General features: G+C 50.7%; 2 protein-coding genes across 2 annotated transcripts; both read left to right on the forward strand.

The window, feature by feature from the left end:
- The first annotated feature begins 25,861 nt into the window (after nucleotides 1-25,861).
- LOC119112805 (MKI67 FHA domain-interacting nucleolar phosphoprotein-like) lies at nucleotides 25,862-33,975 on the forward strand. Its single transcript, XM_037237089.1, has 6 exons — nucleotides 25,862-26,094; nucleotides 27,808-27,972; nucleotides 28,959-29,067; nucleotides 29,491-29,616; nucleotides 31,094-31,206; nucleotides 33,137-33,975. Exons 1-6 carry the CDS (start codon nucleotides 26,047-26,049, stop codon nucleotides 33,662-33,664), a joined length of 1,089 nt encoding a protein of 362 aa, XP_037092984.1. The 5' UTR covers nucleotides 25,862-26,046; the 3' UTR covers nucleotides 33,665-33,975.
- A 10,035-nt stretch (nucleotides 33,976-44,010) lies between these two features.
- Nucleotides 44,011-55,040, forward strand: LOC119112069 (uncharacterized). Its single transcript, XM_037236053.1, has 11 exons — nucleotides 44,011-44,125; nucleotides 45,941-46,084; nucleotides 46,816-46,943; nucleotides 48,063-48,125; nucleotides 50,179-50,232; nucleotides 50,699-50,840; nucleotides 52,380-52,532; nucleotides 53,014-53,114; nucleotides 53,521-53,643; nucleotides 53,933-54,137; nucleotides 54,531-55,040. The coding sequence occupies exons 1-11, from the start codon at nucleotides 44,077-44,079 to the stop codon at nucleotides 54,548-54,550; spliced, it is 1,182 nt and encodes a 393-aa protein (XP_037091948.1). The 5' UTR covers nucleotides 44,011-44,076; the 3' UTR covers nucleotides 54,551-55,040.
- Nucleotides 55,041-60,948: the final 5,908 nt, after the last annotated feature.

Genomic DNA, 60,948 nt, shown 5'->3' on the forward strand with positions numbered 1-60,948 from the left:
CCAATTAATGTAGGGTCTTCTGCATTTATCCAACACCATTAGCAAGACAGCGGAAGAAAGAATTGTCATGTGCCAATGTATGCATACCTACAAGCATGTGTTTACACATATCTTAAAATGTGTTTTACGTATACAGCTCTGCCAACAGCAGAGATCTTCGGCGAGCCCAGCAAGCCATGATCATGGACGACTCAAGGCCGCAACAACGCCGAGAAACCGTGATACGCATGAAAAATTACCCCGTGCTATGTACACATCTATGTAGTAATATAAAATTTTGACGAGGCTAGCCTGTTCCAATGTTCATTTTCCCTTCCAGAACAGTGTGCGCGTGACAAGACTGTGGACCATTTCTTCAAAGTTAATCCGAGAACTGCCAGTTCAAAGCCTAGCATGAAATGACCGGGTAATTGCCCCTCCGACTTGTGTGACTGACCACGGGTGTCGATTTGCATTCTTTCGTGAAGTCCCTGCCCCCTCCCCATGTTGAGTTACCCCTTAATGTTGGCTTGGCCCCTCAATGTTTTTGACTGGAATACCAACGAAAAAAAACGTCGGTAAAAGATGATCATAACACAAAGGCTATCTTCTTTGATCTTTCTGCGTAGTGGCGTCTCATACCACTGTCATAACAATAAGTCGTGGTTGCCCTCATCACAATATATAAATCGTAACAGCTGAGCGGAAAAACGATGCGATGATTTTGACATGCCTAGCGCCATAAGACACGCAGTGGTTTGTGAGGCTAAATCGGAAAGCTCTGCAACGCGGGTATGACCTAGGTCCTTCACGACTTATCTCGTCCTCGACCCCCACAACCAAAATGCGTGCCACATCCCATGACTGCCATGGAAAAGCGCCGTCGGCGCTCTAAGGTGGCCTCTAAAGGGGCGCCCCCACGTGCCGATCAGGAGAGACGCGAGCATCCAGTGCCTGTTCCCTGGATCCAACCCTCCGTGACTTCTATGCCGCTTAATTAAAGACTTTCCCCCAAAAAGAAATTACAAAAATTGACACTCCTGTGACTAACAACCTTCACTAACAGTGTGAATGCATGGTAGTGGTGTATTGAGGGGTTTTATCGGGCTGTGATTAGCTGACCTTGGCTATAACTACTTTAGGCCTTTTCATCTGTGACGTATCCTTGACCATTGCGTAACACGATTCCTGCTGGCTGCATCACCTCTTCACATGCTTTTTTGTTTGTTTCTTCTTGTTAGCTGGGAGTGCCGCGACTTTATTTTATGTTTTCTGGTGTTAACTTACGGTTCACCGCGTCGCGGGGATAGAGGGAGAGACTCTCCTGGTTACCTGTTCTTAGGTAACGGTAAAGAAAAAATGTGCTTGCTACTTAGAAACTACAATAACGAATTTTTGCTAATCCTGCAAAAAAATAATTGCTAACACAGCATGCTGTACATTTTAACATTCTGAAACGGTCTGTTATTTTGTCTGAGGCGAACTGTGTTTTGTCATGTTACCATTTTGATTTGAGCCATAAGGCTCATTGACATGACGTTGCTAGGAATAATCATGTCATGATTCAACTCATCAAATATTTACAAAGAATGTGATTCACCTCATATCTCAAAGCGACATTTTTACTAACGAGCAGACTCACCTCGTGGCTCATCATAAAACGATTGGTTCGTGAGCAAAGTCACGATTCAACCCGAGTTAAACGCAAGTCTGGGCCAGGGACCCCGACACTCCCAGTGTGGGTTAGCATGCGCTCGAGTGGGGTCATTTTTCCCCCTCCCCCGAGGGAATTTTCAAGAATGATTTTCGAACGGCGCGGCATAGCCGTGCCAAACTTTGCTGCGCCGTAGGCAATAGAATAGCGGATGTGGTGGTACACGGTAATTATATGCACCTTATAACCTCGCGGACCTATGGCGGGTCCTAACCTATAACCTATGGCGGGTCAAACCCAGGCCACGGCTGTAAGTAAATGCCATTTCTAGGGAATCGTTGAATCTGTTGCGAAAACGGAGTGTTAGACGAAGTCACACATGTCGAAGATAGCTTCTTAGGCAATGAAACAACTTATTTATATTTAAAACAGCTGACCTAGGGTCAGATGTTCATGTCAGCCCGACATTAAAACCAAGTTTTTACTCGGGAACTTGCTTTATGCTGTAGTTTCAGGTGCTTATTGCAGATTTATTAACAGCAGAGCCCGCAGCAGACATCTTCCATGAAATTCATACAGGTCAGAGAAGGCCACTTACCTGAAATGACACAAATAAACATTTTGTTTAGGAACATACCACTTTGCGTAATCCCTGGCGCTTACTTAAATGTCAAAATATGAGCAAACTCGTAGTTTTGGTCACTTTGACATTTTGTTAGGAAAAATATCACTGGCCTTGAATAAACACGAGTGGCCATTTGTTTAAAACAGGAATCTAGGTTCAAGCCAGTTGCATGGGGAGGTCTGGAGCATTTTGGACGCCAACCTGGAGTTTAACACTGTTTGGCCTCATTTGTAAACGGGGTCATGAACTAGAAACCCCCAAAAATTACGCAAATGAAAAACACAAAAAGTTTCTTAGCTCACGAAAAAGTTACACAAAAAGCTTCTTGGTTTTTGACTTCTTAGAGCGTCATGTTTATCCCCATCCCAGCGAAAGGTATTTAACCGGCTGCCCAGGCGCGTGTAAGATGTATGAAAATCACATGCCCTGGAAGTGGGAAAGAGCGCCGTCTATCCCTCTTGCACGATCTCAGCAAATATGCATTTTTTTAAATACGCCCCTTCCCCACATTCCAGAGTGTGCAAAGAACAATGCTTTCGTTTGATGCATCATTTCATCCCCACTGAAAGAGACCATCCCAGAGAATTACACTGGTACGTTGCCGGGCTTGCACCCAGGCGAATGCAATACGTAACTGTAATGTGAACAATGGTGTTAGGCACTGGGATGGTTCTACCGTAACCTTTGGCTCTGTAAGCGCTTGTTCACCGACCCGTGTGTGGAAACGTTCACTGACCCGTTGTGCAGCCGCCTGCCGTTCTGCAGCACTAGGCAGGGGAACGCCAGCCGCCACCGTCACGAGCGGCAAGCCCAGTCCCTGGGCGCCGAGTGTCGAACTGGACACAGCGGAAATGGGCTGCTTCTGTCGCCGGACATCAGGTTTGGGTTTGAAAAGCAGTTGTGGGTTCAAATGCAATATTTTCACGGTACCCTACTGCTGGCATTTTGTGGCGCTTCCCGAACTGCCCTGGTTCTCAGCCACTTCTGTGAATGCTTGCTGTCCTACTCTCATCATGAAATAACGTGTAAATCAGCTGACTTCCTCACTTTAGGGGGCATCAAGCTGCTACAGTTGGAGTCATAAAAACAGGTCAGTATATTTGTTTAAGCAAATGATAAAAACATTGACTCATCTATCAAAAAAAGAGTAGAACAGAGACTATTGCATCATCTAGCTTTTTTGGAAGCGATCCGCTTGAAATTTTTTTATCATTTTATTTTTGTAGAGCAGAAAGCAGATTCTGTCGCAAATAACTGCACCTTAGCCCGCAGGGCAAATCAGCAGAAATACTGGAGTGCTTGCTGGGTTCATGAACTCACTGGCTGGCAGCCCACTGTATTAAATTTGATAAGATTCCATTGCGGGCTTACATTCGATTAATCTCCAGCTACCTGTTGGTGCGCTCCAGCAAGCTAACATACCGCTGCTTTATAATGGGGCTGCGGAGCCGCCTACACGATGGAAGGACGCAGCAGCGCCTAATAAGCACGCTGAAACGCATGGCACACCACGCTGTCACATGTGCCCTGTGCTGAAGTCTTCAGCACGGTATCTGTGAGCTCCCAAGTCTAAATCCGGCAGGGTGGATGCTTGATTTACAATTTAAATGGACGCGGCCCCCATTGCTGAACAGGATGCGCTTTAAAACCCAGGATTGGCTTCACTCTACGCCTTCAGTCAGGTGGCAAGTGTCATCTGCTGTTGTTTATCAGCTTCTGATGAATGGTCATTTCAGATGGATATAGTTGGAGGTCATTTTCAAGAATCCCCAAACGGTTGAGTGACTAGCGTTGGCTTCATGTGTCATTCTTTGGATGAACCACGGGCCCATCCGACCTGGCAACAGGCCTGACTTGCAACGTCGTATCCTCCAACTTCTTCCTTTTCCTCAGTGCAGACTCGTCTCTCAGAAACTTTCCCTCAGGTGCAAACTGTATCTGTACAAGAGGCGCACTGTTTTTTTTTTGTTTTTTTTTAGTAAAGTCTGAACAGCCTTTGTTCTGATGTCATATTTCGTTTATCAGCCCAGATTGGTAACTTTGTCTTGTGTTTGGCACTGAGCACCACCATGTCGCCGGGGGAATCTGGGTCGCGTCAGCTGAAATTCCGGGGTACGCGCTGACGAACGAACGACAAAATATCGGTCTTGCTTGGTATTAGACTCTCCTACACGCATTGCCGCTCTCTTCCAGTACTTTGGTCCTAAGCGCCCAAAGCACTAGTCACTGGAATGTCCAGAATACCGCTATCATTTGCCGCGGATTATCATTAGCATTGCGGCTGCCATTTGGCACTGGCGGTCTTCTGCGTAATGGAAATTCATCGGTGTCACAGGCCATTCGGCAAACAAAGGCGCCGGACAAAACAGGCCGGGTGAGAAAATAGCGTGTAATTCTGCTGGACAAATACCTTAATTGAGCAAATGAGCGTGTAATCAGCGGGCTAAATTGGCGCTGAATCGTGTTGGCACGCATCTCACTCCTGGTATGCAACTGCCCACGCACTGTCGATAGCCATATGCGCATCGGCTAATATGGCACGTAGCACAGCGGACGGTGAACCGCAACGTGCTAGCACTCGACTTCACCTCGACTACCAGTTGGGCTTTTCGCCGGCCCTTAACTCCCGTAGAAACGCACCGTTTCTAGCAAACAGCGTACCCTAACGGCACATTATAAGCTCCCGGGCATTTCTGATGAAGCAGCTGCACAGCCAGTTACACACGCGATCGCCGCCGGAGGCCTGTGGTCTATGGCCCTTTGGCGTGACAACGCGACATTACCATAAAGCTGCTCACGATTTGCGTCCGTTGGAATGTGTCGTCACGAAATGGTCGCAAACTGCGAATACGACAGCGCCAGGCCAGTCCATGAATGCTGTGTGCGAAGATCGATCTGCCGTAATTATTACGTATGCTTTGGGGATAAAAGGCGTCGCGTGCTGGGCAGGGCAGCGTACAGATCGTGAGAAATTTGTGAGTAATTATTTTTGAAAATTTCACCCGTAGGTTTATATTTTATGGGCATTCATCGCCACATGGCCCATGGAATGGCAGGATTTAAATGACGTTATCATGACGTCATGAATGCCAAGGTGAATTTAAAATACTCTCCCCGATATACCTTGCCCCGTTTTCGCAGGCGTGTAGCTCAGAAACTGGAGGGGCTTAGGTCTCAAGAAAGGTAGGACTGGGACAGCACTGAAAGGTCTTCAAGATGGCTGTCAGTTCAAAACCCCACATCAATGTCGAATACTCCCTTTAGGTATGACGAACCCTACGCGGTTGTACAGTAACCGGACCCACCCTATAAACTCATCTCTGAAATTCAAACGACGCAGCATGTTAGACATGGGGTCATGCTACAGTGCGTCGAATGCCGATTTGAAATCTAGCGCACACAATATGCTTGTGCTGTCGTCAATGGTGATGTAATCAGTAACGTCTTGTATGGTCTTTATGTTATCACGAATATTCCTTCCTTTAATAAAGCCGTTTTGATATGAATCAATCAGTTTATCGCTTACTTTTCTTAAGCGTATACCAAGAGCCTTGGCAATTATTTTGTAAATGACGTCTTGCCAACAGATCGCACGTTTGTTTTTAGCGGCCTTTGGTTTCCCTTTTTTAGGAATCAGCATTATCATGCTACGCCTTTGAGTTGCCAACAGTAAGCCCGATTGAAACGAGTCATTGTAATCCGTAATTAAACCTTCCAAAAACCCATAAATGCTGTAAAAATCCATTTGTAAAACCCTATATTGATGGTGACTTGTTCACAGCCATTAGACTAAAGCACATTTGCGATCATCACGTGTAATTCTTCCCACACATAGGGCACGGTCATTGTTTGACATTTGTGGGATATCTTCAACATAGCCTAAATCTCTCTCAGGGGCTTTGTGCGAACTATGCAGCCCCTCAAAGTATGATTGACAGGCTTGGGAAAATATTTTTACCTCCGTAAAAACCAAACCATTTGCGCCCTGCAGCGTGCAGATTGTCTTATTTTCGGCCCGTTTTTTCAGCAGTCACAAGAAGTATCTAGAAGATTTTCACCATTTTCTAACTAGTTTACTTTGGAGAAGAACATCATTCGTTTTCCAGCTTCTTCTTAAGTTTCTTCTGACATTACATCATCTATAAAGTCCTAGATTGAGCTCTCCACACAAGAACTGCTCAAAAGCGATTCCAGCTGAGACACTTTGTCCTCTTCCTTTCCACGGTCTCGTTCAGCTCGAGCTAATTGTTCGCCCTTTCAAGCGCCGAGCAGTCTAAAGCCACTCGACATCTCAATTAACACTCCAAGGTTGTTACAGCCAGCGTACATACCTTCTTTATTCCCAGTAGTACAGATCTCATCCTTTATCTCATCAGTTGGCAGATCGTCATCCAAAAGTTTGGTATTCAGTTTCCATATACCTGGATCACACCTCTCATTGGCTGCCTCTGTGTGCGACACTATGACGCCTTGATCGCTGAAGACACCCGGCTCTATACTACAGCTGGTGACTTCTTGAGAAAGAGCTATGGTAACGCTCATTGTTAAGTAATCTATTCTAGATCGCTGTAGAGCATTCATACGCCGCCATGTAAATCACTTATGTTGATCGTTGAGCTCCCTCCACATGTCTAACAGCTCAAAGTCGCTCATTATTTTATTCAAAATTTGGACGGCTGTCGTGTTCTTGTTTGCGGCCTACTTATATTCAAATCGCTCAGATGCACGTTAAGGTTTCTCACGATTATCAGGTTGCATAGATCATGTTGTGCGCCTAACTGTCCCCTCACGTATTGACAAAAATGTTCTGTCCTCGAACCGTCCCGGAAGGTGCATGCAAACCTAACAGCTTTAAAGGGATTATATCAAATGTAATCTTCATGAATATAGCCTTCCCCTGATCGCCACGGTCCTGAATATCAATTGTTCCATCCAAGCCCATAAGGCCCCGTAGGACAATAATGCAAATTTCTTTTGAGACGTTGTCGCCATGTAAGAGGAGAATGCCACTTCCCCATTCGCTCCTCCAGCACTGATCACAAGCTTGGGCCGAGTGGTTCCCTGGAGTGCCTGTTAGTGTGCCTGAACACTGATCTTTGTTTTTTCGTATCTTTCAAGTCCCGAACATCCCAGCTTATAACGTTGAGCTCAGCCATTTACGTGATAGCAGCGGTGGCGACTCTCAACACTACCCGACGCACATAAGTTTGGATTTGCCACAAACGGTAATAGAGCAGCAGGCGCAGCTCCCTTCGAAAAAAGAGCATGGAAGCGCACAACGCTTGGCTCCCTCAAAGACCACGCACAAACAGCATAAGCAACACAAAATACACACGCATAAAGCTGACCTTGTCGAAGCTGGGGCGCCCGACCAAGTGAGCCTGAAGCACGGGAACGCGACATTCTAATTAAATAAGCTTTGAATATATAAGATATAGATATTTAAAATATGCAAAAATGACGATATATAATAATAGCAAATATTGAAATAGATAATAAGCTTAAATCCTAAATAAACCGCCTGCGCTGCAGATCAATGATATCGCATTCCACGACAAATCAACAGGTCGAAACGTTAATTTTACCTCCTTATCTCTCGGATTTTAATGAAAATGGGTCACACGGAATGTCAGCGGCCCTGAAGACGCCAGGGACATTTTCAGGTCTTTCGGTTGAGTGGTTTTGGAGCTACAGTCTCCGGCATTTTCGTGTTGTGTAGTTAAAGGACTGCGTTCGGTGGCAATTGTTTCACTACGATAAAGGAAAACTCTGCAAATCTATCTGTCAGAAATGATGGAAAAATCTTCCAACTTCAAACTTCCAGCAACAAAAACCTCCTTTTTCCAAGCTACGTGTGTGTCGTGGTTGGAATCATCATTGCACCATAAGTATTGTATATGGCATTTTGAATATTTTCAATCCATGCAAAACAACTTTTCTATGCCATTTTCGACTTTTCCCGTTTGCATATGAAAAAACGTAGTTTGAACCTCATATTTCAAAAATAATTAGATGGTGACTGGCTTGGAAATGTTTGGAAACGATAAGGGGCTACGCTTAATTCGTGCCATCCGCTGCCGACTACCGGCGCGGCATCTCCCACGCGTCTCTGCGCATAGGCCGCGGAAAATGAGTGCATGGTGAGAAAGCACTAAGCTTAACAGCTCGATGGCTCGTATGCACGTGGGAGTTGACACAGTACGCCAATGGCTCAGTCTGAGCACTCACTGGGTTTGCTCTATGAGCCTTCGGTGTCCGTTTGGCAGTCTTTGCCGTAGTCAAACTGATGCTAAGCTAATCCTCTGCTTGTAGTACTTCTGCTTTTGGCACGAAGAAACATACCATGTGCACACTGGCCTTGCCTTATAAGAACTGGCATGATTTCTCAGAACGAATATGATCGGAATGGGGGCGCCACAGGCTGGCACTGGCGACAACCCTTTTCAAGATCCCCCAACTCCGTCGCAAGAGTTCTTCCCGCGGGATATGGCTATGTAATGTCAATCGCATTTCATGACAAAACCCTACTGATGCAGGCAAATGTTCAAATTTGAACCTGTTCTTGCAATGCACAGCTGATGCACCTGAACAACAATGCACTTTTCCATATTTCAACCGAAGCTTTTCACTTCCTCGAAAAGGAACTGTAGGAATGTACCGTCCGCAAGTGTTATATTTCAGCACGCCTGACAGCGCGCAATAACTTTTATGTGAGACCTGTTCAGGTTTCTGTCAGTATGCCACGAAAAGATGCAGCGTGTATTGCGGTGCATCCTAATGAAGCTGTTAAGCTTCGCCTTGAACGACGAAATTGTGCCTTTCTGAAAAGTCCAGAATTATCAAAGCTTCGTTCTCGGGCGGCCGTTGAAAAGGTCATATAAAAATTTACCATGGTGCTGAGCCGTTGAGCGATGGCTGGTAACTGCAACCATGGCTTTTGACAATTTGGTCAAAAACTCATCCATTGGCAGAATAAGAGCATGTTAAGTACAGCGTTCAGTGTTCGCCCATTGGCTAAATCTGATTGTGTTGACCAAATATAAAACGCATAGTTCACAAACGCTTGCGCATTGATAGGGTTAATAAAAAACGATCGCACACCATTCTAAGCTCGGACGATTCTCGTGCTCCCGCATCATGCAGAATTATTTATTAACATCCCATGTGACGTGACTCAGTAGGTTATTCTAAGTCACATCTCGCAGGTCAAGAGATCCAATCATCAGCTTTGCGTCCTGGTGATAAGAGCGCACGCAAACCGCGTGAATGGCGCTGTTACCCAGCAAGACGCAGTGTTCGCGGGATAATAAACTCATGTTTGCCTATATTTTTCTGTGGAGTGTTGCAAGCTTTCGTAGCATTCATTACGCAGGCATTTTTACAAATGAGTGTGTTGCCAACATAACGGAACACGCTCTTGGAAAAGCAAGGTAAATGAAGAATATTACTCTTGTAGTAGTGAGCCGGGAATCCAATGCGACTTGTCTTGCAGGAGTGGCTACTACAAAACGAAATTCTAAGCCATCCAGAAATAATTCGAGAAGACTGGCATTACCGATCTAATCGGGCGTGTCTCATCTGAATAAGTGAGTACAAAAAGGTAGCATACTCACTTCAAACCGCGCCGTGCACTCGTTTTTTGCTTCCCACGTGCATCGGCACAACAGAGTTGCTTGAGTGTTTCACTGCTGCAAGACACTCAATACAACTACGTGCTCCACCCGCTCAGCAGGCTCTGACCAAATACTTTTTCACTGGGCCTTTGTCTGACTGGGTCGTCCCATATGAACAAGGGGCCACGCCACCTTCACAGTACGCCCTCACCTATGCTCCCCCTGCTCCAATTACCCCGACTTCGACAGTACACATGAGGGTAGCGGGGGAGTGGGGGGGGGGGAGGGGGGGGGGAGGAGGCAGACGGCTGCGGCGGTGCGCCGTGCGCCCAAGCTTTGGTGCGCTACACATGAGTCGTCGGTGCAAGAGTGGCTATACAAATATTCAGGACAGTTTGTCATCATTTCTACATATAGGTTCACCAAATTATCTTTCAAGCAAAGGGAAGCAATTGCCACCGAAGGTAGTTCTGCAGCGACGCAACTCAAAATTGTCGAAAGCTATAGCTCCGAAAGGGTGCAACTGACAGATTGAAAACTATCACCAGCGACTTCAGCGCTGATAACAACTCTAACACCAGATTTAGTCGCACTCCGACGGATGAGGGTGTAAAGCACTTGATTTGTCATTGAATGCCCCGGATGGTGAATCCTGAAGGGTTAACTGAAAAAGGACGCTGAAATAAACTAACTCGGAAGGACAAACTTGTCCGGCATAAAGAAAATATCGTCTGAACATCAACGAAGTACGCGAGACGATGAATGTAGGCCCTTCAAAACTGGTTACGGCGATATCAAAGAACGTCGAGCATGCCTCGGTCCGTTCCGAAGGACATAGCTGTAGCAGCTGTAATGATCGAGCCTACCAAATGTCTTCCGTGCTACCAGCGAAACTGCGCAGCAGAACGCGGTGCAAATTTCAGTTACACGGCCGCCACGCAAAATGGGAAAATATCAGGCGAACGTCAAGCGTTGCGGCAAAATTGGTCGTGCCTGATGTATTAGAGCGAACGCCATTAGGCTCCAAACAGCGCCGGCACGGCCCTACCGTGTCGGTCTTGCATCACGAACACGTATGTCGCATAACATACGGCACCACCTGCGTCGCCTGGCGACGCGCACAACGGGTGGGCTCACGACTCCGGCGGCGCCGAGGCGGGCGGCAGTGCGGTCGCTGGTCCACCGCGCAGCCGGGCTGCCATGCTCGGCCTCGCCGCGGCGCTGCTGAGCCTCGCCGCCGCACCGGCGGCGTCGCTCCTGTTCCAGGCGCTGCCGGACGTGCTGTCGGCGCCGGCGCACACCAGCCTGCGGGTGAGCTCGCTGCTAGCCTGCGCTGCGCGCTGCGAGCGGCTGAGCCCGCAGGACTGCGCCGCATACTCGCACGCCACCAACGGCTCTTGCAGGCTTTTCAGCGACGCGTGCCTGCGCACTGAGCTGGCCGAGCACCAGCCAGGCGTCACCAGCTACATGCGGCCGGCCACGCCCGTGGAGCCGTGTCGCGGCGGCGGCGTGTACAAGTCGAGGTGCTTCCGGCGCAGGTACAGCCCCACCAGCCTGACCTGGGAGGCGGCGCGCATGGCCTGTCTGGCGCACGATCCCTGCAGCGTGCTGGCCACCCCCTCCTACCGCGGCACTTACGAGTACCTGCTTCGGTTCAACCGTCCCAATGCCGAAGAATGGATCGGTGTTACCGATCTGGACGGCGACGGCGTCGTCAGCAACATCGACGGCACCGCTGTGCGCTGGCAACCACCCCTGAGTAGCCAGGCCGCCACCGGACCAGTCCTTCTGCCCGGAGGCCTCGCACACGGCATCACACGCACGTCATCCGTGCACGGCGGGGTGCATTCTTACATATGCGAGTCTGTGAAGCTGTGCCGGGTGGGCGCACCGTGCCCAGAGGGCTGGCTGCTGATCGATGACTGGTGCTACCTGCACGTCACCGAGAATCGCAACTGGTACGCCTCGGACGCGCACTGCCAGGGCCTGGCTCCCGGTGGCCGGCTGGCTGTCATCAACCAAGACGTCTGGGTGCTCATCTGGGATCACTTCTTCGACAACAGTGGTGGCCATTTGTTCGTGGGCATGACAGATGAGGGCTCTGAGGGTACTTGGAGAACAATCGATGGCAGCGCTTTCTCCATTAGCTGGCATGGTCATCAGCCTGATAACGCCGGTAATAATGAGAACTGCCTTGAGATGATCGGCGAGCGGGCTAACGACATCCCTTGTGGGGTCACTCGGCAGTCCTTATGCCGCGCACCGGCTACAACATGCTGAGGTGCACAACTTGAAGCTTTCGTCAAGTAGTGGTTGCACTAGATAAGACAATAGTAATACCCTTATTCCTCGGAGAAAACCAGGAGAATGGAGATATAGTTGGGTTGATATTTTGGCAACATGCCTTTATCGAGACAATGGCAGAAGATTCAACTTGGCCTTGACTTGACGACGCCGTCGCCGTCTAACATCTGTTATTGTTTCGATAACGGCATCTTGCCGAAATATCAACCCAACTATATCTCCATTCTCCTGTTTTTTCCCGAGAAATAAGGCTTATACTGCTGTTTCACCTATGTGAATCACATTTATCACTAATGCACCGAACAACTTACCTAATTTTGGACCGACTACTGGTTGCACTGATCTCAGTGATTGACTATCCACGATGTTTGTCATCAAAATGCTGTTATTTACGTTCATTGAGTGCTCAGAAGAGAATCGAGGGAGATATGGACCCTATGCCACTTTTAAAGCTCAAAGTCATCTACATAGCACAAGACCACCCAGCCAGGAAAATAACTTAAGCTATTCTTATAAGAAGTCGGCGACCAAACCTTCACATACGGGGCTCATCATGACTGATTATGCGGACGTGGAATGTGCCTTTATGTATGAGGTGTGCTAGCTTAAAATCGTATTCATATGTAAGTGATGGCTGACGCGTAATGTGCGATGCCTGTTCGATTGAAATCGCTTGCATGTATAACTGATGCGTGATGTATGATGCCTGTTTACTTCAGCTCGCTTGCATGTTTAAATGAAGTGTGACGCGCGATGCCCATTTGATCGAATTCGTTTGCATGTACACGTATGTTCGCGCATTATAATTGTTAGATAGGCACTGTATCGTGGTAATGGCTGACAATCGCTCTTTGTTTAATTCCCAGAATGTTGGTGCTAGGGGGGCAAATGGCTAAAAAATATATATTAGTAAGAACTGAAAACGGCTGAGTCGTGACAGGAACGCGTCACCAATGACGTCCGGTTACGTGAATCCACAGTAAGCACATTGATAAGAAATTTCCGGCAACCTAAAAATTCCCTACACGCGGTATGAAATATTCAGGCAGGTGTATATAAAGCGCAGAACTTAACATGCGATACGAACCTGGGGGTATGTCGGTTATTTGGTGAGCTGTCACATAGTAAATCGGAGAGCGCCAGGGACGGCGCCGCCGGGCCAAAGTCCCTCAGACGCTCGACGCGTAGTGTGGGACAGCATACGAGCGTATGTTCCAATGTGAGCGTGGAGGTGCAGTAGCGACACCGTGGTAGTTCGTGGCAACATAGGTATCGATGTGTAGCATAAGCATCGCCAATCCGCCAGCAACACAGTATAACTTCTTCCCGTCTAGACTTTCGATAGGATGACTGCCAGTCCTGAACAACCGGCTTAATGCTTTTCAGTTTACTGGTGCCCATCGCATCCCACGTGCTCTGCCATTCCACGCGCAAAAAGGTAGAGATGGGTGAGTATAAGTATGTAGCGGGTATTGGAAGCGCTCTGCGACAGGAGCGAAGAGTGGCGCGCTTTGCGGCAGCGTCAGCCAGCTCATTTCCCGCTATTCCAACGCAGCTCAGAATCCAGCAAAGTACTATGGTCTTGCCAACCGCGTACAGTGTCGAGACGCAGTAAAATATCCTGTATAAGGGGATTTGCCGGATTAAAACGCCTTTAAGCCGAAAGGGCACTTAGGGAATCCGACAAAATCACGTGCAAAGGCGGAACCAGCACCCGTATCTGGAGATTTTATCGGATTTTGGAGCCGTCTGTATAGGTAATTGTGAACCCCGATATGTTTCAGAGCTGTTGATCTAGCAACACACGGAATCGTATTTTGCTTCCGAATCTCCGACAATGAGACGTCGACAGTAGGCGATGCTGTATCCCACGGAACGGTCGTCAGGCTACGTGGGCGTGCCACACCCAGAAAACTTAAGCCGCTCCCATGAAGAACATTACGAACACGCGCACAGAACGGCATCACACGTGTTGTTTGTTCGCGCTGAAAAACATTAGATGTGTGGCGTGAGAACACAGTGTCGCGTGTTGGGTGGTTCGGGAATTGCGCGAGCTTGCGAGCGTACTGCATCCCCATCAACTTCCTTTGGATGGCCAGCGAGGGTTTGTAGGCTTCCACAAGCAAGCTGGCTGTCGGAGACGTACGAAATGCACCAGTAATTATTCTCAACACAGCATGATGGACCGCATTCAATGCACATTTTACGGACTCAGAGGCGCAATCATACACAAAACAAGCGGCATAGTCTAACTTGGAGCTTACCAGTGAACGGTATAAAAATAAAAGGGTTTTCCGATCTGCTACGTAGGATGTTCGTACCACGCATTTCACGTGTTCAATGCCTTAAAACACTTGTCACGCGGAATGATAAGATGCTCCTTGTAGGTCAAACGTTTATCAAAATGTAGCCCTAAAAACCATGCTACCGTATTGCAGGGGACCGGATGTCCATAAAGCGTAAGCGACATGTCGGGGCATTGACGCCGGCGTTGACAAAAGTGGACGGAGACTGTCCTCGAGGTCGAAAACCGTGACCTGTTCAATATGCTCCACATTTCTAAGCGATCCACAGGCAACTGCAGCTGGCGCGACATGGACTCTGCCGTGGCAGAGCTACACCAGATGGCGAGGTCATCAACGCAAAGCGAGCGACCAATCGCCTCGGGAAGACTGTCCCCGACATCATTTATCATGACAGCAAACAGCGCAACACTTAGAACACTGCCCTGGGTTATGTCGTTCTCTGGGGTGTATCTTTTCTAGCATATGGAACCAACACGGACTCGGAAGAAGCGGTCAGCAAGAAGGTTCGCAAGAAAAGTACCTATAGCTCCGCGTATGCCACACTGGAACATCTTCCGTAAGATCCCATCTCGCCACGTGGTGCCGTAAGCCCTTTCGATGTCGAAGAACACAGCTCCTACGTGTGGTCTTTCCATAAAAGAAATGCGCACAGTTAAGTCCAAGGCCAACAGATGATCAATGGTGCTACAGTTTTTCTTGCAACCACACCGGGCGTTTGAGAAAATATTGTTGCTTTCTAAAAACCAAGACAGTCGTGTCTGAACCATCCGCTCCAGAAGTGTGCACATGGAGGAGGTAAGCGCAAGTGGGCGGTAGTACGACGGATCCGTCCCATTCTTATCAGGCTTTCCTAGCTTAGCTATGGGGCCTCATCAATCGGAGACACTTCCCCTCTGCCGGTCCCTCAGATGAGCCCGTAGTTCAAGCCACGGCGGATGGGGCCGCTGCGAGTGGCACAGCGCGGCTCCTGGGTCTCGCACTGTAGGGCTGAGCGCCGGCCGGTGCATGCGTCGCACTTGGGTTGGCGAGCGCGGCAGTTGCGCGCGATGTGGCCAAGGGCCTGACAATGTGCGCACTGCTGTGGAGCCGGGATCCACGGGCGCGGTGGCACCTGCATGTAGCCGTTCAGCAGGCACGGCGGGTGGGCAATGCCCCGGAAGCGCGTCCGGAACATGGGGTGCGGCCCGAGCTCCATACGGCGCGACGGAAGGCGCATAAGCTCCGCCACGCCCTGCGCCGCGCACCCGCCGAGGATGTCATCTTCGGACATCCCGGCGAGGTGTATCGTCGGTGTTTGTTTTTTTTCCGTAAGGTGACGGCTTAAAGCTAGTCAAGCGTGCGTTTAAAGCCTAGCAGTGTAGCTGCCGGCTGTGTGTGTGTTGCTTACAAAACGGACGAGACGACACAAAATGGACAAAAGCACAACGGACGTTTAGAACAGGGAATAAAGCACCCAAAAATGTGGCAAAAATACACTTAAGGTGAGACTCAACCCACTAACAGTGTCTACAAAGAAATAGCAATTGGACATTTACCACAAACGCAACCATCTCCTCCCCTCCCCCTTAACAGACCTTTGACGAAAGACACACACGGCGCAGCCACCGTCCACCGCCGTCTTCACCTTCTATCATTATCGCATCACTGCGCGGGCACGAAATGACCGGCTACGCGAAAGCGACGGAATTTCCAGGCCAGTCGCACGTGATCCATGCTAGAGGGGTCTATTCTGGCTATGTTTTATTGGGTGTTGGGTTAAAAGGGAGCCTGCTGGAGTCCTGTTCCTTTTCAGCAAAATGCTTCTGGTTGACTAGGAGATCCTTGCCGACACAGGCTCCCTTGTAAAGCACTCTGTACCTCGAAACAGGTAGCCACCTTGTTTCAGGGGCCCCGGCCAACTCAGGAGGCCTTTAGTAACAATTGCGGACACTGACCTTGTCCTTGCTTCTTAAATGGGATCCCAGGGTCCAAGCCGACTCAGATTCAACTGCTCAGCATTGGTGGTCTCGGACCTACATAGACGCCTTTTTGGTCCCGGGGACGCCGCCCCCCCCCCCCCTTCCACAGGCGTCGCTGGATGTGAAGGTATGTACAAAACTTAATGTTGGTCAGCGACTCACTCTGACAACGCAACCCCAAGGTGCATAATGGCGTCTGCGTCCCCAAACATTCCCAGGTTGATGGCAGTTTAGTTTAAACATGGTCGATATTTGTTGGTAGCCTGAGTAGCCTAACTTCTGGTGCAAACTGTTGATTTCCTGCCATATCTTGGTAATCTGTTTCACCTATTTGGTGGAACCTTATTCAGCCCGGCGGAAACTGCTATTGCTGGACATTTCCTTCGTATATTTGGCTCCTTACTTAGCTATTACGGTTAACAACTTGCTGGTGAAAACGTCCATATTGGTGGCAACAGTCTAATGGGCGGCGAAATGTCTATTCTGGTTGTGACTCACCCACTCTGGTGAAAGCTTCGGTCTGCTTGCATTTATTTTGCTTTATTCGTTCAAATGCATTATGACTTTTCTAAAGTTATTTTTGGTGAATGGTGAATAGGGAGGCGTTTCTCCTTTCACTGAACTCTAGCTCAACTTTGTGCAATGGTTTTCGATGTACCGTGAAGACTCGGAACCCGCGGCGGTGCCGCTTACGCAACTCGTGAGCGACCACAGGTATTCATGATCGATTCAAACGCATTCGTCAATTACACATTGTTTCAGAATGCTAGAATAATGTCTCAATACTAATTTTCAAGGATGAAATGAATTGTTTTAAGGTCACGATCGCATTTACCGACGGAGTGAGCCGATCGGGCCCGGTCAGCCACACATGGACGCGCCTACTCATGGCATGCCTCCGTACGTGCAAATACTATGATTCAGTTTGAAACCTTTATAGAAGAGATCCCATCTATTATCGTTTGGTCTGAACGGCAATAAATTGGCCTCCAATGGCATATCGATGTAAAAGACATTGAACGCGTCATAATTTTTTTCTGGAAAATGAGGTCGCAGGTCACACTAGGGCACTATATGAACCTACTTGATCTGAAAAGTTGTATCGACGTATGTTTCAGACCTGCTAAATATATTTACCTTTTCGATGCATTTATCTCAAACCCTTCAATGCGCAATCAATTTTTGCTAGAGGAAGATTAAATATAGAGTTTGTGACGTTTTTGCACGTTTTCATCTGCTCCTCTCCGCTTTTATCTGTATTTATATTATTATGTGTCACATGGCTCTAAAACTGTCAGAATCTGGTTTAGAAGTTCTAATAACCCCATTGCAAAACCCACCCAAAATTCGAGGGGGGTACCGTGTTCAAATGCACCTAACTGCGGTCGGATTGTCTTGGAATGACCCCACAGCCAATGCAGGTCCCACCGTTGTGTCATGAGTTCGTGGTGCTGTAAATGCTAAACGCTCACTATTAATCAGAGAATCGCGCGTATGAAGTATTCTGCTAGATTACGCTCGAAACGTACAAGCGGTCTCTTAAAACCTTCAAGGGTGCTTCTTTCCGATAAGTGGACGTTTTCGTCCGACAGACGGCCGCCACCTGGTGCTAAACGCAGAACTAACGCCACGCGACCTGCGGAGACTGCAACGCTGCACATCGTGGGTTTTGGTGTCTAGACTTTCAACGTGCATGCCCGAAACAATGTCACGCGATAGGTTTCACTAATAAATTCAGGAGAAGGAGCGGACATCTCCAGCCGAACACTGGTCGGCAGTACAAATTTCTTAACTCGAATTCAATCTAGATAAGACAGCAGGAACTGCCTTATTCCTCGAAGAAACACCTGGACATTGGAGATGTAGATCGGTTGATATTTCGGTACCATGCCTTTATCCAAACAATAGCAGAAGCATATGCTATTTTGTTTTCTTCTGCTAATGTTTCGATAAAGGCATGTTGCCGAAATATCAACCCATCTATGTCTTCATTCTCTTGGTTTTTCTGCGAGGAATAAGGCCATAACTACTGTCTTATCTATGCGAATGATATTCCTCGAAATGCACTGAGCAACTTACGTAATTTTGAACCAAGTCAATCTACATTCAAAGGCCTAGCACGCCAGCAATATTTCTGCAGAACCTCCTGCAATTCCGGCAAAGCCCCTGATTGTTATTGGTTAAGAAGGAGTCTACTGTATGGTTGTATAATGAATGGCGTCGTTGGTATATTCGATGCTCTCAACAGATTTAATTCGAACCTTTTGAATCGATAAATCTCTGGGAACAGAGCCCACGCTAAGCAATGCTTGTTGTATAAGCCCTGACCCTCACCACCCGGTCTTGCAATGCCAGGCGAACAGCAATATTTGGTGCCGAAAGTTTACGTGCCGCAATGCTCCGACCAGTCCCACCTACCCCCGTCTTTAGCGCGACAGGTGTCACCGACCGCAGACCTACCACCCGGCGTCACTCGATCTTTAGCGCGACAGGTGCCACCGACCGCAGACCTACCACCCAGCGTCACCCGATCTTTAGCGCCACAGCTGCCACCGACCGCAGACCTACCGCCTGGCGTCACCCAATCTTTAGCGCCACAGCTGCCACCGATCGCAGACAAATAATAACCGCCGTCAAATGGTAACCGCCCAAGGTGGTTCCAACGCATCCCGCCAGGGGTGGGTGGATTGGAAGGCAGACGCTCTAACCAGCGGAAGTATCGGGACGGGCAGTGGAAGGAAGTACCGGTAGTCAATTAATGCCTGGATTCTTCAGTTTACTGATTTTGATTACTAACAGCAACGCATCTTACAGTGGCATATGTGTGAGTTAGGGCATATGATGATAAAAAAACGAAACTTGTCGGCCCGCTCAAATTTAGGAGGACCAATCCAAGGATTGGGGTGGGGGTCATCTTTACAGGCTTTATCAGCCCCGCGCCCCACGCAGGAACACAGCCAGATCTTTGGTACGGGGAGGGTCACAGGGTTGACAGGGGGACCCTGATGATGAATTGCCCCCTCCTTACAAAACGGCGATGGTGTACTTGATTTCGAAGCAGCGCACATTCTAAAGTCAACATACTGTCTAAGGAAAGTGGGCGTTAGACTGCATGATAAAAACGGTTAGTACCCTTCATTTTACTGTGATTCGGTGGATTGGTTCTAATCCGATAGCACTCTTAGGTTTTGCAGGAAATTGTCTGGGCTCTGCAGACATTTAAGGACAACGTGAACGTAGATCTTAGATATAACTTTGGCTGAACAGTTTGTATTAACACGACAGACCCCTGTTCATCTCGAAATGTTTACGCTCACTTACGGTCGACTGGAAAAGGGTGACACAGCTCTGGTTATACGCGCTCACAAGACTTGACAATAATAAAAACTATGTCCAGGGTCGTAGCCTCCGTAGGCTGCGCGACGTTGACCCCGTGACTAAGACAGGGTGGAGCCCACTAGGTGGAAGAAAATCGTGATGTACCTGAAACAATGATAACCTTACCAAAACTTACCACTACGAGCATATATTTCACATGTGCGATTTTTAGATTGATAAAGGGAACGGATTAGCATTTATAACACCGCGAATATGAGCTAAACTTCGTGGCAGAACTGCGAAAGTAAGTTTGGAAGTTTTAACACCTATTTTTTATGTTACTGTAACTGTTCATCTGTTCAGATGGTATCCTCTGATTTGTTATACGGAGAAGATAATAAAAATATCCCGGCCTATTCACTATGTGGCGCGATTTCTTCTCAAGCTTTCGGAAGCCTTATTTCACGGTCGTTCTCGCGTGCCCGCGCCCGCCACCTTGAGTTATCTGCAAGGCCAACGCCGTTCGGTTTTATGAAGACTGTAATCCCATCCATCGGTGTCCTTGCTCTTAAGATTGCGAGCGTGCGATCTGAAAACTGCTTTCTGTGACTTGTTTTGGATGCAGATACACATACAGATATATTGCGACCATTTCAAGACGACTGGCTTTTCCATGTTTAGGCAAGTATATGGCGGAAAGGGGCAATAAAAAGGGCAATGAAAAGCATGCTCAAGTGAAACCTACTTTTACAGGAACACCCTATGTTTCGGTCGTTGACTCCAGGCTGAGGGTCTAATTTGAGCGTGCCAGTTACACAGGGCGCCACAGTCGAACGAGCGGCGTGTAAGATCCGTTTTCACGCGCAGCACCTGTGGAAATGGTGCTGTGGAGAACCGAGTCAAGCGGATGGTTTCCTGAGTGCGTAGTACGAGAAGCTGTCTGTTAAAGTGGTGAGCTTGTTAACAAGTCCCACGTGAGCATCTGTGATCATTTTCTTCACAGATTGTCAGCCGAGTTCAGTAAATGTGGCAGAGACGCGGTCACACCGTTCCAATCCAGATGCAATCCTCAGGACTTTTTCAGGGCAGGAACTTCAGGACTTTTTGCAGCCTTCGCTTCTGTGTAGCGCAGGACCCACCCCAGACACACGCACCTCACATAAAAAGGTAAAATACCAGGACCTCTATGCGAAGCACCTTCGCCTCACAAGGCAGGCTACCTCGCAGCTTCGCGGGCTCAATAGTCGATTGTGTAGAAGGATGGACATCCGCGGGTAAAGCTAGATTGAACTTTTTGATATATTTAAAGTCATTTCAATCCGCTCTATTGAACACTTATGAGATACGTTACCTTTTTCCAGGAAGGGGATCCGTGGGTAGAAAACTAGGGGGCGCATTATTCTCACCGGTCGATGGCTTAAGTTACTCCGTCCCAGCACGGGGCGCATACCGGCCGACATTCCGACGACACGGGCACGAAGTCCCCTGGTCGATGCAAAGGCCCTTAGAGGTATATATCATGCTGAATCTATTATGCCTGAATGGCCTCGAAATAGTCCGCAGAAATAGCCTGCGTGTGTTCGTGGGCGTGTAGCTAAAAAACTAGGGGGTTGTAAACCTTAAGAATCGTAGGACTATGAGAATGCACAGAATGATCTCCAAAGTTAAAACCCCATTCAAATATGGAACATCCCTTTAAAATGCAGTGACATGAGAATCGAAAACTTGCGCACGATAATTATGCGAGATAAGACGGCCGTGGCATAGGCTTCCTTCGTTTTGAATATAATTAACACATCTTTAGGAGAAGCTACACATGCTCAGCGAGCAATTCACGTAAGTTAATGCCAAATATGATAATGTGTTTCGCAGGGTTATCATGTTAACCATAACAATAAAATCGGTGTGGAAATTGAACACGCTTACCCGAGAACTGCTGCAGACATGGGTGCCCGAAACATCGACTACGTTCGTACCGATAATGAGAAACCTTTTGTAGGTGGGCGTATATAGTAGGGAAGCCGAATACATATATTTCAATGGGAGCATGATGATGTGCTAATTACAGGTTTACATGGCTATCGGCTAAAATGCGATCAGCGAAAACGTGCATTCGCCAGCAGTTCGAGATAGGCAGCCTGAACATCGGGGCACTTTCTTACCACTAAAAAGAACGTTATTAGTGATGGTTGCACATATCCGCGCACGATCAGTTATAAAGAAATGACAAGCACGACCATGTGCTTTGCGAGGTAATACTCAGCAAAGCCGTAAAATTCAATCGGCGTGAGAAGAGAGTATGCCTGCGCAAGGGTCCGAGCACCTTTTAGGAAGGGAAATGACCCACCCAACTATTTTTCAAAAGTTACCATTGACGCCATAGGCGTTGAATGGAAAAAGTAACCCCTGCGTCTATGCAGGGGTCGGCTTGCGTCTTTTGCTGAGCGCCTGTTGTATTTTTTGCGAGTATCTTATTGGTGACCTTTTTTAGCGCGGTGTCACAGGGAAGTTGTATTGAACAAGGGAAATTCATACTTTATTAAGAGTCACAAATGCAGCCACAGAAGACTGAGCAAGTAGCGGCCAAACTCGAAACACGGCGAACCACAAACCAGTTTCACACGGACGTACCTGCCGCCCATGACGCTTCGCACAGATGACAATATGTGGGTTCACATCATTGCGGTGCTTGAGTAGTCGTGGCCGAGCAAACTATGATCAGGGGTGGAGCAAGTATAATTATTGGGCCGCATCGCCGCTCGTATGAAAGGCACAGAGATTCACCATTTGTAAAGAGGACGTCATCCCGGCTAAACAAACTGTTTTACAGGTACATGTCACACTCTGCACCCCGACTTGGCTATTTGTGATTCTAGCTACATGACCTTCTGGCGTGAAACAAAGCCTTGTGCACAGAAGTCTCAGGAACGCCACATACGTGGCATGTCACTGACCGTGACTATACAGGAAGATAGGGACCGAACACTGTCGGGCCCGCGCACAGGAACGGACCGAGCACGACTGGCCCCGCGCATAGATATGGAATGAGCACGACCGGCCCCGCGCATAGATATGAAATGAGCACGACTGGCCCCGCGCATAGATATGGAATGAGCACGACCGACCCCGCGCATAGATATGGAATGAGCACGGCCGGCCCCGCGGCCAGGTACAGACTGAGCACGGCAGGCCCCGCGGACAGGTACAGACTAAGCACGGCAGGCCCCGCGGACAGGTACAGACTGAGCACGGCAGGCCCCGCGGACAGGTACAGACTGAGCACGGCAGGCCCCGCGGACAGGTACAGACTGAGCACGGCAGGCCCCGCGGACAGGTACAGACTGAGCACGGTAGGCCCCGCGGACAGGTACAGACTGAGCACGGCAGGCCCCGCGGACAGGTACAGACTGAGCACGGCAGGTCCCACGGACAGGTACAGACTGAGCATGGCAAGCACCGCAGACAGGTACAGACTGAGCACGGCAGGCACCGCAGACAGGTACAGACTGAGCACGGCCGGCCCCGCGGACATGTAAAGATTGAGCGCGGCAGGCGCCGCAGACAGGTGCAGACCGAGTCCTGCGGACTGTAGATAGGCACGGACCGAGCACGGCGGCTCTGCACACAGGCACGGTCCGAGCCTTACGGTGTGTGCATATTAGGTACGTCCTATGCACGGCGGCTACGTGGACACGTACGGAACGAGCACAGGTGGCCCCGCAGACAAGTACAGGCAGAGAACAGCGACAGCTGTACGTAGTTATGATGTCGCTGGCCTCTTATCTTGAGCAGCTCAGTGTACCACAACCACACAGACGGTGGACAAATTTCAGGGAAAGTAAAAAAACAAAAACAAAAAAACAGGGCCAATATTAAATTCAGCACGACGTTAAACGGTTACAGGTAAGGATGCGTACTGGCTCACCGAACAGGGTTCAAGAACAAGACACATTATGACGTGGCCTGGGGCCACCGAAGTTTCAACTGCGAGAGAGAATCAGGTGTGGTACATCCAATGATGAAGGTTTTGCAGCGATCGGTTTGGTGAGTTCTGGGAACTGACTTGCCTGCAAGCACGAATTTTGGACTTTTTGAAATTTGCAGACTTTTGACCTGACCTATGGTCACTACATTTTGACCAGCAAGAGGCAGTCAGGTATGAAGCATCCGATGGTGAAGGTTTCACAAAAATCGGTGCAGTGGATCGGTCCCGATGGCTCAGTTATCCGTCCCGATGGCCCAGCTGGTTAGGGCGCCTGCCTTCCGATTCACTCACCCATGGCGGTGTGAATTAGAGTCCCTTCAGGCGTTCGCTACTTGACCTTGACAGGTATGGCCCGCGGCTGGTGGCAGCGGCCGCGATAAAGGTCAGATAGCGTCAGAGGACAGAACGGGCCGTGCCGAGCATCGCGGTACATGAAGCTTTCGTCACCAAATTCTGCCGTTGACATGAAATCACGCGAACGGGTGGTAAGGGTCGCGGCTCGCACATAAAACACTACTTAGCGTGGGCTCTGATTCCAGAAATGCATCCATTTAAAAGGTTCGGATCAGATCCTTAAAGAAAGAGGGCCCTGAGATCTGAGCTGCCTGCCACTGCATGTAAAATTTTCCCTTTGCGTTTTAAAGGTATATGACCTCTGGTCAAGTCTCGATAATGTCTCTGCATGACATAACTCATCGCACAGAATAAACTGGTGAAAGTTTCAAGGCGGAGGAGCCGTTTCAGAAAACGGGTGCCACTGCTTCATATGCCGGCTTTTTGGCAGGGTCCAAAAACCCGGCATATGACGCATACACGCCAACTTTCCGAAACGGCTTGTCCGATCGCCTTGAAACCTTCCTCAATCGATTCCATGTAATGAGATAAGTCATGGGGAAATACTATGAAGACCTGAACTGAAGTCAAAGGCCTAAAAAACGCGAAGGGAAAATTTACATGCAAATGCAGACAACTCAGATCTCAGAGCCTACGGGACCGATCAGTGTGAAACCTTCACCACTGGATGCCCCATGCCTGATTTCCTGCCGCATTTCCAAATGTGGTGACCCTAGGTCAGGTCAAAAGTTGCTAAATTTTACAAAGTCCTAAATTCTTGCTTGCAGACTGCTTATAGCTCAGAGCCTACCACGCCGATAGCTGCCAAACCTTGCTTTTCAGTTCGCCATCTACCCTAATTCTCTGTTGAAGCTGCAAGCATAGCGCAATATATAGTTACGTCCTTACCGTTATGTTTGTTCACAAGAAATGTGCAGCTTGGTTAGGGTAGCCTTGTAAGGTTGAATTTCTACTTAGTGGAGGTGTTAACCGTGGCGATACCATGCATAAATCAGCGCATTATTTTCAGCGCAACACCTCCGCTAAGGAGAAATTTAACCTCATAAAGCCGACCTAACCAAGCTGCGCCTTTTCTTGGGAAGAAACATGAAGGAAATTACACAAATATAACTGGCACCATACTTGCAGCTTCCACAGAGAGGAAGGGTACATGGCGCACTGAATGGTAAGGTTTGGCAGCTATCGGTGTGGTAGATTCTGAGCTAGAAGTTGTCTGCAAGCAAAAAATTTAGATTTGGTTAAATTTGACAACTTTTGACCTGACATAGGGTCACCAAATTTGGTACTGCAGCAGGGAATTAGGTATAGGGGCATCCGATAGTGAAGGTTTGGCAGTGATCAGTTCGCTAGGTTCTGACCTATAAGTTGTCTGCCAGCAAGAATTTTGGACTTTGTGAAATTTGACTAACTTTTGGCCTGACCTAGGGTCGCGAAATTTGAAACTGCAGGAGGGAATCAGCAATGGGGCACGCAACGGTGAAGGTTTTATAGTGATCGGTCCAGGAGGCTCTGAGATCTGAGTTGCCTGCATTTGCATGTAAAATTTTCCCTTCGCGTTTTCGGGGCGTGCAACCTTAGGTAAGGTCTCGATATTGCCTCTCTATGACTTATCTCATTACATGGAATCGATTGGTGAGGGTTTCAGGGCGATCGTACGAGCCGTTTCGGAAAACTGGCGTGTACACGTCATATGCCGATCTTTTAGACCCTGCCAGGCTTTTCAGATCCTGCTTATGTTGCGCGAGAGAGACATACAACGTGCGCAATGGACGCACATGCTGCATTCCTTCAAACACTGTAAACCCATAAGGTGGGGAGACTGTGAGAGGGAGGAGCCGTCGGTATTTCAAGTATAGACATCAGATCCGTTTGATCCATCCAAGTCCGTGGTTAAGCTCTGTGTCTGATACCGATCCAGATTGCAGAAATTGTGTGTCTCGCACCGACGCCATGGGGAAGTTCGCAGTAGGAAACACACAGCCCAAGGATGGAATCCAAGTGAGTGAATTTGATTGTTGCAAATATGTGCTTGAGTTCTGAATAAAACGTCTAATAAGCAATGAAGTGTCTGGTGTACATTGGTCTTAGCTCATACTACACCCTGAAAATAAGAGTGAAGAGATGGTGTCTTTTGGGCACACAGTGCTTCGAAACTTCAGATGGCTTGGCCATCAATACCAAGTGCATCAAGGGCTTGACCAGCTGATTATCTTAGAAAATTGTCAGAGATGGAAGCTTTTTAATGCTTTCGAAGCTGCCAACTGAGTTCGAATCCCTGAAAGCTCTCAGTTTTTTTCAAGACAATTTGTTTGGCTTCATACAGCTATGGCCATGCATGGCACCCTAAAGACATATGAGGTATACTATCCAGACATAGCTATGTAAAGGGAGTATATGTGTGGATGATTATCAGAGAAATGGTTATTTGCTGAATGGTTTTCCCCCAGCCAAATTCACCCTAAAAAGAGTAGGACAGACATTGTGAACTAGTTCAAGATCAGGAATATGGTGAAATAGTTAGGCAATAGCAATGGCAGTATGCAAAACTACAATGTACACATACTTCACACATTTTCAGTGTAGTAACAATGGCAACAGTGATAGTATCATTGCAAGAAGAAATTAGTTTTGCATATGTGTGCAGTAAATCTGAGTAACAATGTTTTAGTGCACTTTTGTAATAAATTTCAGGGCTCAGAGCTTATGCTGAAATTTATTATATTGCTGAAGTCATTGCAGGCAAAATCACACAACTTATCAATTGAAGATTCAGTGTAAGATAGCATAGCATACCTGGTTTATTACATGCAAGCATGAAATTCATGACATGAATACTGCAGAGCGATCTGGTGCAGTGGGTAAATTTGTTAAACACTGACCTGTAAAGGAATGAGCTGTTTATAAGATCAAGAGCATTTGCTAAGTAATTCATTTTGGTGGCATTTAGAGTGTTCAAACAGTTTTCCTGGCATGTCATCAGGCATGGGGATGCTGGTGTGCTATGTCTGCAGTTTAATTGTTCCTATGCTATATTGAGCAATGTGCATCTGCAATCAATCCATAAGTGGTTTGCACATATGCATCAGGCTTGACAAAAAGAGCATCAACATATAAAATTATGAAAGTGTTTTGCTGCTCTTTTTAAATATTAGAAGCTCAGATTTACTGATATCTTAGCCCACCTGATTGCACCACTGGCATACTTCAAATTGTGCCCATTGGCCCTCAAAATTGGTCTTAATAGCTTTGAGATTTTGTGGGTAGAGGTATTAGCTGCTTTTTGAAACTGGTGCAAATTACCTGTATCATTTTTGTCTCTATATTTAAAACATTCAGGAATTCTGCTCAGGTCTACAGTCATTTTGTTTCAGTATACTTTTAGTTTATTGACATGACTATGATGTCTGCAAGGACATTGTCACATGTGTCACAACAAGCTTGCACAGTTTTAATTATTTTTCTATTATTTAAACTTGAAACAATCCAGTTTTTATTGATATTGATTGCCACCAAGTCATTGCAATACAATGACAAAAATTAGTCACAAACAAAAACTAGAAAATATGTGCAGTACTGCACAAAAAAAAGTGTGGGCCAGAAAAAAACTAGTGCCAGGCCCACGCCACAGGCACATATCATATCTGTTAGCATTATGTTACAGAAGGTATGGAACTAGATGATGCAGCATACTTATCATCCCTTCTTTCACAGGCACCAGCATCAAAAACAAAAAACCAGAAAAAGCCAAGAAACTTTGTGAAGACAGGAGTTATCTACATCACTCACATTCCACATGGATTTTATGAAGATGAAATGAGTGGCTTCTTTTCACAGTTTGGAAAAGTTTTAAGGGTCTGTGTGGCAAGAAGCTCAAAGGTGAGATGTACAGGCTGGAAATGGGTAGCACTGCAGTTTGTCTAACAGCCTCTTTATTTTTCTCTGGTCTTCTTAGCTACATGTTAGGCTCCATGTTCCTATTTTTGTGGTAGGAGCTGCAAATGTGCAGCATGGAAATATTAAGTTTTGAAGTATTGCTTCCAAAAGGCTGCCAAAGGCACTCAAACTACAGCTGCCATAGGTAGCTGGTTTTAATGTTGCTGGACAGCTTATTTAGAAAATGGTTGTGTGTTGATGCATCATGGAACAGCATGTGTGTCCTCACAGCATCTGGCAGCTGCCCAGTTGGCAGATTGAGGTAGATGTGTGGGATCACAATTTACACCTCAAAATATGTATGAATTTGATTTGCTCCTGATGTTGAATTGGTGACTAGTGGAAAGGAGCAGGTGGAAATGGAAGCAATGATGTAGCACTGAGTTCCAATTGGAAATCTCTCCACAAATGTTCTTCATTAATTTTGGATTCTTGTAGTGGAGAGGTGAGGTGAGGTCCCTGATAGAAATGATCGCTATGTCCCTATGATCGACAGGTGTTGCAATCCTGAAAAGATCTGGAGCAAGCATTTGGCTTGAGTTATTTGTTCAAGGACAATGTTCAGTGAAATGTATGCTTCCTTTGCTAATTGTTTTGCACTGCCACTGATCCCTTTGGGTTTTATTTTAAAGAGACATTTGTAGGCAAATTTATCCATCAGACTGAAAAAGGTGGATGAATCTCATAAAATGTATGTGCATTGATGTCAAAATTTTGTCATCATTGTGCAAAAATTGTAATCTATGTGTGTGCATTCAAAAGTAAATTATTAGAGTTTCAAGTAAATTTATAGAAAGTATCCATGAACTGAATGGGGCTGTCATGAATGAATAAACTGAATGGCCTGGTCAGTCATGCCTTGTCATGGTCTTTCTTGCATGTGTTACTCAGTTTGCTAATGTACCTGCCATTTATTACCTGTATTTCAGACTGGAAACAGTAAGGGATATGGATATGTGCAGTTTATGGATCAGGAGGTCGCAAAAATCGCTGCTGAAACCATGAACAACTACCTGATGTTTGAAAAAATCGTAAAATGTAAGTACATTACGTTTTAAACAGATGCTTGGGTATCGTTTTGATCATGAGTTGTTTGTCTTATCAAACAAGAAATACTCAAGACGTCGTGAGCTATAGGGTGCTGATTACCCAGTAGGTTTGTATGACCACTTTTGCAAAGGAAACGATTGAGAATCTCTTTCAACTTCCATGGCTGTCGGAACTGTCAGAATGGGGCCCGAGTTTTCCAGTACTGTCCCGGTTTAGGGAGAACCCACCGTACCCTGACCTGGCTGCTATCAAAGTATTACTAGCGTATCTCCGACCGTATTCGGAATATGAAGAGCGGCACGTGACAAAACACTTCAGCATCGCCCAGCCGCTGTAGCCAGCTGCAGGGCGGCCGTGGGAGGTGTCGGCAGTATCGTGGCCGGGCCGCTGACGGCATGTGACGTCACGCAGGCAAGGTGCTACCCCCGGAGCAGGTGACGCCGGCCACGTTCGCCAGCGCCAACCGGAGAGTGGGCGTCAACTGTCCCGGCCAGAAGCGGACCGAGCGCTCTGTGGCGCAGCTCGCTGCCCGCAAAGGTGAGCCGGCTGAAGCGAGTCAGGGCGCGCGGACAGTCGCATTTTCGGCGGAGGGCGGCATGTTTTTATGGTTTTGTGCGTTCATGGAACCCACTGCGATTTAGTTGTCGTTAAATGAGGAAAACACAGCGAAGAAAAGCACACAGAACTAAGAGTTAGTCGGAATCTCCCGACACCCTATGCCATCTTTTTCCGCCAACCATCGGTTCTTTACGTAGCAGTTCGTGAACAAATTTTTGGCATCATCAGGGGCGAATAAACAGTTGGTAGCACTTCGTGTACATGTCTGAGTCTGGCATATGTTGAAGTTAGAACTGCGCATACGAGCTGCACCAGAGAGGACAAATGGTGTGCTGTGCACACGTGCTTGGGAATCAGGATTAGATGCCATAACCTTCCAGTCAGTGCCTTTTTAACCTAAAGCACCCTTTGCGCCGTCTTGGCCGTTTTGGAGACGGATCTCCCAAACGTTGGATGGGTAGTCTGGTGGGATTGCAACTTCCCTGTACGGAGCTCGATCATGTGCGTTGCTCGTAACGGAGGGGCGTCGTCTTACTTTGGCACTGGTGGTGTTGATGCCGGACGGATCGTGTTGGGTCAGGCGGTGTTACACGTGTGCTGCCATCTGGTGTGGCGTAGGTGCTGTCACCTGCCGGTAGCTACTCTAGCGTGGGAGTGATGTGTCGAGCCGATCCGCGAGTGTTCGCTAGCCAAGCATTTGCAGGCAGGTGGATCACTGTGGGCTGGGCTCAATCACCTGAAGTCATCCCACGGACGCGTGTCTGGCACAGCTGGGCTCGCGCTTTCCTTAATTTGCTGTGCCTCGAAATGTCACCACTAGCGATGCGTGTTAATTCGTTGTACGCGCCATCTGCCTCTTCCGGTACATCGCGAAATGAGGATGTTGCTTTTCATTCCGAATGTTTGAAAATGTATTCGGTGTGTCCATACATAATTTCACTGAAAATAAGCTTAAATTGGCCGGCTGAAATATGTTGTGGGCACACAGCAGCTTGGGCATTCGCAGACGTAGTCGAACGACATGTCCATGTCCAAAACTTCCTTTTTTCTTGAACCTGACACGTATCGACATTATTCCAGTCTCCTGTTCATGTTGACGTCGTTCGAGAAAGTTTGCAAATTTCCACTGAACACTGTCATGTCTGCCGTAAGATGTTTCCGCTTGTCCGGACCGGCTGTGTTTGGTGCAGACACTTCCGGGTGCGTTGCGTGTGGGGCTGTGTGCGTCGGATGTATCGCGCCCATCGGCTGCACCCCCTGCTTGGCGCGTTGCGTGTGGCGCTGTGTGCGTCGGATGTATCGCGCCCATCGGCTGCACCCCCTGCTGGGCGCGCTGTGTGTGGCGCGGTGTGCGTCAGGCGCCGCGCGCCCACCGGCTGCACCCGTCCGACGCACGCAGCGCCACACACAATGCGCCCATCGGCTGCGCCCCGGCTGAGTGCGGCTTGGCTTTCAGGTTCGGCCCAGCGGCGCTCGGCACGCAAGCGCCGGGAGGCGGCCCGACAGCGCACGCTGGTCAAGCTGGCGCAGCTCGGTATCAAGTACGACCTGGAGGGCGGCCTGGTCCAGGTTAGCTGCGGTGGCACTCATCCGTGCGGGCTTTGCTCTGAGCGGGGGAGGGGGGGGGGGGGGGCGTGGGGGAGTGACGCACGTCTGGTGGTGCTCTCGCTCCTGGTATATACTGTGGGCTGATAAGCTGGGGCAGCCTTGGTACCGGATATGTAGCATTTTTAGTGATCGTTTGCGCACGCAGGGGACGTGTTATTGAAACCACGGTCCCTTGGGCGTCAATTGGAGACGTGAAATCACCCGAGGTGAAACAACGGCATTACATCATTGTGAAAAAACATTTTTGGTTTTTGCTGTTAATGGTGATCATGATTTGGGCTTCGGGGCGCGCGGACTGCAATGGTCATATGACACCCATAAGGATTTCCATTAAGAGCACTGTAGCCCTGTAAGCGTGCGGTGTCACAGCGTCTTCGACGGCGCAGTGCTCTCGAGAAAATGTATCCGCATCAAATCACGTGTTGGACGCGGATCGCGTGCGTCGGCGCGGTCTCTTGGACCGGGTAAACATATCTGGGCTGCTTTGTTCTCCTACCATCAAAGCAGCATATTTTCCACGGCAGCTCCACAAAACGTTGCGGATTCTGAACTCGATTCAGACAAGCACCATACAGACACGCAAACACATCCACCCACGCCCACAGGCACACATACACAGGACCAGTCACTATCCGGATGAGCCAGCGGCCCGTGACCGGAGCCACGGTAGTTGGTTGGGCTGCTTTATTTTAGCGTTCCCTGATATTTGATGTGCGCTGTTTTCTTTTCCCATCTGAGAACGGATCAGGCCATGGGCTCTGCGGCGCACAGGCATCACTGTAGTAGGACCATCCATGATGTCAGTTTCTCCTCTTTCGAGAGCCTATACGGGGTCATGAGGCGGACGGGACCCGTCTTATGCTGCTTGAGCGCATGGCGTGCGCATGCATTTGATCTTGTTAGCTCCTCCAGAAGGGCTCGGGGACTCTTCATTGCGATACGCGTTTTGTGATGTTCACTTGCTGAGCACGGTGTGTCAGCAAATCGAGAAAACTTCGCCGTAGGATTTGCAGCCCGTGATACATTCGGCCTTTGCACACTCACATAGCTACGTCTTAAGTGTCTCAGTACTACCATTCAGTGGTAGTTAGATGATTTGCCGAAACTGGCCTTCAGACCTTCAACGAGTTTATTGCATGCCGAGGCTGAGCTTCAGACCTTCAACAAGGGATTCGTATTGCATCTCCCTTCCGTAGTACTTTGGACATTTAAGCTTTGTCTGGGCTCAGTCAGACAAAGGTAATGAGGTAGAAGTGACACTAATGTAGGATAAGTTGTGACTTTTGAGGCGATGGTGCTTTATATCACGAGATTGGATGGCTCCCGGCTGCTGCAGTGAATCATCAGTTTATGCCGGTCTTAGGAGCCGGTGTAGTTGCCACTGCCGTGGATGGGTTATGTACGCCGCTATCCGAACATCCACTTCGCGAACTTCGGTCATCTGTTGCGTGCTAGTCATTGCTGGGAATAATTAGAATGTTCCACATTATAATTTGTATTGTGGCAAGTTATACGTTGTATGTAAAATATGTGCCTGCTTTGAAGAACAGTGTCGGCAACACGTTGATGTATATTTTGCCAGTGCCAGAACTCTACCGACTCCGCCAAGAACATTCAATTGACATAAAATATCCGTTTATCGGCCGCCTTTTGTTTTCGTTTTTTTCTGTGTTTCTTGTCATTAACGTGCCTTCCGGTCCACAAAGCTGTGATCGTTCGTTACAAACAAGTATTTTCGACACGCGAGCCAACAGAATGCTGATGAAGGGTTCGATGGGACTTAGTGACTGTATTGTAAAATGTTGGTCAAGGTTATGAATACTCTTTCGACTCGTTATGTTATTGTGGGTTGATGTCTGAGCCGTGCCCCATCTCCCCACGCTGTCTTCAGGAGGTGGAGCTACCACCATCTTCGGCAGTGCCGACCGTCACCGCCCCGGCCCAGCACGTGCTCGAGGTGGACGAGAGCGACGATGAGGTTACGTTCAAGACACCGCCCAACACCGTTCGCCGCCGCCTCTCGCGGCCGGCCGCCAGCACGCCCCAGGCGCCGACCAGCGCGCGGGCCGTGGCCACCGCCGGCGTGCCCCCAGCCGCGGCCACCCACCGGAGCACGACACACCAGACGACCGGGCAGGCCACGCCGAAGTCGACTGCGAAGGCGACGGCAATGTCGGCCGCGAAGGCTACGCCCAAGTCGGCGGTAAAGGCTATGCCTAAGTCGGCCGTGAAGACCACGCCGAAGTCGGCCGTGAAGATGACGCCGAAGACAGCCAAGAAACTGTCGCCGAAGGCAGGTCGGCAGTCGTCGGCCAAGAAGACACATCCGCCCGAAGGGAGACAGCACTCGCCCAAGAAGGTGACTCCTTCGTCGGTCAAGCAGAGGTCGACTGACGGCGGACGACGACGGTCCAAATGAGCTGGCGTCGACCACGGCGGCGCACGATGCAGAGGTTGTGTGCGTGTGTGCGTGCGCCACTATCGTCGGGGCGGAGGTGGCGTGCGTGTGTGCATGCGCCACTACCGTCGGCTGCGCTTGTGCTGCAGCGGCGGACGCGGCGCGGTCGCGTGACCGACCGACGCGTGTGTTCGCTGGGAGTGGCGGCCCGCGCGCCCCCGCCCGGCTGGTGTGCCACTGTCAATAGGGAAACCGTGCATCTCACGCCCAGGCCGGCGGACTGGCCTTGGCGTGTCACGCGGCGGGGCGCGTGAAATAAACATGGAGCTGGACTGCTGTGTGGCTCGATGCAAGGGGTGCGGCCGGCGGGGGCGACGCTGCGCCACACACGAGCGGTGCCAGTCAGCGTCGTCGCCGGCGCCGGCCGCCGCTCGGCTCCGCCGTCACGCCCGGCGCGGCGCGGCGGCAGCGAGGTGCGGAGGACGCCCTTGCCGCAGGCTGGAACGCGGGGAGGTTCTGCGCAGTTAGGATTCGGTGGAAGTGTGAGGTCGCTAGGGGCGCTGTCGGCGGTGCAGGCGCGCCCAGCCGCTGACATGTTTACTTGGCGGTGAGGCGGCCCACCACTAAGCGGGGATGCTTGACACCGCATGGCACGGTACGCCCCGCGCCGCGGACAGAAGTGATATAATGCGTGCAAAGGGTAAACAACGCGTTGGGCTCTCCGAATTGCAATGAGGGGTTTTTCGGTCCTTGGTCGCCTGCGGTATGCCTCAATACACGCTCGGGTGAGGGGTCAGATTTTACGGCCTGTTATCTAACAAGGTAAAATTTGCGTCTTGCAATTTGGAGACAGCCTGATTATCTTGTGCGCCCAATTTTTACGTGGTCTGCTCGCGACGTTTGAGCGAAGAACGTTTTGGGGTAGGAACAACATAATACCTAAAGAACAATGTATGGAGATACGACGACTCGTGTGTTTCCGTGTTACACGTGCGCATTTCGCCCTCAAGTTTTGGATAGATCTGGCATCTGCTATTTTGTGTTAGGAACTTCACGACCAAATGATCTCTCGCAGTTGGCATATACTTAAGCCTAAACCGCTGTGTGCATTATCTCCACGAGACGGTCGTTTTAGCTGTATCCCACTTACACCATGTCTTTATTACGCACAGGGCAGGGTTATTCCAGGCGTGCCCAGATACGGACGGTATCGAGGGGTCAGTGGCAGATATCAGAGGTCATGTGGACCCAACCCTGATGGGCTTCAAACGTGAATGGCTCTCACCCAAAACGCCATAACTTGCGTATGTTAACCAAAATATGTACTCAAAGCGATGCCCAATGTACACTGGCGTGTCCCTCTCCTTGCCGCTGACGTCCCTTTTGCCGATGCCTCTTCTGCCGATGTCCATCCCCATATGTTGCCACATCTCCGGTCGGCCGACGTCCTTCTATCTGCCGACGTGTCCCCGACTGTCCCCCACCTTCGCACCGACTCCTCCCCTCTTCCCATCCCCCCTCCCATCGTGCTGACGTGACCCGCTTGACCTCTGTTGGCGTCGCTCCCCTGCCGGCGTGACCGGCTTGACCTCTGTTGACGTCGCTCCCCTGCCGGCGTGACCGGCTTGACCTCTGTTGACGTCGCTCCCCTGCCGGCGTGACCCGCTCGACCTCTGTAGGCGTCGCTCCCCTGTCGGCGTGACCGGCTTGACCTCTGTTGACGTCGCTCCCCTAACGGCGTGACCCACTTGACCTCTGTAGACGTCGCTCCCCTGTCGGCGTGACCCGTTTGGCCTCTGTTGACGTCGCTCCACTAAGGGCGTGACCCGCTTGACCTCTGGTGGCGTCGCTCCCCTACCGGCGTGTTCCCCTCGCCTCTGCTGGGACACCTGAGTCATCCTCTGCTTCCGCTGGTCGCCCTTTGCGCTGCTTACGTATATCGGTATAGCGGACGCGTGAGCAGTGAGCGCGCCGCCCCCCGATGTTTATGCGGATGGATATCGTTCGCTGTGAATGTTCTGGTATACTCCCTGCCTCCCCTCCCCGTCCCTTTCGTACAGCGTGTGGGACGACAGAACAGATGAATCACGCTGATAAGCCATTGCGGTGATATTAATCAGCTTTTACGCTGTGGTGCGTGGCTGCGGCTTACTGCGCAGCTGGTCATTCGAACACCCGCCTCAGCTAGCTGGAATCGCATCCGATAGTTGGCTGGAACTGACTCTAGATTTACTGTGGCTGGCTGGATGCCCGCGGGCCGGTACCGAGCCGCGTATCTGCATCCAATCCTAGACGTAGGGCATTCGCTGACCGGCTAATGGTTATGTGTTCTGGAGCCGACTAGCTAAGTTATGGACGTCGCGCAGTGCACCTGGCGGTCTTGCCGAGTTCGCGGACTTGTGAGGCAGCGTATCGCACCATTGTTCGGTGCGCTTTACAATCTCGTTAGTCGGTCTTCTCGGCACGACCACGCGTCTCGGTGTGAACGGCAGTGTTCAGCGAAAGTTTTCGCCAGAATTTCCGGCTCCACCGGGGAACAATGGTCCCCGCGGTCCTACGTGCACCAACACTCATGCCCGCATCAGTGCACGGCCGATAAATTCATTCCGCCTTGACTCAGCTGATTCATTCTGCCTTGAGTCAGCTGATTCGGGGAGACCGTCAGCTGGCCACGCAGCGTGCCGCTCCCGCCGCCGATGCGTGAATCTGAGTCACGTACGCGTTACTGCGTAACGACCGAAATCATTGCCGATTCCGGAAAGCTGGCCGTTCAGCTGGTGACGCTAAGTCGCACTGAGCATTCTGAGAAGGCTTGCCATTGGTGACGGAACACCGAGCAAGGTGTGCACCCTCGTGTGAATTGATAGCAATGCTTCAGGGACAAGTCGTCACTGTCATGCCGGATGTTCTGGTCCCAAAGCATGGCACGTGTAAGGATGCAGACTGCAGCTTTATGCTGTGCAGTAAGACGCCCTGTGTGGAGTCAGTAGGATGGACGTGGCGGGTCTTGTGCGTGTTTTAATACTCGAGTGGCGAAGCGAAGTAGGGTGCGGAATTAAGTGGTGGCATTAGTGATGTGCCCCAAACTATTTCGCAACCCAGTGTTGTTCCTTACACATAAACGCACACATCAACATGCATGTATATGTTGACTTAACCCACCGCTTTTAACGAACATATTCTTGAACGCAATTCACTTTGGTTTTATTCACCTACGCTCAACGTATTAATTCAGTACATCTCGCAAATAGCTTGCTTTTGGCATGGCTCGTATGACAGCTTATGCCGCCGTTTTCCGAACAATGCGTAATTCGAACCATCCCGGACCAGCGGTAACCTGACAGCTTGTGGTTCGGCGCATGAAATATGTTTGCGGTTTTGTGTATAAGGCATGTTTGTGGTTCGACGCCTTAAACATGCTTGTGGTTCTGCACATGAAGCATGCGTGTGGTTCGGCGCATGAAATATATTTGGGGTATTCTAGTGGTTCGGCGGATGAGACATGTTTCGTCGGTCGTCAACATCGCCAAAGTTCCGGTGAACCTGCCGGGCCGTTTAGATAATTGCCGGCCTCCCAGATCGCGATTCGCTAACATCCGTCGCGCGGCTGCACCCCCCGCCCCTCCCTCCCACACACACTTTCTAGTGTCGTGCGCAGCGATGAGCATATAAAGTGCAGCACATTCGTCTCAGAACACTTCTAAGAAAGCCTTCAAGAGTGGCACTCAAAGCAGTGGCGGCGCCACGGATTCTGACGTCTAGACAAATTTGAGCCTCCTCACAGGGGGGGGGGGGGGGGGGGGGTCGTGGGCAGTGTCGTGCTCAGGGGGGTTATGGGACAAGGGATACATGATCCTGTCCCTTTATCCATGTGAAGAAATGTCAATTAAGATCCGAAACAGTGGCCGGCTGATTAATACCAGAAGATTCCCGATCAAAGGGGACCTCCCTTTCCCAAGACAGGACCTCCTGTACAATAAAACAGCTTTATGGTTTAAAGGGAGCCCGTAGTCGAAGACGTGATTTTTCCGATTCACAAAGATGGCCTCCAAATTCGGAAAAGGGTCTTATTATTCCAAACCAGGGCATATCAGTTCGGAGTAGTAGCCCTCTGACTCATGGGAGGGACATCCTGGTTCAGAAGGCTGCCTTCTTCTATATACCGGTTGCCACCCAATCCAGAACAGGAGACTTTTATTTCAAACGGGGTTTTCCGAGGCAGCAAATGCTCCTTAGCACAAAATAGAACCTCCTAATTGAGACAGTGGGCCTTTGGATGCAGTAAAGTGTATTATGCCCGATTTGATATCTCCTATTTCAGTTATGGAGCCTCCTTCATCTAAACTGGCCGATACAGGACCCTCTGTTAGGTACTGTGTGCCCCGGACCGATGCAGAGGCCCTCACTAGTTCAGGGGTCCTGACCAATGTAAATGGTGGGTCCCGCCCTTGTCGTCGCTTTGAAAATGGGCCTTACTCTCTGATCTGGTGCTGGAATAATCGAGCGGCGACTCCATCGCGTGTCGCGGTCTCCACCACATTCGTGTTGTTCGACAAAATAGGCTTGGGCTGGGCGGAAAAAAACTTATCTCTAAATGCACAGATTACAGGTCTATCCCCAGATTTAGACCACTTTCCCCTCATTTATGTGGGGATAAAGTTCCCGAACCGAACAGGAAAGTACATCCCCGCTGTACATGTTACGTTTCCTCGCTCTGTCCCGGCGGGAGATGTCGATGGGCATCATTACCTTCTTTTTTGGTGTCGATCGTCGAAATCCGGTTTCGGTAATCGATGTAGGGTCGATTTTATGTGACTGCAGACGTTGGGCGCGTACGGCTTCGGGAGTTAAGAGTGTCAGGTGGTGTGCGCGACTATTGGAGGCTGCCACGGAAGCCCCTGACTGGTAGCCGTAAGGCGGGTGCAAGCTGCAACACAGCAGTCCGTAGCCATATTCGGCACGGCGGTGCGGTTTTGGTGGTGGTGGTTGGTGGCTTTGGTTTGGTGTTGTTGTTTGGTGATTACGTCGCCATCGGTTTAGTCAGCTAGTGTCGATCGTCAGGTTTTCCCAAACGCTCCATCACTGTTTATGCCGAAGTGGATGATAGCGTTAAGTTTTTTTATACGTAGACGGTTAACAAATTGGTACCGTTTTTGGCTGCTTCTATCTGACTGGTTTGCTCGTCATTTTCGACAAGACGCCGTAGCAAAATAACACAGTTTCCTGCGATTTGTTAGCGTGTTTTAGCAAGCTAAGCCAGCCATCAAGACGCGTGAAGCTTGTAATAAGAAACAAATAGTAAGCAGGAAAAACAATGCAATCAAGTAAGCACGATGCGAACGCTCAGATTCAGGAGTATACTACCTTTTTTGTACTATTCACTCATTCTTACATCAGGCGCGTACGAGTTGATCAGTAATGCGAGTTTTCTTCAGATGCTTCTGAATAAATCAGAATGTTGGTTTGAGGTAGCCGAACTTGCGGGAGGGATCTCGTTTGACTCCCTGCTTACCACTATGAAAGTGGTGCATTTTCTTTGCCTTGCTTTTTCTTTGCCTTGCTTTTTTTGTGTGGTCTGTGATGTTTGCGACACACCTATGTGCCCAGCTGCTTGTGTAATAGATGCTTCCAAAGCTTGAAACACTCTGATTAGACGAATAGATATGCGAAGAAGAAGCTGTTATCCCGCGAATTCAACGAAACGTTATGCTATGATTATGATTTCTTCCCCCATGGCGGTAAACACAGTGACCCTCTCGAGGCGCATTTTGCCCTTTGGGAATGGGAGTATCATACGATCCATGCGACGGACTGGCTCAAACTTCAGCCGATGTGGTCCTCGGCAAGAAGCTCTTGCCGACCGGGCCAATCACAAACGTTATTTCATTTGCACCAGTAGTGGTGCGCACGGTGGTCGTCATGGAGACCGTGGTCAGGACTGCATGGAAGGTGCGCAATAAGTATATTTGATATCCTTGTTATGCCTTGACGGCGCCGCAGTGGCAGTGCCCGGTGCTATTATTGGACTTATTAGGCGTGAGGTTTAACTGAAGTATGTTTTTTTATCGATATGCTCCAAAGGCGGAACACTACCTTTAAGAGTATGACTAGCTCAGTGAAGTGCACTCACTCCGATCAGCTGCTGAACATGGCATTGCAGTTTTCACTTTGATCTGCAATTTATGATCCCTTGTATGTGCTTAGGCCTCAAAGGCTTGGAGCGCGCAAGGTCACCGCTGGGAGGGGAGATGCCTATTGCTTCGTTAGGTGCCCAGACATACTAGACGATGTAAGTACAGTCGCTGTCGTTCACAGAAATAAAGGCCAAAAATACTGGTCATATAGCTGACTGGCATGCACGAACGGTAAATTGGGAATATGCCTCACAAACTGGCACGTTGTGTACTACAGGAACCGATGTGTCCCATCAAAACTTGATTTGTATGCGCAGGATGAACGTTCTAGCATTTGCATCTTACTTCACCCAAAATGACGCCATAAAGCCCTTGTTGTCAAGATGCTGTGACGACACTAACCAAAACACTAACTCCTTGAGTTGTATTATGCAACGAAATCTGTCATTGTACTGAGGGCGATTGACAGTTTTTGGGACAAAAATATTTTTGACATCCGACAAATATTTCACAGGAAAACCTACCTTAACGCTCAATGTACTCACCGGCAAGCCGTGCACACCAAGTCGTTCCGCCAGTCCCTGATGGACGCACCAACCTCTGCTGCACTGGTGCATCCTAGCACGCGAAGCACCACCTGCTCTGCCTCCTCGGCGGTGCTTTCCATCCTGTGCTGTTTTTGCTTTCGGGAACTGGAAAAGCCGGCGGGGCCAGGTCAAGCGAGTAGGGTGCGGTGTAGAGGGTTTGTGCTAGAACATGCGTGATTGTGGAGACGGCGCATCTCAAAAACATAGCCGTCTCCTGCGACGTGATAGACTGGGCGCTGTCGTGCGTGGAGGTGGAACTTGTGACCTCGCTTGGGCGGTCGTTCTTAGTTACGGCACCCAGCATCTCCTTCGGCGATGGTACGCACCTCGCGGAGTTGAAAAGCTCACCCCTGGGAAGAAATACGATATTGATGATGCCGTCAGCGTAAAAAAAACACCCAGGACGCATGAAGTCAGTCATACGCCCGAGCCTCAGCTGAGTTGAGACCCTCTCGCCGGCTTCCGTCCATTCTTTACGCTCTTTTTTTTCAGCGGCTCGAAGGGCTGCTCAAGTTTTCATCAACAGTGCTTATTGAGTCCAGGAATCGTTGGCAGCCATACTCGTACTGATCGAGCACCACCCGGGCAGTGTCCACGCGTGCAGTCTTCTGCTGCTGAACGACGCAGTGCGGTACCCATCCGCAGCACACCCGTCCGAATTGCCAAGCTGATTCACCACTCGTTTCATTGTGATCTCGTTGACACTGACGCAGCTGATACTGTTTTGAAGGCTCTTCTGCCGGTTTCCCGCGGCCATTCCACAATGTAGCGCTTGATGTCATCCGTGCGCATGCGCCTTTACTCCCTCACATGAGGTTTGTCCGAAGTGCCCGTTTGCCCCTCCTGGGAAGCTCGTTTGTCGAGGTGCTCGTTTGGTTCAGTGGGCGCCAGCGACATATGGTCTACAAAGACACGGCCCTGTATTCGTGTGCGTTTAAGCAAGTATTGATACACCTTAAAGGGAATGTTTGACATTTTAGATATTGCAGCAAGCAGCAGATATGAAACAAGCTCAATTATATTTATTGGCATGCTTTCTAAGTGGAAAACGCTGCCTAGACAGCACAATTCTCTGTTTAGCAAATATGCTCATCAATGCATCATGGTTTGATTACGTCATAGTGTCTTGCACAACGTTGGTTGGGAGCCAATTGACCGCCGTTATATCTAGAAATCGTGCTCACCAACGCCTGCCATGAACGCCTCGACAAGTATCTGTTTCTTGGCCTTGACCGTTGCATAGTATATGGAATGGCAGGATTTGGATGACGTTATTATGCCGTCATGAATGCCAAGTGACTGAAAAACTGCCTGAAACTCCACCCAGTATACATTTCTTCATGCCTGCGGGCGTGTAGCTCAGAAACTAGAGGAGCTTAGGTCATAAGAAGAACAGCACCGATAGCGCCGCGGACAGTATCGATAGCGCCGTGGAAAGTACCGATAGTTCTTCAAAATTGTGATTTCAGCTCCCCACCAAACATAGATGTGGCACACCCACTTTAACAGATACTTTCCCAGCCATGGATCAGTACAAATGATGTCGCGCTGGGAGCGAATGCTACATGACATCTGCTGTGCCGATTACCTCATTGAGGTAATAGTTGAATGCCCTTTGCAATGAAATAGTGCATGGCTAGCGAGCTGTGGCTTCGCCTTTTATGTTGATTGATTTTTTCAGCAGACTGGGTGGCTATTATGAAATCAATTCGGTTAAAACTGTGCCTAGCAATACTTTGGTCGTAGGTGAATAGAGCCAATATAAATGTTGTAAAGTAAGAAATGTCAACACGTAGTAATAGCATGGAGTAATGGATAGAACTGCTAGATGGGACAGAGTCGTATCAAAAGCTTACGCTAAGGTAGCCCTTTTTGAAAAAAATGTCCGAATTCTGTGTCTGGCTCGCCGATCCACATACATCTTTTCCACATTTAAGTTTGGACTTGGGGTGGCACTCCCGATTTAACTCTCGTGCTGTGGGGGGGGGGGGGCGGGGGGGGGGGGGGCGCATCATCACCCCATCCCTATTAGTCCACGTTCTGAAAGTCTGCGAATCAGGGCGAGGGTCAAACATGGTTTAAACTACACAGCGTAAATCAACGCCAAAACACACTGGATGTCACGCCACGATGCGTTGTAGGAGAGATTAGGGTGAGTTGTATCATGTCCAAGTAGTGTCTAAGCGATTGATGGCATTCTTGAATCGCTAAACTGACACACAGAAGCTATGTCCACCTTTCAGTGTACTTCCGGCCGCATACGTGTACAGGTCTCGGGAAAACGATAGCGATCGGTGTAAATGGGTGTTTAGGAGCTTACAGCATGACTCGACCAACCTGAGTGCTATACTGAGTGACAGGGAAATGTATTTGTTGTATCTACTGTAAAACGTGTGGCGTCTGCGTCCCAAGGATTTTGGGGTGGCACGAACTTTCTTCCAAAATGTTTTATCAGCTGTGCATGGGGCATGTTGTATCCGTGGCACAATGTACCAACGATATATGAGTGTCTGGCTTCCTGGCAGTGATTGACTGACATGATTGCCATGATTCATTGGCGCGCAAAAAACAAGTCGACAATTACATTACCTTTGTACACCCGTGATCTCTATTTGGGCAACTGAAACCGAGGTGGCAGTATTCGTAAGGCGAGCGCTGGTTGATGAACAAATGGCAAAACTGTGTCATGCGGCAATCACGACGAGTTACAAAATAGCACAGACGGGCGCATTTTGTCTGCATGTCGTCTCACATCCAGCTTGCTTGCGATGCAGCCTACTTTACGACAAAAGCAACATAAACACAGCTTTCCATAACGTGAGAGAATTTACCCCAGGGTGGGGGAAACCGTCTCATTTGAGAGAGGTAATTCAGAAGTAATTTGTCAACAAACGAAGCCGTGCTTTCTTAAAGTGTGCCGCAGCATTTTAAGGTGAGGGTTATGGCTACGCTTTTATATAAAAATCTTAGACTTATTCTCACTAGATATAACAGGAGAAAAGTAAGAGTAAAAACGGATTCAACACCCCCTACTCTCCCTTATATCCAACGTACGCTGTAAAACACCCAGTCAATCACCAATATTCAGAGCCTCAGCGAGCGGGTGTGCCTAGTGAACGGGCGCCAGCAGCAGTACGTACACGACTCACTTCATCTCCTACCAGGCTGATGGAGCGGTCCGGCCTGCCAGTCCACTGACGCGTGCGTACAGGCGCGCCCGAGGACCGCCGGGGCGCAACACACCCCAGGCATGGGTGTAACCATCTATCGGAGAAAAGGAGAGCAATTCGGATTAGGGGACGAAAATGAAGACTATGTGGCCAGCCCGACCTGATGACATGTTTAATAAGAAAACGGGGCGAAAAGTATTCACCGGGCAAAATTGGAGGAAACAAAATCCCATGTTGTGCAATTTGGGGACAGCCCACACCCCCAGGGGTTACACCCATGGTTCCGGGCACAGTCGGTCAGGTGTAACCGCAGGCGTGTTCGCTGCTCTGCCCGTCACGCTCACGTGCCGCGCTCGGCCGGCTTCCGCCGGAGACGGGAGGTGCCCTGGAGGTCGGCGTGTCCTCTGGGCGCAGGCGCGTGAGTCACTGGCGGGCGGCGCCGACCGTTCTGGAGCGGCGCCGGGCCCGGCCAAGCCGACGGCGGAGCTCGGCCGGCGGGCACCGTCAGTCAGAGCCCGCCCGCCCCCGGAACAGCACACAACATGAGGACCCTGCTGGTGATCGCGCTCGCTGCGCTCGGCGCCTACGCCGGTGAGTGCCTGCACGCTCAGCGTGCCTGAGATGGCACGACGGCACGGTGCCGACTTTGCGAGCCCTTGCACACACTGTAGGGTTCTGACTGCTGCAGCTGCTGCTAGAGCTGGGCCTGCTGACATGTGTGCGTAGTGCTGAGCCTGTATAGTGACTGTTATTTCTCAAACGTACTTGCGAATAAAACGTCATGGTTGTCCAGGCCACTTCCATGTCATTACAGTATCTGCCGGGACCACTACATTGTGTTAGTATTGTATCTGTGTATCCGTCTCCCTCCCCTCCCCCGACGTTGCTTTCATAAGGCCAAGTTGTATGTTGTAAGTTGTAACGAGTTACATTACCTGATCCATGATCCACCCGTGTCTTAGAGACCTTGTGTCAAGTTTCCCCATTCCTATATTGAAAAGGTAGTATTGAGTCTCAGAGGCCCCGTGAAGCCTCAGCGAGAAACGGCGTAGGCGTCGATAGTGCAGTGAAACAGTCGCCTCCCATCTTTGAAAACGAGGCAGGCATCACGCCCTTTCTCCCCCTCGTCTCCCCTCCCACCTCGTCAAAGCCCAAACCGCCGTTACCCACGCGGCTCATCGTCGTCAGCGGTAGCACGTCGGAGTGTTCGTGGTCCAAACCGAACTAAATCCAGTCTGGCGCCTCAGCTCCGTCACGCTCCGCCCTAAGCTGTGCTGGAGGTCATGTCAGGCGTCGACACGCCGGCTGCCTGGGAGCCTCCATCAACACGTGTCATCCTGCCTCAGAAGCTTCGCCTGACCCCGCCGCCCCTGCCCTCGATCCCGGTCGGGCTGGGCCTCCCGCTATGTCTAACCCTCTCCAGGCCCCGCCACCCCTGCCTCTGATCCTGGTCAGGCTGGGCCTCCCGCTGTGTCCGACCCTCGCCAGGCCCCGCCGCCCTTGCCTCTGATCCTGGTCAGGCTGGGCCTCCAGCTGTGTCCGACCCTCTCCAGGGCCCGCCGCCCCTGCCTCCGATGCCGGTCGGGCTGGGCCTCCAGCTGTGTCCGACCCTCGCCAGGCCCCGCCGCCGGTTCAGCCGTGCCTGCCCGTCACGTCACCTCACGTTCGTCTCCGTTCGGGCCTACGGCAGCCTTGAGGCGGCCCGCCGGCGCGTGACCCGGCGCGACCCTCCCCCTACCGCCCCGCAGCGCGCGACCCCGGCACGGCGAGCAGCCACTGACTGTGGTTAGCTCGGCTCCCTGGCTCCCGTTACTGTTTCCAAAGAAACCATTCTTGACTGCTGTACTCAGATCCCACACCCTTTAATGGATTCTGCAGTCTGTATGGTGTATGTGTGTTAAGGATTAGGGCCTGGACTCATAATCTGCGCAGCTTTTATTTGTGTTGTATGGACTCGTAGACCGCGTAGTTCAACCGACACGTCCTATTGATCAATAACTGGAGAAAGGTGAGCTCAGGTGAAATCAGATTGTCTCCTTTTTGTTTATGTAGTTTTGATATGCGAAGCTGGTAATCTTGCTTTATGGATCTAAGGATAGGTGACATAATTTCGCCTGGCGTATGCACGTGACGCATAGTTGCACGAGCTCCCCGGGTTCAACCATCCCCGGATTCACCCATTCACCCATTCACTTCAGTCGTCTGTCACATCTGGACCGCCCTGACTGGCCCATGTCCTGCATGGAAGAGTCCAACAACGGTGCCCAGCCTGACCGCTGAGCTGAGCTGAGCTGAGCCGAGCTGAGCTGAGCTGGGCTGAGCTGAGCTGAGCTGAGCCGAGCTGAGCCGAGCTGAGCTGATCTGAGCCGAGCTGAGCTGAGCCGAGCCCTGGCCGGTCCGTTGCAGCGCCTCTCAACACCGAGGTGGACCTGGTGCAGCCGAGGAGGGTGTCCACGGGAGGCGGCGGTCAGTCCGGCTTGGGCTACGAGCCGAGGCCGCGGATCAGCTACCGTGACCTCCTGCGCGGCCTCGGCCTGGGCGGAGGTGCAGGTGAGAAACTCGTGGCACGCCTGCTGTCTCTGCCACAAGCTGCTGATTTAGTTTGGATCAGTACATGTCGGGAGTATTTCCCAGCATGTCATCGTAGATTTTCGCGGCAGGCAGCAGGAGCATTTCGTCGAACATCCAGGGTATCGTGAGTCCGAAGTATCCAGGGCCTGTACCAATGTTTCTGGAGCTCAGCCTAACGGATCGCACAGCTATCCTGTGCGCTATAACGGCGTCCTCCACACGTGGCGTGCACCCCGCGCGCCTTGTAACTGCCGGGAAGCGCCCGCCGCATGCAGGGGATACTTTATCGCCCCTCGCCTTTCGTCGCAGGCCTCACTCAGATGACAGTTTTCCCACGGGTCCGCGCCAGACCCGGCTCCCTCGCCGGCGGTACCAGCTGTCCCCCGCCTCTTCCCCGCTTTGTTTGGCCTTCGCCTTTCGCTGATGACAGATCTTTCGTGAAGAGTAACGAGTGGAGTGTCTACAGAGGGTCGCTTGTGGGGAGTGTTCCCACGATTTTCCGTCTTGCTGAGCCGTTTTATAGTCTTGGCAAGCCGAATTAAGCGCGTCGAGAAACATGTCAGTTAGATGTCCTTGCCCCTAGATGTCTTAGATGCCCTGAAAGATGCTGTGTCAGTTCCGGCGCACCTCCCGAGCCTCCACCGGAGCTGCGTCGGAGCTGGTCTTGTTTCAGCGTCCCCCTCGTCACGCAGGCCACGTGCACATTTCAGGCTTTCCGGGCCTGTTTCCGTCCTCAAACCCCAACTGTGACCGAGGCCACTTCCAGCTGAGCGATGAAGAGTACAGCCTGGTGATGGACTGCCAGAGGAGCAGCGACGAAAACAGCGAGCTCAAACAGGTCAGCTGTGCTGATCCGCGCCGAGGCCGGCCGGTCGTGCATTAATTCTGCAGGTGGCTGTACATTATCTGCGACTTTACAGCAGGCTGCAACAGCCTAAAACTGTAGCCTATGACTGCTTACAGTTTACAGTTATAGTGTGCAGCGATATTTTCACCTACAGTTTGCAATTAAAGATAACAGTTACAGTGTACAGCCACATTTTACCATTATCGTGCACAGTTACAGTTTACAGAGGCAGTTTCCAATAACAGTTTACACCAACAGTTCAGTCACAGTTTATAAGTAGTTTCTTGTTTTTGCAGTTGCAGTTGCCCAATTACAGTTGTTTGCAAAGCCATCACGACATTCATGTTTTCCAACCAAGCAACCTGTTACGTGACCATTTGTGCAAATGGTATGCAGGCACGCCATTGGGGCCGTATGACCCACTCAGCTACTGAGGCTTTATGGCGTCGTCTGCCTTTCATTCTGGTAGGAAGGGTGGGCACCACGAGGGCTGCCTGTGAAGTAATCCCCGATGGCTGGCTCAGAATATACACAAGTATATCTGATTCTTGCCTGAGTGGAAAAGTTAACGCACCCATCAAACGTATTTGTCAGCATCCAGTTCCATAATCCCGTTTTGTACCCGAAACAGTCGTATCATCAATATGATTCCTAGACGTCAAGCAATGGGGTCATCTGCATAGGACTCGGATGCAATCCGAATTTCCTAGTCATTTAAAACATTCCTGACCAATGTGTATGCGCTCGCGTAAAACTGCGCCACCAGCCCGTGGGTGCTCCTGCATCCCTGCATCTGCGACTCGCCGCCAGTGTACGGCGACGAACTGTCCTGACCCGGACCGGACCACCGCAACGATCGACTTCCGGCCGTTATCGCCGACCCATTTAGCGCCGAATACCACCGCTGGTGGTGACGCTCCCCCCTCTCCCCACTCTCTGCCCGGAAATATATTACCGGTCTATTAAAGTAGGCATGCGCGGTGGTTTCTATTGGTTCTCGCGTGCTGACAAGCGGCGAAAAGTGGGCCGTGCCGGGTTGTGTTGGACAGGCTGCGGGGTTTGTATGTAATGTGTCATTCACCACGGCTGACTGCCGACCGTCTATTTCAGTGTATTGTCAACGCCCTGCCGGACGAGTCCAAAGAGCTGAAGGAGTTCTTAAACAGGGATGAGGTAATTTGAATGTTCCACCACGCCGCGGTCTAGTGCCACCCCTGAGCCGGATCTGGTGCCGCGATATACTGCCACCCCGGAGCCGAATCTGGTGCTGCGGTATAGTGCCACCCCGGAGCCGGATCTGGTGCCACGATATACTGCCACCCCGGAGCCGGATCTGGTGCTGCGGTATACTGCCACCCCGGAGCCGAATCTGGTGCCGCGGTATAGTGCCACCCCGGAGCCGGATCTGGCGCTGCGGTATAGTGCCACCCCGGATCCGGATGTGGTGTCGCGGTCTCGTGCCAACCCTGAGCCTGATCTGGTGTTGCGGTATAGTGCCACCCCGTAGCCGGATCTGGTGCCGCGATTTAGTGCCACCCCGTAGCCGGGTCTGGTGCCGCGGTCTAGTGCCACCCCGGAGACGGATCTGGCGCCGCGGTCTAGTGCCACCCCGGAGTCGGACCTGGTGCCGCGGTACAGTGCCACCCCAGAGCCGGATCTGGTACCGCGGTCTAGTGCCACCCGGAGCCGGACCTGGTGCCGCGGTTTCGTGCTTCCCCGGAACTGGATCTGGTAAGACTTGGTGTGCGTACGATCCCTTCTATGGTCCTCTCAACGGACTGGCTTCCATTCTTCCATTTCGTCACGACACGGCGTCTCGGTCCAGGGAGCTATGGCACCTGACCGCGTCGGTAGCTCCTGCTGCTTGGAATGCGGCGCTGCGTGCTGCTGTGCCATGCGCGGTACTCAGTAGCGGGGGGAACCGTGACACCCGGGATCCGCCTCGCCTACCCCTCCCCCCCAACACGAAGAACAATGCGCCGCTGGGCCGAGACAGTGAAACTCATGCCTGGCGCATGTGGCGTACGAAAGCGACAGGCCTAAATACGCGCCCCTCGGTAGCAGGCAGAAACGCTAACCACTGCAGTGATCAGATGACGTCAGCTAGCTGTGGGGGTGGGCCCTTTCCAAAGCACTCTTAGATGGGCCTAGAGATTCCTCTCCCGCAGGGGCGCCCTAATTGCTTTTTCCAAGAGATGTCACCAGCTCTGTCAGGGGTTTGTGATCTATGTAAGCCAGTTGCTCAGGGTTCCAACGGTCCTGCCCGGTGCTGGTGGCGGGGGTCACTCCTATTCAGGGTTCTGACAGTCCTGGCCGGCGCTGGTGGCGAGGGTCACTCCTACTCAGGGTTCTGACGGTCCTGGCGGGCGCTGGTGGCGGGGCTCACTCCTACTTAGGGTTCTGACAGTCCTGCCCAGGACTGGTGGCGGGAGTCACTCCTACTTAGGGTTCTGACAGTCCTGGCCGGCGCTGGTGGCGGGGGTCACTCCTACTTAGGGTTCCGACAGTTCTAGCCGGCACTGGTAGCAGCGCCAATCAGCCAGCCCAGTCGTCTCCGTGGCGGATGGCGTTGACCCAGCTGTCCCGGCGGTTCGGCTCCCGCGCCGCCTCACACCCTGCAAACGTCACGGTATCCCGCTGCCAACCGGCGCCGGCCACACCCCTGGGCCCGGGGCGCGGTGGCAATACCGCGCACTTCCGGTCGGCGGTAATGAGCCATCAGTGGGCCACCTCGCGATCACACCAACGCATCGTTCCGGTGGCGCCGGACACGCACGGCGTCACGAACGTCGCCGGATGGCGCGGCGGAGCTGGTACTGCGCAGCGCAGCATCCGGCGGAGTCGCGGCTGAGCGGCAACCATGGTCAGGGCTGGGACGTACCTGGCTCTGAAAGCAGGCGGCAGGGCAGGCTCCAGCCAGCTATTGCGTGGCTCCCGCCGACGTGTTCCTGGAATGGCGACATTTGCCGGTGCTGCATCGCTGCAGTGTGGGAGCAGAACGCTCGGAACGCCGCTGTGAATCAGACGTGCCTGCTCTGCTTGCCTGCCGTGCGGCAAATATCCTGAAGTCGGCATGGACACGGTCGGCTGCTGGCTCCGATTCACATCACGGGGGAGGAATGCTGGGCTTGTTTCGTTTTACGACTTGTTTTGCTCGGCAAGCGATGTTGCAATCAGTGGCGAACCCATTCGCTCCGGTGCATTAATTTGACGTGGCGTGTTTCAGTACAGCCTGGCCGGCATCAGCTCGTCCTTCTCCATCGTGATCCTCGACGGAGAGGTGCGTGTGCCGTCGGATGACGCGCTCCCCCACCGGTTTGACGGGGCGGTCGGACGGGAGAGGCTGCGGTGGGCAGGTGCCAGGGCCCAGAACGCTCGCACACCGGGGGCTTGGAATACGCTTGGTGCGCTGTCGTTTCCTGTTTTCTGTGTGCGTTGTATCATCTTAATTCGCGAGCAGCACATACTGCATAAAGAAAAGGAGCCTAGCATGTGGATGTGGAAAGATGACTTCTGCATACCGCATAACGCTCACTCTAGAATCTATGACTTGTACATACTGAACAGGGCAAAATAATAACGCGCGTACCGTTACGCTGCCATCACCGCGGGCGGTCGATAACGTTGATGCACGTCACACCGAATGGATCGTCGGGTCCGCGGTGGCCACGTCTGAAGCTCATATCCTCCCTCGAGGTGGCCGCCGGGGGCCGTCGGCGCGTCTCACCGGTCCCGTGTCGTTCCAGATCGCCCGCAAGCGGAGGGTGACATTCCGCCTGTGTCCGGACGACGAGCAGAACACGGTGGAGGTGGCCGCCGAGCCCGAGGAGCCGTCGTCGGGCGCCGGCGGTGTGCCGTTCCCGGCGTTCGATACCACTGCGCTCTTCGGTGAGTGGCGGCACGGACCGCCGCCGGCTGTGACGCTGTCCTGTCGGCCTCCTGCCTCAGGCCGCAGAGCGTCTCTGCGCGAACACTCGGTCGACATGGACCCTTTTACGATCCACGAAGGGAGCGCTTCGGGCTTGGAGTGCTCGGAAAGGGGACAAGCGTGCGAGGCCCACGCAGGCTGGCGGAAGCCGACGACTGTTCTATACACCGGGTACCTCCACCATTAGTCACATCGGACGTAGTCGGCGGGGACAGCAATTACCGTGCCATGCACCACACTCGCGCGCTTCGCCCATTGCCAGGACGCGTGTGGAATGCGGGGTCGCGGCAGCAGCGGGTATTCCCGTAGTCCGAGCCGGTTCTCGTTTGATTTATTGAGTGGCAAACGTATGCCGCCCGGATCGCCGCTCTCGAACGGCGCTTTTCACTGGCCCACTGCGTGACACTACCATTGTCCGACGCATCCTGCGGCGCTGGTAGCGTGCATACAGCACTCCATCCGCTCCGGCCCACGCGGTATGCGGGGTTCTCCAGCGCCGACGCCTCCCAGGCCGGATAGCGCCATGGGTGTGGTGGGAGGGCAAAGTGGGAGGCACCTGTCGCACGTCACGTGACGCACACGCCAGGTGAACAGCTCAACCCTGTTGTACCAGCCGGTGACTGTTGACAGTTAACGCCGCTCTCACGGTGCACGTGTGGCTCGTGGTCCGCCGTGGCATTGAGACGCCCGTAGTGTCGGTCGGCAGCTGGTGACGGAACCGAGGCCCGCATGGGGACGGGACCCCGAGCTTCTCTCTGAGGGGGTCGGGGGGGGGGGGGGTCGACCCTGAGATACCCCTGTCAGACATTCAAATCTTGCTGAACAAAGGGAGGACTGAGGAATGTGCCACGGAGGTCGGCTTAACTACCTGATGCAGCCGGCGCGCGCTGTTGTTTTGAATATCGCTCCGCAATATTTGCCTAATGTGCACCGGATACTGGTGCTCATTTGCGTGCGAATTGCGTACATGCTTCGCTAGCGCTGTGACCTGATCACGCCTGGGGCTTTCCACCCGCGGCCCGAAAGCTCTGCAGCAATTGCGTCACTGCGCGCCGGCCGCTGCCTGTGTCGTGTGTGCCGTATCTCGCTGTGTCGGGCGATATACCGTGACAGCCTCGCGAGACCGCGGCGACCGGGGCTCCGAGACCCGGGCAGGGCGGAGGGACAGGCGGTGCCCCTCCGAACGAAGTAAAAGCCGCATCTCGCCACCACAACCACTCCACTGTGATGTCGCCGGCGAAGGGATATATGCCACTAGATACCAGATATGAACAGGGAAATGCGTTGATTGTGACGCAAGCAATGATAGCAAGCAATGTTTAGAGGGTTTTGACTCTGTAGGTGGAATGACAGTGCTTTTTTGAGATGCTTTAATGGCTGATGGTCAGGTTTGTCACGTTGCTTTCCTTCGGACATTGGGAGCTTGGATAGTTTTGCTTTGACGTCATGCTGTCGTTGTGGTCTCCAAGCGACTGGACGATATTATTTTGGATTTTCAGGAGGATCTGGACGACCAGCGTTCCAGCTCCCTGACTTCTTCTCGCAGCAAAACCCGTTCCTGGACTTTGGAAATGCTTTCAAGCCGTTCTTCCAGGACACCAGTGACCTGTTCCCCACATTCCCTAACTTCGGCGGATCGGAGGAAGGGACCAGTAAGCAGCTCCATAGCAGCAATACATCAAACAATGCGCTAAATATATGTAATAACGAGCAAGTATTACATTTCATTCTCAGTGAAACAGCAAAGCTTGAGTAGGAGGCATCGTGTCCTGTTGTAACCGTCGTTGTTGGACGCACTTGGACTTGGAATTCACGACGCACTCAGCTGCTGAAGTTATATGACATTGCCTGCTTCCCAATCTGGCAATGAAGACGGGCACCGCGGGGAATCGAACCCCGTACCTCTGGTTTCGCAGGTCCCAGTGATATGAAATATTACGTTGTGCCCAACGGTTTTGCTACTTAATGGTTGTTTTGCTACAGTCAAGCGTGTTCGTCGACTAATCCTGTCCAGATTCATATATCTTTGAGTCATTTCATCCTTGAAACCTTCTCCCTAAACGTGCACTGCATGCGCATCAAGAGGTCCGCTCATCAGAGGCTGTCGACATCAACCCGTTGTTTGCGCCACAGACGTGGACTACGAGAACTGCGTGTCGGAGTCGTTCGAGCTGCCCAGGGAGCAGTTCAACAAAGCCAGAGACTGTCAGTACGGCACTGTTGACTTCAAGCAGGCAAGTCCATTTAGGGTCGGGCCGTGCAGCACCCTGTCTCCAATCGAGTAATGGCTCGACGGCGAGCGTTGTTTGATTTGTACACCAGCGGACAGCACGGCTTGCGTGCCGTGCGCTGTTTTTACTTAAAGCGCGCTACACTCACGCGGTGCTTGCACATTCACGCTTTAGCCGGCTCATAGCTGTCACATAACGCCGGCTCGTGCACCTTCATGCACGATTTTGAAGAGACGTACTGTTCGTGGTCATGATAACATGTCAACCTACCGCTGCCGAGCCGCGAGCGCGCCATTACGAGCGCTATCGTGACGGTGGCGCTCCATGGTACACCAACTTGGTACGATGGCTAACAGATGGCGCTGGGGATGACGTGCCCACCATCGCTGACCAGCTGGCGCATCCACAGTGTCTGCGGACTGAGCTGGGTTCGAGTGAGGAGGCCAAGGACCTGCTCAAGTTCGTGGAGGCCGACGGCCACCAGATCGTCGGTACCCGGTTCTACTCCTACGTGTCGGTCATCGACGGAGAGGTGAGATTCAGCGTCCACTGCTTCCGGCAGTTGTGAACCTGGCCATCAGGATTGTTTCGACCGTGACTGCTTGGACCGTGCGTGCTGACGACAAACAGAAGGGTCGGGCTAGTTGCAAGCATGTTTCAGCAACAACTCAAAATGGTCAGCAGCGTTAGAGGTCAAATCGGCGTGCCAGCGCTCACGGCTTCCCAGTGCGTCTTTCTTCCCAGATAGCCAGAGGCAGCAGCCGGTATCGGCCGGTGCACGGGCTCGCTCGCGCCGCCTGACCAGACTCTCCTGGCCGCAGACCACGCGCAAGAACAAGATCCGCCTACAGCGCTGTCTGAAGACGGCCGAGCCGGAGACGTCGCAGCCGGACGAGGCGGCAGCGGCGGAGACAGAGGGCGCTGACGGCGAGCCGGCCCCGGCCGCGCCCGAGCCGGTGACGCCGGTCGCTCCCGCCCAGCCAGACCTCACCACGCCGCCCAACACGGACACCGCCTACACGCAGGGTGAGGCGGGCGGCACCGCCTGTCTGGCCACTGGGGTTTGGCGCGGTCTGCTGTTCCGGGTCTGGTCTGGTCTAGTCTTGTCAGGTCTCGGGAAGGAGACATGATCCACGGTGTGTTGCTGCGAATCTGAATCCGGTCTGAGACCTTTTTAGTCTTCTTGAGGCTTTGAGGGTTTGTGGTTTCTCTGGGGTTCAAAAGCGCCTCGAAACGTGATGACGTTGACCCCAGCGCCATCTGCACTGCCAAACTGTCGGCCTGTAGTCAACTGAAGGCTGATAGCCACGTACAATGGACCATACAATGTGTTCAAGTTGTGGTTTTGTGGCCGGACCACCCAAGCTGGACGGCGGTGTCTCACTGTCTGATGTATGTGTGTATGTGTGTCTGTTACAGGTGAGATCATTGAGCCTTGAAGGACACCGGAGCTGAGCTTCAGTGGACAACGTGTTTGCGCGAGAAGAAAATGAAACCGTGCATAACGGGCATGATATATGCCCCGAAATAACACCCGTTGGTAGAGTACCACCAAAGACATGTGGTGCCAGTGGATGTCAAGTCGGAAGCTGTCATTGGCTGTTAAGAAGGTGGATAGAAGCCTTGGAGTAGAAGCAGTGTCGGTTTAAGATGTGTTGATATTGCGGCGCTTACCGTTGTTCTCGGTGAACAGCTCTGGCCGTTGGCGAAGTATACTTCCATCGCGTTTTTAGGTTGTTGTAACCAACGCCTGGCTTTGTTATTCGGCCAGTAACATTATGTGCAGAGCACGGCCGAAAGAGTACCCGTTGCAGCCGTAGTTTTGTTTACACATATTGATTGACACAGCGGTGTTGGTTTAATTTGTGAGGTCTTGGCATAGCCTTTGTCAAGCGGGCACACACTTGAGAATACAGTATAGATCCCATCGTTGTCTTACCGCGCTCTATGAAAATACTGTGTGGCTTTGTTTACCGGCTTCTTCACAACAGCACGTCACTCCTTTATAAGAGCATAGTCCCCACGCGTTGGCATGCCTGGAGCGCGCCAACCAGTCATTATTAGAAGGCAGCGCAGTGCGGTGCAGTGACGCTGTCGCAGAGCCGGGGCGGTGTCCGGCGGTGACGTGCCCCACGGCTGACGGCCAGGAACCAGGGCTGACAGCACCGCTCCCCGTCGCGTAGCCGCGCCTCGCGCCGGCAGCCTTCGTGAGCGGGGCGGGCGGAGTGGCTCAGTGCTCGGAGCGCTTGATGGTACCGCCCCGAGTCCTCCAGCTTGAACTTGCGCATTCCAAACATTCATAAATGCCCTCGACGGGTACCGTGATAACTTCGCCATCCAGCACGGCGACATGCAGCCATGCCGCGTAGGCGTACCTTTTGCGCAGGCTGCACGTCTCTCGATCAAAGAACGGGCGTGGGTGACGGCCGTGACTCCCGGATACTCTAGCTGGTCCCACACCATGGCCCACCCACGTGTCATTAGCGTGGATGGATGCACACGTCTCTGACAAAGGTGCATGATTGCCAATTACGCAACTGGCCACATCCGGTTGTGTTTCGGTATGGCGTCGCCGGGCGTTTTTCAAAGAGCCATTGCGACGGCGCAGCAAGCAGGCGGTGATCTAATGTTACGTGCAACGCTACGGGATCGCGCCTCACCTGTCACCTCAGAGTCTGGAGAACAGGTATGAGAATGAGAGAGTGAGCATATATATATATATATATATATATATATATATATATATATATATATGTGTGTGTGTGTTTGTATGTATGTATACATGGGTATAGGCGAGATGATTTATGACTAATCGAAAACACGAGGGGTTTGATTCGAGCAATAGGACAAAGGCACAAGAAACTGATTAAAAGTGCATTTGCCCTTGCGTATAACAAAATTTGCATTGATAAAAGCATACTGTCTAAGTAAACGAATATATATATATATATATATATATATATATATATATATATATATGTATATATATATATGCATGTGTGTGTGTGTGTTGTGCGTGCGTGTGCGTGTGCGTGCGTGCGTGCGCTCGTGCGTGCGGGCGTGCGTGTGTACGTGTGTGTGTGTGTGTGTGTGTGTGTGTGTGTGTGTGTGTGTGTGTGTGTGTGTGTGTGTGTGTGTGTGTGTGTGTGTGTGTGTGTGTGTGTGTGTGTGCGTGTGTGTGTGCGTGTGTGTGAAAGGGAGAGAGAGACAGAGAGAGAGAGAGATCGTGCCGTTGAAAAGAAATGACAGCTGTCCGAGCACGCACCGTCTGTGAAGTTAGCGATTTATTAAGCTATTTATTTAGCAACTAGTTTGGATTTAGCTACAAACGCCTGAGTGAGTCAACTGGAGGATGAGAACACCGAACTTGACCTATATTATTTCAATATAACGTGACATTAAACGTGAAAAGTAAACTCAAGCGACTTGGAACTCCATATCACTTAAAAGTTACGGACAATCTCGGATTTTAAATAATACTCACCGGTACACGAACCAGCGTCCGTAAAAAGTTCTGACCACTTAAGCTTATCCTTCACGGTCAAATGGCGCGGAATTCCATTTCACCCAAAAGTTGTAGAGAGAGTTCCCGTCATTTATGTCTGGATTCCGCCTTCAAGGGTGACCTTGAGAGGTCAAGATTTTTTGACGGACGATGCTTACAAATCTGAGATCGGCCGTAACATTTGGATATGGAGTTGGGCTTAGAAAAATATGTTATGAAGTAACTCTATAGCATGCGTAACAACTCCTTAACTTTGTTGACGGACGCAAATTTATGCGCTGAAGACGATTATGATCATTAATAATCCAAAATCTGCCGCAACTTTTTGGTGAAACCAAGATCTCCGTCGTTTGACCTGTAGGGGTGACATTGAGAGGCCAGACCTTTTTCTTGGACGTTAGTACGTACGCTGGGGAATATTGTGGTACTTAAAAATCCGAAATAATCTGGAAAGCTTAACGTGATGTGGAGTTCCCGGTCATTTTATTTCAATTCAGCTCTATGATGATATTTTTATTTTGATTGAGATGGCTTAACTAATTTTAATGTCACTTTAACTGTGTTGCTCACAAATGATAAGCATCGAGTGATGTCGACATAGAATTGCATTTGAAAACTGAGGCAGACAACTCCAAAAAACACTCCGAATCTGTATAGAAACGACCGGTAGAAGATAAGAAAAAAACACATCCATCCGAGCTCACGCATCTTAATACCCAATAGATAGCTATACGCCAATTCTGTACGAAGCGCACAGCTAAGCCGAAAGGTTTCAATGATCCGTATCGGGTATCAGGATGGAAAGCACTTTGTAAGCGGGCATCCGTGCTTGTCACAACGAACGTAAGGCTATTCATAATCTTGCATAAACTAAACAATGTTACTGAAACCAGGTCCCAGGAAAGGGTTGGTGTACTCAGCCTCGGACAAAGATTACGAACACGTGCAGCGATTCTAAGATCTTGAGATTTGCATTGTCTTTACCTGCCTTGCTAAAATTGATAGTTGAAAGTTGCGATTTGTTGCACTGTACTTCATTGCTGCGTGTCGACTTACCGTTGGTTTGCCTAGCGTGGTGTTGCGTACCAAACACCAAGAGGATTTAACTTTATATTAACTTCTTGCGATGCTTTACAGCCAGAGGGAAGATCATGAGGACGGTAAATTAAAACGAACTAACATAAAAACAACGTAGACGAAGACGCGAACACGAAACAGGAATGGGGACAGCGAACCGGACAGGGGGCTAACTGCCCCCCCCCCTTCCCCCCCCCCTCCCTCCCGGGTTTCCCTGAAGCGCTGGCCGCCGTGTGGCCTCCGGCTGGGGCAGGCCGCCACCAAGACACATCTGGACGTCAGCCTGGTGGTGTCGGGTGACACTGGCGTCTGCCAAGAAGACGCAACAGAGAGAACACGAGCAGCGAACATACAGGGTTCCGCCGGGCGTGACAGAAATAGATAGCAGAGGAGACGTTAAACATTAGTTAGGAAGCGCTGAAAAAGCAAAAGGTATGCATTACTCGCCAGACGAATCCATGTGCACGTACGGCCGAAGTGAGGTGCTGACACATAAAATACACGACGAGTCTCTACTTAGTTGGCAACATGGTGTGTACGCCCTCGTGTACGTACACCACGCAAAAACGGATTGTTCCACATTTGCACAAGGACGTCAAATGGTCATGTTCTAAACAATTTCCTACAGTTCCGAGCTATGAGTTTTGACGACTTTGAGACCGCTATGGTTTCAAAGTCACCCAGGTATTTATGGCGCCATAAGAGTGTCCTTTAAATCTTGTCATTCCATTGGTCCTGCGGTGATCAAGGCCAAGAAAATATCATGTTCGAGTTGTTCATATCTCGCGCTCGGGGGCACGATTTCCAGACATAACGGCCGTCAGTTGGCTGTCAATTAATGCTGTGCGGGCCACGATGACGCTATCAAACAATGACACATTGAGGAGCATGTCTACTAAATAGAGCATTTATGTTGTTAAATGCAATCTTTTCTTCTTAAAAGCGTGCGAATAGTTGTAAGTGGTCTTACTTTATAATATCTGATGATTGCTTCACTTTCTTCAATGTGGGCTTTTTCCCTGAAGTGCAAGTTTCGAACACAAACCACTTAATGTGCTACAAAATACAGGAATGTGGGCAGCGCTACCGTTTATGGTGGAAATGAGGCTGGCAGTCAAACAGATTAAGAAAAAACACCCTGACCGAGCATGTGCACGTGCAACATATGAAACCGCGGACAAATATACTAGAGCACCACGAGAAAGGATCAAAACAGGCAAACTTAACGACATTTGGGTCAGTTTCACGAATCGGCTGATAAGGTACCTCTCGGCTAGTTGGAGTACTACAAGTGAGTCAGCGCATCCGCTACAGTGGTGATGTTAATACGGCAGTCTGGCAGCGACTCGGACACATGCCAACGCAACCCATGACCGGCCACTCTTGACACCCAGTCCTCCGGCCTTTTGACGAAATTTTGTCTGTAAGTTTTCTCCAGCTCTGAATACAATTCTGAAAACTAGATCAGTCAGAGCTACCGTTTCGGAGTTCTAGACTTTTTGTCGTTTTCCGTGTTTTTAAAAAGTAATGTGCATACGATCACATCTGGGAAGTTGTTAAGGGATACCATTCGCGTACCAGCAAGCTAAAAGGGAGGCAATAAATGCATATCATTCGTGTTGCAACCTTTAGATAATTTTGTAACAAGACCCATCATTTTAATTTACAACTAAAAATTATTTTTGGATTCTCCAGTAGTCGAGTTGCCACCATTATACCCCCTATTTGAGTGTCTGCATTGTCAGTTACTATATGCATTTTCAGGGAGATTTGTTCTATGAAGCTAGGAAAGTCAAATTAGTTTGGCCAAAAAATCTTACCGGTGCAACGTTGGGTATTTCTCAGAATATAAGACGGCGGCGGTCGCCATCTTGATTGCTGGTCAAGTTAAACGTTCTCACCAAGACGACCTGAAGGATCGTGTAACATCATGTGCAAGGGCTTTTGATAATAGGGAGTTAAACTCTGTATTTCTTTCTCAGGTACGAGATCAAAACCAAGGTCAAACCAAAGTTCCAACCTGACCATGATTCACGAAGATCACCTCGTTTGATTGCCATCTTTCTTTGTCTTTTCGTACCCATTATGACTACACCAATCGAAGCAGCTGCATTTATGACATATGATAACGTGTGCTATACATACAACGCATGTACCACAGAAGGCCTTTTCACCAAGCTGGGTACGTAAATATGCATATTAAGTTTCTGGGTAGACAGATGCCGGCATGGTCATCTCCGCATCAATGCTACGATAGTCCACGCCTTCGCAGTGTGAATGCCTGACGAAAGGAGGTCTGCCTGATCCCAAACATCCCCTTTCATGACGCGAAGCTCTTCTTCACGGTGCCACGAACAAGAGTTTGCTCAACAGAAGCCTATTTGCATGCACGGCTACACCTTGCGCACAAAATTTAGCTCGTCAGCATGCTGGGCTGTGTCGTCAAACATGCTCAGGCAAACGTCACCCTCTGCAGCTGCATGCTTAAAGTGGTGGCGGACGGTGCCCGGGCCATCCAAATTCTCAGTGATCACACCACAGTCTTCGTCCTCCTGATGTTATTGGCACAAGGATGCTGGCCGTCTCCAAGATTTAAATGAAGAAGTGGAATGGCGGTGTCATGGACGTCAACCCAACGAGAGACTAGATCTCAGAACCGATGAGAAGCTTTGTCCCAGAACCGGGGAGAGGCTAGGTCGCAGAACCGACGAGAGGCTGGGCCTAGAAAATGCAGTCAGGTTATAAGTGTTTACGCACTGGCGGAATGCGACAGTGTCGTGTCACCTCGAAAAAGGAAAGCAGTGTGCACTCAAGGCATACCAGCCGAGTACTCAGGTTGGCTGGTACGACCCACGCCCAGCTCAGCAACAACAGTCACCGTCTTCTTAAATATCTACGAAGGTCTCAAATCAGCTGCGCGACAACGACACGCGTGCTCGTTTCTTCCTCGGTCAGCAACAAGCCTCTGCCACTAAAGGAGCTGCCGCCTTCTGATGCCAACCCTGCAGCTTCACGTACTCAGAGCTCGCCTCCAGACGATGCTGTGGAAAGCAGCGGAATAACGTAAGCCCCCCCCCCCCCGAAGAAGAGAAGCTAAAAATGTTGCCAACTTTGGTTCGGGCGTCAAGCCTTCGCCATGACACCACCTGCCTCAACAGCGCCAGCTGCTCCAAAAGTACTCCTGCGTGGAGTGAGCCGCAGCTGCACCGTAAGGAGCAAGGCCAGCAGCGGCGCATGCCACAGCTGCAACAGCGC

This window comes from Pollicipes pollicipes, unplaced genomic scaffold (assembly GCF_011947565.3).
Source record: "Pollicipes pollicipes isolate AB1234 unplaced genomic scaffold, Ppol_2.1 Scaffold_7261;HRSCAF=8764_pilon_pilon_pilon, whole genome shotgun sequence".
NCBI classification, from domain to species: Eukaryota; Metazoa; Arthropoda; class Thecostraca; order Pollicipedomorpha; family Pollicipedidae; genus Pollicipes; species Pollicipes pollicipes.

What these genes read in the sequence shown, in the direction of transcription:
- LOC119112069 (XM_037236053.1), top strand. Translation starts at nt 44,077, where the DNA reads ATGAGGACCCTGCTGGTGATCGCGCTCGCTGCGCTCGGCGCCTACGCC. An exon ending in AGTTCTTAAACAGGGATGAG is followed by an intron (nt 48,126 to 50,178) that starts GTAATTTGAATG and finishes GGCGTGTTTCAG; the next exon opens with TACAGCCTGGCCGGCATCAG. An exon ending in GCACTGTTGACTTCAAGCAG is followed by an intron (nt 53,115 to 53,520) that starts GCAAGTCCATTT and finishes GCGCATCCACAG; the next exon opens with TGTCTGCGGACTGAGCTGGG.
- LOC119112805 (XM_037237089.1), top strand. Translation starts at nt 26,047, where the DNA reads ATGGGGAAGTTCGCAGTAGGAAACACACAGCCCAAGGATGGAATCCAA. An exon ending in AGCCCAAGGATGGAATCCAA is followed by an intron (nt 26,095 to 27,807) that starts GTGAGTGAATTT and finishes CTTCTTTCACAG; the next exon opens with GCACCAGCATCAAAAACAAA. An exon ending in TGGAGGGCGGCCTGGTCCAG is followed by an intron (nt 31,207 to 33,136) that starts GTTAGCTGCGGT and finishes CGCTGTCTTCAG; the next exon opens with GAGGTGGAGCTACCACCATC.